Genomic DNA, 72,089 nt, shown 5'->3' with positions numbered 1-72,089 from the left:
CAAGTGGGAGTCGGGCTTTTGGAGGCTTAGAGGTATGTGCTGAGACCTTCCACATGAGAAGTCAACTATTATTTTTCATTGCTTTCTTCCATCTGTTTATCTGCAAGCCTTCAGATATGGGGGACAAGAGAAATGGTTCAGTGCCCTCTTTTCTTAAAAAAAAAAAAAAACGAAATAGCATACAGCAGCATAAGGAGGTTTTCAACAGAGACCGCCATGCCATGCACAGCAGACAACCTTGCGCCCACATAGGGGAATGAATTCTGTTCGTTCAAGGAGGTGGAATTGAGTGGCAAAGTAATATATGGAAAAAGCAAGACAGCAGAGAATTGCATGTCAACAAATGATATTTTTTATTTCAGTTGCTTATCTCTGTGCTTCTATGTGTATTGACTTTGGTTAGATTTGACTTTGAAATAAGCTGTCAAAGATAATGATAATTAACTAATCAATTGTTTAGTTTAATAAAAACTAATTTCATGCAATTTACCCCAATTCTCAAAGGGGATTTCTCATTAAAGTTAGTTAATTCTGTAATTTTCTTTAAATGCCCTTCATGTGATCATAAATGATGTACATTTTAGGAAGTTTTTTGTTTATTTTGTCAGTAATAATATTTAATTTCTTGATCTTCTATTTTTTTAAATATTACATTTTAATATTTGGATAAAAAGATAATTCAGTTACACTTTAAATAACAATGAACTAAGTTTGAACAATCTTGTACAGCATTTATTAACAATCATAGTTTATTCAACATTTACTAATGCATTAGTAAAAAACAAAGTTTTGTTCGTTAACATTTGTTAATGCAGTGTGCATTAATAATACACTGAGCAACATTGCTTTCATTAACTAATGTTAAAAAGATGAATAAATATTGTGATAAATGTATTGTTCATAGTTTGTTCATGTTAGTAAATACATTAAATAACATTAAATAACGGGTCAGTATTTTAAAGTGTTACTAATAATTATTAAAAAATATCAAAGCTTTGATCCAGTTTCATTGTAGTTTTTGTATATGTATATGTGCTTTAATTAAATGATAAATTATGAATTACTGTAAATTATCATTGAAGTTCAACAATGATTACCTATAGCAAAATACACATTGAAAAGGAATGCTATTGAGAAGGACAAAAAAAATGTTTGCTATTTAAAAAAAATTTAATAAAAATAAATACCTAATGCATTAAAAGTGAATGCTCTGTGATTAATAAATGAAATTACTCGCTTGCTGAATGTGTGGAATCAGTTTGACTGCTGTGAATGTGTGTGGCTGGACTGTAGCGGGTACTGGGGTGCTTTACTGGCCAGCAGTGGGAATGGGCTGAATCCTCCGAGCCACTGCGGCACGACAGATCTGCTGACCTTGCTGTTCTGCCAAGCCCCCTCAACCGGCATCTCAATGAGCCTCTGCCAGGGTCCAAACTCCCATGGGCTGCTGGGATTTAATCTTTAAAGAAGCTGCAGATAGAAAAATAAACAAAGAAAGCACGAAAATCCACAAAAAAAGAAATAATCTGTATGATACTGATCATTGCAGCAGAGCCGCATCCACTGTAAACACACATTTTGTTCATTTTTCCTATCTCTTCTGTAAAAAAATCCACTTAAACCAGTCTGCTTTGCTGGATTTAGCTGGATTAAGCTGGTTTTGGCTGCTGTGAAATTGTCTTCCAGTCTCACCAAGCTGGTGTTTCTTTCGCTTTCCCCATAGAAAGTGTTTCTAATGCAAAATAAGACTTTGTTTCTATATATGTTTATATACACACACACAATTATTAAGCGATTTTGGTCGCACTTTATTTTGATGACCATGACACACTAAACTAATGGTTGGTTATTATTGCAAATCAGAGAGTATCTGTCAGGCTTCCATGTGAGCACTTCCTGTGAAGCAAGGGCATTTTGAAAATGCTAAGGAGCTGTTTTATTTTGGAAACTCTGGTGTTAAGTTTCGGTATAGACAGACTGAAACACATACTTTACAGCTATTGCGTATCGTTCCCTGATTCATCAGAGCCCCTCTCATATGACTATTACATAACCAGTTGACTCCAAGTAAGGATATGCTCAAGTATTATTTTCTGCAACTCAATACGTTAGTCTGGATGAGGAGTGTTTTCATTCTGAACTGGTGTTTTAAAACAAAGACGCACTATTGCAAACAGCACCTTAGTCACATTTGGTGGTGGGGACATAGGTGAGAGAGAACACTCAGTTGTCAAAAATCAGCGAATGAGTCAATGTACACAAATGAAAGAAAGATTAATTAAGGCAGTCAACGAAATCAAGACAGAAGGAGGTTCTAATGTTGTCATTATATCTGAGCATTTCAATCTGTGATTTTTTTTCATAACAGCATGAGCTGCCAAAGTAATTAGCATTATCAATATAAAAAAATGGCCTACTTTAAGTTTCCTTTTTGAATGAGGAACAAATAACACTAATCTGCTCATATAAAAGTTATTTCCTTGTGCAGATGTTGAATGTGTGCCAGTTTGCAGTCACATGTAATCCTTTGTATGTGTTCAAGGGCAGCTTTTTGGTTCAGATTCAACTGACAAGAACACAAAATATAATCAACCTTTGCTGTCGCTATATATTTGATGTCAACTTGGTGTGTCATGGCCTTTAGAAATATTAACTCTCCAACTGTCACTACTTTTAGTTGACTGTTAGCTTAGAAATGAGTTGACATTAATCAACATTATTTTGATGGCAGAAGGTCTAAATGAGTCTAGACTCTACAGCTTTCCTTGACCAACGATTACCCATCTGACCAATACTGTAAAAAAATGCAGGGTTTCAAACAATTCATCAACGATTCATTCATCCCAATACAAATTGATTAAGTGACTTTAAGAATTTAAGTAGATTGTGCATAAAACAATTAAACTGTCTCAAACAAATTGAAATTATTATTATTATTATTATTTTATTATTATTATTATTTTTTTTTTTTTTGAGTGTACAGTATGTTGTCAGCTTTTGTTCCTGGCAAGGCATATGTATGTGAAATGGCATTTGACAAATGGGTAAAACAATATTGGATATGTTATTAATGTTAGTTAATTACTAACATGAACAAATAGCAAACAATACATTTATTATTTATTCATTTGTTAAAGGGCACCTGTGATGAAAATGAACTTTTATAAGTCGTTTGGACAGAAAAGTATAGCTTATAGTGTGTTCACTGTCATATTGGACAATAGCCTTGCCTTGCCTTGATGTAGGAGTGCAGTTTTCCTCACCCACAAAACTTATTGACAGACACCATGTTTCTTTAATAACACACCAACAGAACAATTTTTTTCAAATAAAATGGGATTCAAATATATGTTCCAACTCTCTGTGATTTTTAGAAGATTTATAAGTTTAAAACGTTTTTAAAACAAAGCAAGTTTGTAATAAAGACAGTAAAATCACCATGTAATTCTTAACTGTTATAATCACCACAGCCGCATGGTGTCAGCAAATGCGCACTTGTGTGGGTACTGCAAACTGCATGTGTGTGACTCCTCGTTTCAAAAAGACTTGAATAAACTTCACCACAAATATTTAAAATAAACTTACTTGGTATTTTTGACTAATGAGCTGTATTTCAGCTTCATCAGAGTCTGCCTCTATCACTGACTGCTGTTTATCTGATGTAACGCATGATGAACACAGCTTCACGTGAACACAGCTGTTACGCTCGTGCATCCAGGTTAACCACGAACAACTCAGTGCGCATGCGCTAGTTGCACTGTTGCGGTCTGATTATGTTTCAATCAAGGTTTATATGCATCAAATACATAACATCTGTACCAAACATTTAACTGACAAAAATATTAACAATAATACAACCGTATAGACTAGGGATGGGAAGATTAATTGATATGTATCGATACGCGGTCATGCGCGTGCACGATGCGAGTGCATCGGTTAAGCAGCAGAGGTTGAATAAAATTTTGGAAGCAAATCGAGATGCATCGGTTTTTGCGAGATGCATCGGTTTTTCCGAGATACAGCTTATTTTTTTTTAATTTAGAATGTATTTTTTATTTATTAACAAGTGTTGTCAACCTGTTTTTGGCGAATAATTTAATCGACCTACATAAAGTAAGCCTTAGCAATGGATTTGCGGATGTGTACACTTACACTACAACTAAGTGTATCAGGTGTGCGGATGAAGCTAGTGGTGCGCCCTCAGAAAGCGCGAGAAGCAAAACAAACATTTTATTCCTCACTGAGTTTTAAATCTAAAGTATGGCAACATTATGGATTTAAGGATGGACGACTTGACAGGACAGATGCAATTTGCAAAATGTGCCGCGCATCTATAAAATACGCGGGCAGTACGACTAATCTGAAATCTCACTTGAAGCGGCGCCTCGGTGTTGTTGTGAAAGCATCTTCCAGTGTTCCTACATCCTCGGCTTTCGCACTGCTTGAACTGTAGCTACCAGCTCCAAAAGTGGTGAGAAAAGCATTGAAAGTTTTTTTTTCCATGCGCAAAAGTTTTGTGCGTTCTATGCCAATAACGGATGTTATTGCATTGTTCATCTGCAGGGCCAGAGCAAGCTGAACTGCTGCTCTAGGCAGAGGATGATCACGCCGCCCTCAACCCCAATGTGAAAACGAAAGTGACCGGTTATGAAAATGAAGTGACGTGTCGTGGACCTCTATTCTGCCGCCTTATGCGCGGATATAACTGAGGACGCGCGGGTGTCGCGGACCTCTATTCTGCCGCCCTATGCGCGGATATAACTGAGGACGCGCGGGTGTCGCGGACCTCTATTCTTCCGCCCTATGCGCGGATATAACTGAGGACCTTAAGTTTTGAATAATCAGTGGCACAATATATCTTTGTAAAACTTGTTTTCATAGTTGAAAAGTTAAATCACAATTCTTGTTGTGCAATGGTAAACCTTTATGTTGAAAGAGTGCAAATATATATATTTTAATATATATTGCACTTATACATTCTGTTTATCTTGAAAATACTTAAATAATATGTGCTATAGGTTCTAAAATGGCCCTCTACTGTAAACTGACACTCTGGCTCTGAGAGAAAAGCCAGTTTGAAAAAAAAGCTTGGTTTTGCTTGGTTAATAAATAATCAAACTCATTCAATGGCACAGCATCCTCTTTTACATAATCTCATAAACTTGATTTAATAAGTTAGTGCTGAATTATCGCATTGTATCGTGATATGGGTGTGAATCGTATCGTGTCGCATCGCAATATGTCATAAATGTATCGCTAATATATCGGATCGTATTCTGTGTATCGAGATGCGTATCGGAACGGCATTATAGCTTAGATGCCCAACCCTAGTATAGACGAATTAAATGTATGCATTGTCATGTTACAGCCCTAATGAGTATGATTATGTGAAACTCCATATAGATACATATTGCAATGATTTCGGGTACTTACTTAGCGATGCACGCACAGATATGCACAATCCTTAAATGCTCTGCTGATTTGGACTCTGTAATACCTGTTTTATAACTTTAAACTATCAACAACCACCACTGAGCTATATTGTAGCTTTCTTCCGGCTCCGTGGTGGATTTTGGAATAGTCCATTTCTTGTGAGATGGCGGGGGTGAGTGAAAGAAACCAAGTCGCGGGGGAATATTTTCTACAGAAATAATTTATGATTACTTATGTGGCCCGGTATCAATTGTTCCACAGACTGGTACCAGTCCGCGGCCCGGTGGTTGGGGACCACTGAGTTAATGAAAATAGTTGTTCATTGTTAGTTAACTCATGGTGTGTTAACTAATGTTAACAAGCACAGCATTGGATTTTAATAATACCTTAGCAAATGTGAGCTAAGAATAATATATTCAGGACATGTGTTCTTTGTTTGTTATTGTTAATAAATCCATTAACTAAAATTACTACGTGTCCCGCATTGTACAGCGGTACATTGCAACATTCCAATAACAAATCACAGTAAGAATAATACGTATGGAGAATAACAATAGTGAGCTTTGCCTAAGGCAAACCCAATTAATAAACAAATAATTAATTCTAGAATTTTTTATTGTCATGAAAAGTTAATTTCATGAACTTCACATTCTGCTGAATGAAGTGTTTAGATTATCCCGATAAATACAAATTGTTACAGCAGTAAATACAACACTTTTCTTCTTCCATGAGGGGTTTGTCACAATGAGCATTGTTTTGAGGTAAACTGGTAAAGAAAACAACACACATCTCTAGGAAATCCTGTAGAATTCAACCAATGCGCTCCCAAAACATTTTAAGTGTCTTCTGCATAAACTGAGACTAAGCTGACAAAATATAAGCATTATAGTCAGTAGACAGTCTATTGGGGAGACCATCAAAATACAGTACTACTAAAAAAAAAGTGTGTGTGTGTGGGGGGGTGCGCTTCACAGAAGTAAGTAAGCCATGCATGTTTGGAACGAGATTAGGGTGAATAAATGACCTTTCTCTTTAATTCAAATTCACTCTTGCAGTTATTGAGAAAGCAAAACCATTTTACCATCTCTCTCCTTCTGCATACACACACACTCCTAAGTACACACAAACACATACACACACACTCCCTCAGTGCCATGTAAATAGACCGCTGCATGGGGAGAGATGTTGTACAACTCTCACTGACTCATGCACAGCACACTTTCAATCTTCCTCTCCACTCCATGCTTCGGCTGCCATCCCATAATCCTCTTACCGCCCGTGTCACACTGACATACATTCCCCCCCATCCCTTTCTCAGCACTGCCAATGCGAGCTCACACCTCCGTGGATATATCCAGTCAATTAATCAATGCTAATGTAATACGGCCCTCATCTCGCCACCATCGGGACGGCGTCACGCCACTGATCGCCTCACGCCAACCGGCCTGCTTACCGGAACCCAAGGTCACAGCTTACAGGTTGCAATGCATTTCAGTGTGTTTACAGCAATTAAAACGGGCAGCGTGAAGGAGAAGGGCAACCGTGAGTTTAGGGGTGGAGGGAAAGAAAACATGGGATTAATTGGCACATTATTGGATCACATGTCACAGTTGACAGCACGAAGCAGGTAAACATTTAAACTGGCTAATCGATAGTGCAAACAGATAGAGGGCATGAAAAGAGATTTTAGATGTGCTTGAGATATAGAATAGAATAGAATAGAATAGAATAGAATAGAATAGAATAGAATAGAAAAGAGTACAACAAAATAGAACAGAATAGAATAGCATAGAATAAAACAGAATAGAGTAGATAGAATAGAGTTGAACAGAGTAGAATAGAATAGAGTAGAATAGAACAAAAGGAATACAATGAAATGGAATGGAATAGAATAGAAAGAGAGGAATAGAATATAATAGAGTAGAAAGAATGGAATAGAGTAGAAAGAATAGAATAGAATGGAAAGAATAGAATAGTGTAGAGTAGAATGGAATAGAATGGAATAAAATGGAATAGAATATAATAGAATAGAATAGAATAGAGTAGAATAGAATAGAAAGGGAGAAATAAAATAGAGTAGAAAGAATATAATAGAGTAAACTAGCATAGAGTAAAAAGAATAGAACAGAGTAGAAAGAATATAATAGAATAATAGAATAAAATAGAATAAACTGGACTGGAACAGAATGGAACAGAATGGAACAGAGTAGAAAGAATAGAACAGAGTGGAAAGAATAGAATACAGTAGAATAGAACAGAATGGAATAAAATGAAATGAAATAGAATAGACAGAATAGAATATAATAGAGTAGAAAGAATAGAACAGAGTGGAAAGAATAGAGTAGAACTGAACAAATAGAGTAAAATAGAATATAGTAGAAAGAATAGAAAAGAGTAGAATAGAATAAAGTAGAATAGAACAGAACAAAAAGGAATACAATGAAATGGAATAGAATAGAAGAGAGCAATAGCGTAGTGTAGAATAGAATAGAGTAGAACGAATAGAATGGAGTAGAAATAATATAATAAAATAGAATGGACTGGAATGGAACAGAGCAGACTAAAATAAAATAGAATGGAATAGAAAATAGAATAGCATAGAGTAGAATAGAAAAAAATAGAACAGAATGGAATAAAATGAAATGGAATGGAATAGAATAGAATAAAACAGAGTAGAAAAAATAGAATAAAGTAGAAAGAATAGAATAGATTGAACTGGACTTGAAAGGACTAGAATGGAACGGATTGGAACAGAGTAGAGTAGAGTAAAATAGAATAGAATGGAATTAAATAGAAAGAAAAGAATAGTGTTGAGTAGAATAGAAAAGAGTAGAATAGAATATAGTAGAAAAAATAGAATACAGTAGAATAGAATAGAATAGAATAGAATAGAATAGAACAGAACAGAACAGAATAGAATAGAATGAATTGGAATGGAATAGAATAGAGTAAAATAGCATAGAGTAGAAAAATAGAATAGAATAGAGTAGAAAGACCAGAAAAGAATATAAAGAATAGAATAGAATGAACTGCACTGGCATAATAAAATGCAACAGAGTAGAATAAAATAGAATAGAATTGAATAGAAAGGATGTAATAGCATATAATATAATAGAATAGAGTAGGATAAAACAGAGCAGAAAAAAATAGAATAGAGTAATAAAGTAGAAAGAACAGAATATCAAAAAAGTAGAATAGAAAGAATATAATAGAATGGAATAAAAAAAAGAGAAATAGAAGAGAGTAGAATAGAGTAGAGTGGAAAGAATAGAATAGAATAGAATAGAATAGAATAGAATAGAATAGAATAGAATAGAATAGAATAGAATAGAATAGATTAGAATAGAATATAATAGAATAGAGTAAAATAGCATTGAGTAGAAGGAATATAACAGAATAGGGTAAATAGCATAGAGTGGAATGAATAGAATAGAATGGAAGAGAATAGAATAGAATAATATAGAATAGAATAAAATAGCATTGAGTAGAAGGAATATAATAGAATAGGGTAAATAGCATATAGTGGAATGAATAGAATAGAATAGAATAGAATAGAATAGAATAGAATAGAATAGAATGGTCTGGAATGAAGTTATTTAAAGAATAGAATAGAATGGAATGGAATGGAATAGAATAGAAGGGTCTGGAATGAAGTTATTTAAAGAATAGAATAGAATAGAATAGAATAGAATAGAATAGAATAGAATAGAATAGAATAGAATAGAATAGAATAGTAACCCCTGATAACAAGCAGGGATTAAGCTGAAGTTAAATGAGTGAGTGAGAATTTTCATGATATAATCCAGACAGAATCTGCAAACATGTTTTTTTCTATTTTTGCAGATAAAAAAAATCTGCATATATTTAAAATAATCTTGGGAGTATCATAACTCAAAACTTTTAATTTTTTTATGTCTACAAATCAAATCCAATTAGATCCACCTATTTGGCAAAACAGCAAGTCTCTCAATTAATATATGCACTGAAAGACAATATTACTTTATAGTACACAAATACAAACCTTAATGTAAATAAATAAAATAAATATTTTATATTAGTCAATAATATTACTGAAATGAATTTAAAAACTGAATAAATATAAATTTACACAAGTAAATACACAGCCTCAATGATGGGTTACTCAATGATCTGTGTGCACAGATTCTAAGTAAGCCTACCTGTAAACCTGTAGTTTGTTTAAGTATTGGGTAAGATTAGGGATGTAGAATAAGATCCTACTTTTTAAGAACTGATAAAAAGCTAATATCTTAATAATAAGCCAGTACTTAAACTAAAGTGTTACTGAGTAGAGTAGCCATGTATATTCTTTAAGAAACATTTAAGACAAATATGATGGAAGTGTAACAAAATTTGATCAACCTCCCAGAAAAAACAAACAAACACTGAGTTACAATAGTGAAAAGCTCAAAGCTGTTTTCCATCTGTCTATTCTACTGAAGATGATCCCATTCGACAGACACTCTCAATGTGCAAATCCTGACGTGCTCGGATTGCATTTTACGGCAGCTGATGCAGCCTGTGGAATCTGAGGCAGTTTTTCTGTCTGGCACATATCTGACATAATTCTCACTGTATCAAATTCCCATGTCTCATCCATTTGCTTCTATTTTCAGAGCAGATAGATGAAAAGAAGCAAATGAGAGATATCAAATAGAGGCACGCATTCTAACAAGAGTAATTGCTAAAAACGGCAGATGAAAACTTGGAAAAGAGACTTAAGGATGTGAGAGTAAAACATCTCTCCATAGAAAAGAAAAATCACAAATGAGATCACTCAAATATTTCAGTGGTTTCTTCCAGACAGCAATGAGATGGAGAGTAAAATAAGTGAAAGGCTTATGTTTACAGATTCAGATTAGCTCAACTGCCTAAAAACACAGAGCTCAGATTGAACATGAAAACTTTCATTTAGTTCTTTAAAGACAAAAATGTGTGAGCTACACTGTTAAATTTTGCAATGATTTTACAGCAAAAACAGACAGTAAAATACTATATACATTCTTTACAGTTCGCTACTGTAATATGCACTGCATTGTGGGCCATGTTACTTTTACAGTAACTTACAGCAAATTAGGAATTTGCAATATTCTACTGTAATCAAAGTAGTTGAGTAGTGCTACTGTAGTTGAAGAACATGCAAACTCCACACAGAAATGCCCATTGACCCAGTCACGACTCGAAGCAGTGACTTTTCCTGCTGTGAGGCTACAGTGCTAACCCTGATGAGGGATGGGAAGTCACAGAAGAAAGTATAACCAGGGGAGGCTCGAAAGGGGTGGGGGGATTAGTGCGTGTTTGAGGAGGGGGATTGGTCAAATTTGGCACAAATTAAGAGCACGCAATGTTAAAAATGCGAGGTGCAGCAGACAATTAAAACGCAAGACGCGCAGAGTGCATAAGCAGCACGCAAAATGCTCACGACCGTTAGTAAATCATTCAAAAAAGGAGTCTCTTCAGTGTGATCAGCCCCTAACAGTTAATGCATTTAGTACTTTAATTCGTTCATAATTGTATAGGGGTAGTACATTCTTACTGTGAGTTCACACCGAAAGCGGTGAGAGCATCAAAGTAGCTGGAAGTCATTAATTTTCAATGGGAGGCAGAGGCTTTAAGCATCAAGGAGCAGCGCAGTGCGTTTTCACCGGTGTTGGTGTTTGAAGAGAGTTGAAATCATGTCAACTTTGTTTGGTGTCAGAGAAGTCAAGAGAAAACAGTCCTGTAAACTTTGGTTCCAACCACAGTTCTTTCCAAGGGTTTGAATATTGCGGTCACCGGACTTTCAATTATTTATGTTTTCTTACAGGGACATACATACAGGTTACTGGCGAGTTACTGATTTACTGTAGTGCTGCTTCAGAATATTTCAACATGTGAACACATATTGGATAAGTGGAGCAACTTGATCTTCATTCATTCTTTCATTTTTGGCTTAGTTCCTTTTATTAACCTGGGGTTGTCACAGCGGAATGAACCGCCAACTTATCTGGGACATGTTTTATGTAGCGGATGCCCTTCCAGTTGCAACTAATCTCCGGAAAACATCCATACACCATTCACACTTCTACACTGCGGACAATTTAGCCAACCCAATTCACCTGTACCGCATTTCTTTGGAATGTGGGGAAAACCGGAGCACCCAAAGGAAACCCACTCGAACATAGGGAGAACATGCAAACTCCACACAGAAACGCCAACTGACCCAGCCAATGCTGGAACCAGCGGCCTTCTTGCTGTGAGGCGACAGCACTACTTACTGCGCCACTGCGTCACCCTTTTTTTGCAAGTCAGAGAAGTCCTAACAATCTTGGACATCTTAGAATTTCACTGTGTGGACAGCAAAACAGTCTATTTCAAAATATATTTTGTATTTCCACAAATGCTAGAAATTTGTATAGTTTCAGAATGAGTAAATTACAGAATAAATAGCTTTGGAGGCATGAACTATCTCTTTATGACCAGGTTCAATATTTGTCTGTCACTGCGTCAGATTATGTGATTTAGACTCCCACACTTAGTCATGGACAACACTCTATATAACGTGGCTTCCTGATGAACTATCTTTAGATTTTATTTTAGTTTATTTTATTCATTTTCTTTTTGGTTTAGTCCCTCCACACAGAAACGCCAACTGCGCCAGCCAAGGCTCGAATTAGCGACCTTCTTGCTGTGAGGCGACAGCACTACAGCACTGCCACCGCTTCGCCTTTTTTATTTTATTTTATTTAATTTAATTTTATTTTATTTTATTCAATTTGGTAAGATCTGCATGATTTTATTGAGGAGGTAGAACTAATGATTTACATTCGGAAATAAGATAACAACAAAAAAGCCTACTCATGTTCTAAAGCAGGGGTGTCCAAACTCTGTCCTGAAGGCACAGTATCTTGCAGATCTTAGCTTAAACTTGTTTCAACACAATACCAGGATCTTTTTAATATACCTAGAAAGGGCTTGATTAGCTAGTTCAAGTGTGTCTAATTGGGGTTGGAGCTAAACTCTGCTGGATATCAGCCCTCCAGGACCGATCTTGTCATCAGAAAACACTTAAATAAGAAAGAAAGAAAAACTTAAAGTGGATACTCCAATGTACAGTATATTCCACCTAGAGGCACCATCTTTTGTTTGAATATGTCTTAATGTTGTGTAGAGAGGAGCTTCTGCGCTCATGGTTAGCATCATAGATGTAGACCTGTACAGCTTGACTTTCTGTTGGAGGTTGTGAAGCATTGGTTGTTGTACAATAAAACAACAACAACAACAACAACAAATCATAATAACAAAATAAAATTATGCTTATTACTGCACCCATTTTCCCTGGTGAATTACCATGACACCCATATCAAAACTGAAAGAACAAACATTGGGCTGATACCAAAAGTATTAAATATTTGGCATACGTATTTAAACAATGCTTAATCTAAATCCATTTCAAGCACTTTAAAACAAAGCTCTAAGAATTAAAGCTGTCAAATAAATGTCCTGAGCAATAAAAGAGCTCATAAAAAAGATCCTCTAGCCTTCTACAGGAGAAAAATGTAAAGAGATGCAAGGTGACTCTTTTGTGGTCTTAAAAAGTGCACATATGTCATTGGAGAGGCGCATGTTTCCATCCATCTCTTTGATTGACAGACAGTCCTTTCAGTCTGCATTTTTTTACTCTCGTCTGATCTTCGATTCCCATGGTTACAACCTTAGGAGGGGAGAAATTTGGGCACAATGTGCTGGTGTATTTACTTCAACAAAATGAATTTCAAAGGGGTGCAGCTGTGGGACCTAAAATCTTGCTCTTTATTCACAACTCGACTATGACTATTATTCAGAGGAGGACAGGGAAGGATTGACTGATGTTTTCCAGCTAACGAAAGTCATTGATTATTGGGTTTGAGGTTTTTGGAATCATTTGTCAAAATATGGACCATTTTAACATGCTACTATAGGGCGCTGATGGACTTTAAAACAGCCCGTTTTGGGATTGTTTGTCATTGATGCAGTTTGTGCTGTCAGGGGGTCGGGGCTGAAAAAAGGTTTAGTCTGGAAGGGTGATTGTGTGCGACAGGGTTAGAGGGAGGGGTAATGGGGCAGATGAGGCAATGGCAGACATGACATCACTCTTGTATTTACGACCCTCAGTAGAACTAGGCAGCAAAAATTGCCCTGGCCCCCCCATCCGCCTCCCTTCATGATGATACACTTTGTGTCATACTTTATCACAGTCACATGGTCCACCTAATGTGAACAGACAGGCAACTTCACTGATACAGACGGGGCCATTTTGGCCACGCTGACCTCAGTCTGTGTGTTTGTGAGTTATATGTAGCACATGGCTTAAAGGCTTCGTTTTTGACAACATCGCTTGCAATGTCGTCTCTCAATCCTCTCAGACAGTACTTGAGGTCAAAGAGGGGTAAGAGGTTTCAATTCAGTTATTATGACAGCGTTATGCTCCGTTATATAACTCACAGAATTATGTCACTTTCTTATGCAGGACATCGACATCAAATGACCTCTGCCACACCTTTAGCTTTTGATTTGGATGGCAAACATTCCAAATGCATTGCCTGTCCTTTCAGAATGACAAATGTGATAAGTTCAATGACTGAAAAAGGAAAGGCAAAAAAATAAAATGAATAAAAAATGAATCAGTGTCTCTTTAGGCCAGCAGCACACAAGTCATGTTTGATTCTTCTCAAATTTTACCTCACATCTTTGATTCTTTATATAAAATACAATGGGAAAGCTAGAGGGCAGTAGATCTAACGGTATCCACTTTATTTTGGTGGTCCCTTTAACGCATTTTGTTGAATTTAAGTTACATTGCATCTACATGCAAACAAAGTTTCAGTACTTTATAAGTAGATTGTTGGGTTGAGGTTAGGGTTATTGTAAGTTGTCATGTACTTGCAAAGTTTCTTATTGTCAGTTAAATGTTCTTCCTTCTTTTTTCATTTAGGCAGTGGTGTTTGCTATGAGACTGATGATGTTTGGTGATGATGATAGATTTCAGTGTCATCTGGATAACTGTGACAGGTCATTTTGATAGAACACCAATTTTGTGGAGCATACTAAACAAACAGCAGTTTCCAGGAATAAACCCTGCGGAACTCCATGGGCCAAAGCAGTACAGTTAGACATTTAGCAAATGATTTTGTCCAAAAACAACTTATAAATGAAAAAGGCAAGAAGCAACTTATTATCAAGAGGCAATACTCAAAAGAAGTAGTCAACTAAACATCTGTTGAAGGAGCAGTATCAGCAGATATTAAGCACACAGTCTACTAATACTAACGTGAAAGGGTATTGGCTTGTAGTTGCAATTTTAGTCAACAAAATGTGCACTATGGACTATCATATAAGTATTAACATGTATTAACATATTGTAAAATGTGACATGTGAATTGTTGCAGGTATTTTTACATTCATTTGACATATACTGTATGTGTTTTTTATACAGCACATTAAACCAGAAAAAAAAGAAAACAGAAGAGAGAATCTCATGAGATTTTCCAGAATTCAGGCTGCTTCAATTAGCATTAGTTCCAGGATTCACGAACATTTAGCAAAAAATGTGTATTTCTTTTTTGTTTCTCAGCACATTCATCCATCCATTCATTCATCCATTCATTCATTCATTCATTCATTCATCCATCCATCCATCCATTCATATATTTTCCTTCGGCTTAGTCCCTTTATTCATCAGGGGTAGCCACAGTTAAATGAACTTCCAACTTATCTAGCATATGCTTTACACAGCGAATGCCCTTCCAGCTGCAACCCAGTACTGTGAAAGACTGATACCATCTCACATTCACACACATTCACTATGGCCAATTTAGTTTATTCAATTCACCAATGACGCATGTTTTTGGACTATGGGGAAAACCAGAGCACTTGGAGGAATCCCACACGAACACGGGAAGAACATGTAAACTCCACACAGAAATGCCAACTGACCTAGCCGAAGCTCAAACCAGAGACCTTCTTGGTGTGAGGCAACAGCACTACCCACTGCGCCACCGGGCTGCCCAGCACAAATATTTAATCACTCAAATGAAAACACATTTACTTGAGATGCTATGTTGCATAAAATATAATAAGATAAAATTTTCTCAAAAGATAATCAAAATCAAGAGAGATTTTATTAAAATCTGAATAAAAATATCTTTTACACATTACATTTATTTTAAAGCATAAACTCAATCTTGATACTTTCCCCCAGAAACCAAGACTGAATATCTTAAGTAATTTTACTTCAAGTGAACGACTGATTTAATGCAAGCCAAGGCAAGTTTATTTATGTATATACCACACATTCACAGTGGCAATTCAAAGTGCTTTCCATAAAAAGGATCATAAAATAATCACAGCCGAAGAAATGAAAGCAAGGACGTGATTAAAAATTTATTTAAAATGTATTTAAACAGTTATAAAAAAGAAAAGAAAAAAAGGGAAAAGAAAAGTATTCTCCCATCTGAATGGGATAGTTTGAAAGGTTTGTGATGTACAGTACAATAGCAGCAACATACCATGTGACTAGTGTTTTTCCATTCCTAATCAGCAGCTACTGCTTGTACTCACTCCATCTGCGGTTCTTTTAGAGTGAAGAAATGAGGATCTCATGTTTCTGTGACCTCTGAAGGCTCTTGTCTCTTTACCCAGGCAGAGAGCAGTCACATCTTGGGTCTGGACTTCAAGGTTCAGCAAACCAGTGCCACCTCAGCCAGTGCTTTCCTTTCTCCCTCTACTTTGATTGAGAAACCACACAACCATTCTTACATTTGTCTTTTCACCCCTAATGGAGTGAAGCAACCAGTCTGATCTCACGAGGAAACATAACTACAGTATTTTATTTTTTGTCAGTTTAGTGGATAATTCATACAAATTCAGTCTTACGAATATGTACGATTTAAAAAAGAAAGCTTGGCACCCAGCCCCGCCGCTAAACCCAACTGTCATTGGGGAATGAGCAAATCGCACTAAATTGTACAAATAAGATCATACGAGTTGATTTGATTGAGTCACTTAATAAAAAAGTAACAAATTGCTGTGAGATTGTGTTGGAAGCAAATGTGTATTCATTTTTATACAGGCGTCTTTACTGTAACTGTAACAATCAAATCAGTGACGATCTATTGCAGTAATATATCCTATTGGTATTAAATGCTAGGGGGAAATGTTCTGGTTTGTGCTGTGTGGATAGTAATAGGCTGATTTATTAATGGTTTTGAAGTAGCTCCTAAAGCTGGAATCTAGGATGACTGCAAGATTTCATACTTCATGTGTAACGTTCAAAGCTTTTGTGTAAAGTTATGTCTCCTATTTGGTGTTATTTCTTCTTTTTTCATTTAAGCCTGGTTATTTTCGACGCGTCCACTTGTTCGCTTGAGTGCACACGGCGAATGTGACGTCCGAGTTTGCGGATGTACGCTTCGGGTGTGCACATGATTTCGGCTGGCAGAGGGCATGGGTTTTTTTTAGACTCGAGCGAACAGTGTGCGCGGCGCCGCATTTGATTTTAGTTGAATATGAATCACTCTGAAGAGATTTTGAACAGTTGTACTGTTTCAGACACCTTTATGGTACGTCGTCATAGAGATAAACTAATGATCAATAATTCTTGGCTAGAAATTGCAACAGCCATGGGAAAGGTTTGGAAAAACCTGAAGGATAAGTTTATTAAAGTCAAAAGAGGTCTGGGCAAAAGTGTAGACCCGGGTACACAATTACAGAAATAGGTTTTTCCACCATTCATAGGTTTAACACTGATGTATATATTGCAATTTTGATCTTAAAACAATTTAATAGTTACAAAACTATAATGAAGTCACAGAATTATTTCTTTGATAAGTGGTAAGGAATATTTAAACTTATTGGTTTACAATATACTGATGCCCTTTTGCTCTAGGTTTTATTGGTGATAATGGACAGGAATGTTGGACCATTATTAACTATTTTTTAATAAGTGTGCTCTTTTTTTTGCTTTAATTCTTGCCATGATAAAAATATATTTGTAGAGCAACCCATGTTCTCTTGTCATTAATATTTTAATAAGCTCTAAAAGGTAACACTGTCCGAGATATGAACAAAAGCAAGTGATGCAAATAAAAAAAAAAAAATCTTGAATGGTTATAAAAATCATCAGAATCAATAAAACTATTTATAAAAATAATAAAAATAATTAGTTTAAATATATTGAATGATATTAAGTATATGACGTAGTTCCGGAAACTTCCTACTTCTCCGTTTATCCGTCTAATTTTACGGTGGGTTTCTTTTGACCGCCCCCTGACGTTTTAAAGAATATCACAACGGCGAACGCAGCAAGTATAAAAGCCTCGTCCATTTCGCAAGGTGTTGGCAGATGATTTTGTTGGCAGATGATTTTGTCCAAAAGCAGCTTATAAATGAAAAAGGCTTGAAACAACTTATCATGAAGAGGTAATACTCACAAGAAGTGTGACTTATACAAAGGATCTGACATTGTTTTGAAAAATAAAAGCTGGTGTAAGGAAAATTGGGGTGAGAAATAGTTAAGTGCTTATGGAAAAAAATGATTTTTCAGTTGCTGCTGAATGTTAGAAAGTCTCTTCTTGTCTAAATCAAACCAATCTTGCATCAATAGTCAAAAACTGTGGCTATTAAAAGTTGACATACTGTAGATGTGTAAACAATTTTTTTAATAGCATATGTTTGCACATGTAGCTGCAGTTGTCTGTGTTTGTGTGTGTGTGTGTGTGTGTGTGTGTGTGTGTGTGTGTGTGTGTGCTTATTTGTGTGCAGGAATGAGGGCAGAGAGAGTGACAGAGACAGAATGATGAGAGTAAAAGTAGGAGATAAAGAATGAGGTACAGACAAAAGAGTGGAGAGAGAGAAAGAGGGAAAGAGAGAGAGAGAGAGAGAGAGAGAGAGAGAGAGAGGAAAGAGAGTCTGCCGTGGCTGTATTCTCAGGCTCATTCCATTTGCATCAGTGATTTAGCAGCCTTTCCAAAGCCTGCGACAAGCGTGCTCTCATTAATTAAAGTCCCTCGTTCTCCCCCCATGTCTGCACGCACTGGGTACTGCGGACTTATTCTAAATAAATTTCCACATAGCCATAAAACCTGTCCCTCAGGATTATCCCACAGCACCCCCACTCTGTCTCCTTTCTCTCTTGATCTCACTTTCTTTCTTCCTCAGACTTTATCTAAAACTCGTTGCCTCTTGTTTTTTCCTTTTGATCAATCCAGAGGAAAATTTTAATGACTTAATGGAGTTCTCAGTTATGTAGCCTTCAAATATCAACCTTGTCTTAGATATTTCTCCCAAATGACAAGTTAGAGAAACAGTAGAAATGATATGTGGATCAAATTATTTGGGCTAACTTTTATTTTACATTTTTGATAGAAGCACACTCTTAAAATTAAAATTTCCATGCAAACCTTTCATGCAGTACCATAGAATAACCATTTGGGTTCCTTAAACAATGTTACAGTGAACAATTATTAGAAGAACCATTTGTTTCTAAGCTTGAATGACATTTTCATTTATTCATTCATTTTCTTTTGGCTTAGTCCCTTTTTTTATCAGGGGTCGCCACAGCAGAATAAACCGCCAACTTATCAAGCTTATGTTTTACACAGTGGATGCCCTTCCAGCTGCAACCCAGTACAGGGATACTTCCATACAATCTCTTTTCACACACTTATACACTATGGACAAATAAGTTTATTGAATTCACCTATAGTGCATGTCTTTGGACTGTGGGGGAAACCAGAGCACCCGGAGGAAACCCACGCCAACACAGGTAAAACATGCAATCTCCACACATAAAAACATCAACTGGCCCAGCTGGGACTCGGACTGAGGAAATAGTGCAAACCACTGAAACGGCGTGTCCCTTGAAGGACATTTTTATTATCAAAAAATAAAAACTTTGGCACAATTCTCACTATTAACAAATCATTAATATAGACTATTGGCTCAATAAACTACCCATAAGCTGCTTGGGTCTAGGTATTGGTTAGAATTGGGGATTTAGAATAACATAATGCTTTATTTGTATTAATAAACAGCAAATATCTTAATATCAGCAGGTTATAAGCCAGTAGTTAATAGTTGGAATTGTTGCTTGAAATGAAAGTGTTACCCATTTTTTTCACTTTATAGAACATTTTCTGTAAAATTTATTTGGATGATAAAGGTCCTTCATGAGCATGAATGTCAATAAGCAACCTTTATTTTAAGATTGCATATAAAGTTTAACAGCAGTTTCTATTTAAGGGCTCTACTGTATTTGTTGTCAGAATACCAACATATCAGTAGATAGAAACAAGCCATAGCCAGCAAGGTGAAGGGGTGATTATTTTTTTGACTTTGCAGTAATTCACTTTCTTTTTCTATTTAATTATGAGGTTTAAATACATTTAGTGACATTTTAAGCATTTTAACTAAATTAGATTGTCAGATGGTCATCATAACCAGACTTTTTGATGTACTAAAATATTTCTAAAATTTAGAATAAAGAAATATATATATAAAAAATACTTATTTTTAAAATGCAAGTTTTCATTTAAAAATTGTAGCCTATTGTGTCATTTATTAGGCAGATAACAAACCGAGCAGCACCTTCAACTTTCCTCAGTCCACTTGAATATTGAACATTAAAACATAATAATAATAATAATAATAATAATAATAATAATAATAATAATGCAGAGTTTGACAATTTTTCTAGTCTCTCTTGTAAAAAAGTACATTTGAAAATTCAAGGATAACAATAGCCAAATTAGTATTCAAACTTTAATATGGGCCACTTTTTGTGCTTTACTCTTTTTTATTTGTCAATTTCTGTTTGCAAGAATAAGGTCCAAGATTAAGAATAAAAGTTACTTGTAAAACGATTAACAACAATACAATATGTCAGAAGTGAAAGATAATGGTTTTGCTTTGTCTTAAAGCCTTTTATGTTTTCTTTTTTCCCACATTTTATGATGGCAGTCAATAGCACAAATGATCAAATGTATGGGACAAATTCTGGACCTTTGTCAGTGGGGGGTTTAGACACTATACATAGATGCAACATATTGACGCTATACAATTTGTGAACAAAGACACAAGACTGGAAGTTTAAGCAAACATGAGTTTAGGATGATCTGTAAAATTTCTGCTAAATTTCTGAACATCTGAAGGATTTTAGTTAAAAAGAACTGATGCAATCACTCCACAACATTTAAAGCAGCTGCATCTGTGATAAGAAATTAAAGATCATGATCAGAATGGAAAGAAACTGACAAATTGGACTAATGCTATAATAAAAAAAGGACTTTTAGAATTTAAGCATTTTATGTTTCTGATAAATATCACACTGTCTGTATATCTGAATGTTAAAAATACAGTTAATAAACAAGACACTACGTTGCAGATGTGGCACAGAAAAGCTCATCTAACAATTCTATTTTAAATTTAACATGTGAAAGTTGCTGTTGTTGAGATAAATTGTGGACCTTTAAATGAGAAATGACTGTGATTACAGGTCTTAGATCAGAACAATTCTAATAAAAAGTATCCATTTGTCTCTATTCAATTAAGCAACAACCAAGATATTTGTGATTTTCCTTTTTTTTTTTTTTAATTAAACCCCTTCTTTTTTATGATCTTTCTTCTCTCTGATTTGCATCCTCCTTCAACATTTGCTGTGGACATGTTATCATTTACATCATCCAGACAAGCAACTGGTCACTGTACCCACTCTCCACTAAGCATGTCTATGAGCACGTTGACGTGTGTTTGCTCTGAAATTGATGGTCAGGGCATCTAGATGGGCTAACATATGGGTCCAAGGAGACGGAAGTAAGTATCTAACCTCTCACCTCAGTGCTCCTCAAGTCACCAACTCAGCAATTTACACACAAACACACACACATGCACACACAAATAACAGTTTTGCTGGTGCATGACCTCAGCATGTATTTGCCTATATCTCTCCCATATGTACATGTGCAAATCTGTCTGTGTCTTTTTGAGTGTATGTGTCTGTGTAAAAAAAAAAAAAAAAAGAAGAGGGCACATTTTAAAATGCATCTGGGGAGCAAAATGCAATGGCAGGGCTTTTTGTTTGAGTCCCCATGGGGCAGCAGTCACAAATGAGTCAGCAGCTAGTCGGATTTACAGCACATTGATTAAATTAGCATTCGTTCCAGCAGCAGAATATCAACTCATTCGACCAGCCTTGTCCTCCCACCCTCCTCAAACACACACACACACACACACACACACACACACACACACACACACACACACACACACACACGCACACACACACACACACACACACACACACACACACACACACACACACACACACACACACACACACACACACTCCATCTAAACTCCAGCCAGGTTCGGTGGCTCTGTTCCCCCCCTCTTTGGCCCACAGCTGCCACACCCATGCATGACCTAGGAATTATTTATTTCCTTATGACAGGGAGCAAAAATTGACTCTGCAGCACGGAAATAAAAAATGGACCTTAAGGAGACAGATGCAAGAAATGTATCTCTTTTGTAGGTCAGTGCCCAAGACCAGGCCCCAGCTGAAATCAAATATTGACTGGCCGGGTTGGAAGATAAGCCCAACTCTGAGAGAAGGCCCGAGGGTGAAACCCAGCTTGCTGACCTGCTTCTCTGTGATATGCACCAGGCCAATTACACATTTTCTGCCCAATTAATTTGCCAGGAGAAATCGTATCAATTAGCAGGGAAAAATAACAACACACTTTTCTTTGTTATTCCACCGAGCAACAGCCCATTTCTCACTCTTTCTTTTTCTCCTGTGGAAAAAAAGTAAACATGAGCTGCCCAGATGTCTTTTTTCTAAAGCAGTATTTATTTATGAATATTTAATCAATTAGTGAAAGCCCTTTGCAGAGATTGCCTGTAGCGTATCACGATGAAGTCCTTATTTGAATAGAGCTCAAGAGATTATTGCTGCAGAAAGCTTTGTGTATGGTGGTCCTTCAAAAGAAAAGAAGTACAAAAGACAAGAGATAGCCTTGTGATCAGATTAGTGGCTCAATTTCAAAACACGAGAATCAAAAAGTCTCAGCGTTTAAAGCTAGACCATGCAATACCATTACTAGAGGAAGCAAAACAAAAAAAAAAGGGGAAGGGAAAGTGAAAGTATTGTTTACAAACAGCTTTCCCTATAAATTGTAAATTGATAAATTAATATTATCCAAACCCTACAGGAAGTTGATTGGAATAACAGGTATAGATAACTGGAAAATGAAGTTTTTTCATCCTTGTCCACAAAGGGTAAATGATTAAATACAGAGAAATATGAACACCAAATACAATAAATGTAAATGAAACATTATTTTTTTTTAAAAAAGAACCCCTGTTATAGGTTTTTGAAAATGACCTTCCATGCAGTGTGTAACACAGAATTAAGTGTAATGAATGAAAACATCCAGCTGAGATTTAAATCTAAAAGTGCACCATTATTAAAACTATTTGTTCTTTAATGAAATAGTCGACTCAGAGACGAATAAATAAATAGTGTTGGGTTCGGATCTTTTGCCTGAATGCGTCAACGTCGATACGATGCATCACCAAATATGTAGTACTGGATGCGGTAAAACGCAAACACACCTTTCCCTTTAGACACTAGTGGAGCACAGGGGATCACGGGACTAATAATGACACGAAGATGACAATCAATCACAAATAGAGATTAAGCTGCATAGAATAAACACTCATCCTCACAAGAACACCACAGTATAGCCTAGTGCTGTGTTTGTTCCTGTCATTTAAAAAAATTTTTTTTACAATAACCTACGCTGCAATGCACGACTTGTCAGCCGTTTGCTATTAAAGGAAGGAGCAGCAGAGGCTTTTATGTATGGCACTTTGTCAGACTTTGACAGGGACTTTGTCAGTAACTGTTACAGTTCATATGCACCAGTTTCTTCTTCCTCCAGATAATGGCATGTAAGTGTAATTAAAATTGTTGCCTTGTTTTCTGTAGTTTGCAAAATATGTATTTAATAGTGTGCTGTAACCTGTAATCCATCCATGCGGCTTGTAATCGCTTATCTATTATATATCAGTGCTTGTATCTCTCAGGTTAAATCTTTATGGGTCTGTTTATATATTGATATCCAAAACCATGTTTTTAACGCGGCGAGTGCTTCTTCCTTTAGCTATTTAAATGTATTTCTGAACTCGTGATCCTCTGCCATTTGTCTTTGCTATGGCCACCATCAGCTGTTTCTACACGTGCAGCATGGTCAATTTTGGGATAATTGGGTAAACATAATTTATATTATTATAAGATTCTTATTATATTCTAATATATTATAGTATTGTAATATTCTTCGCGTACAAGCAGGTGCAGCCATTTGAATATTTTTGGCACTAGACTTCTGGTCTCATTCGCTTCCATTCATTTTTATATGCTAAAACAGCTCGTTACGCTGTTTGATGTTGCAAACTGATATTTCCTTATATTATTCTGCTTTGTCTGTATTGTCATAAACACACTTGTTTGTAGAGCGAGTAGTTTGACCATTTTTTGCGATTTGTTATTCCTAGTCATTTCTCCCATAGGAAATTGAATTGGACGTTCTAAAACAATCACAAAATTGAGTGCACTTCTGCATTAAGGTCAATAAGACAATGAAAGTGTTTTTTGACCTTACATGCCTATCAGCCTGTTATTGTAGACCCCCAAAACCAAAAATACGACCTTTTATAATGCAAAATAGAGGCTCTTTAAAAACTGAAATTACATTCAAATATGAATCACGATTTGTGTTTGCTCAATACAAATTTGAGTAGTGAATTGGGATTTAAAAGGCTTTTCCGTTTGAAATGGCAAAACCCTGCAATGTGTGCTTGGGTGGCATGGTCTGGAAAGGTGGGGGATCAGGGGGTTGTTTCTTTCTTTCTTTCTTAAGGAACAAACTGACACTAAAGCTCACCCATTTTGGGGAGCTTTTGAGCAGGCGGAAGGATTTGAGCAATGTTACCAATCAGACCTATCCCAACCTCCACTAATCCAGGGTGGATTTAGAGACCGTTGCATTTCAGGGGGGCTTCAAACCTCACAAACACACGCTGCCCTGATCAGGGCTTTATAGATAACACACCTTACAAGGACAGGCTGAATTTAAAATTCAAAACGGAGCCATTTAATTCCTTTATCTGCAAATTTACTTTAACAGTCTGTTTTTCATGCTTGTCATCAAAATTCTCGCCTGCTCCTCCCAACTCAATTCAGACCCCAGAACTGTGATTAAATAACATCTGAGCTACGCTTTCATTAACAGTGGATTCATCTCTCAGCATGTTGTCTGTGTCCAGCTTTTTAAATGGATTACGCTGTCAAAACCATTTATTCAGATTCATGATATCAGTGCTGGAATTGCACTTCTCTAACACAAGTGCAAGCGTGTTTTTGCAGTTTTTGTTCCTTAATACTACAAACTGACATCTACAGCCCATCCTGTCCCGACATAAAAGACTTAAGTCAGAATCCGAGGCAGAGGCGAGTCAGGAAGCGAGACGCTGTGGTGCCGCTGACATTAGCTATTGATTTTGATGTCCACTGTAGATGAAACTCCTGGCATGAATCTTCACGCATGGCTAAGGTGATGGCCAATGATCCCTAATGTTCACATAACGGTCAGGCAAAATGGATTTCGGATAAACGTTATGAGACCAGCCGTCAATAAAGGGCCTCGTTTATGAATTTTGTTTTGTCTATTTGTCTAACTTGCAAACTGATTGATGGCCTGGCTTTTTCTCTCTTTTTTTATATCCTCGCTGACCCGGGGATGTGTGGCTCAGCTGCCGAGGTGCAGGCGTAAGTCGGGTGGACAGTTGTGGACCCAGCTGCCAAAGGGACATATGTCGAGTAGATTCCGTAGGGTACTGTGATGGCATGCAGGAACTTGGCTCTCGAAATGACCGGCAGGACATCAAAAATGGCACAATACAAATACAGAAACATACCAGCATGCCAGTCATACTTATTTGCTCTCGTCTAAAGAAAACAGAAAAACATTCACCAAAGAGACCTGGCAAAAGCAATAATTTACAAATCCCACTGACTTCCATTGTTTGCACAAAAAGAATTTTCACAAAATCATGAACTATGGCTGTTTAAAACATTAGCGTAAGAAATTAATTCTCAGTTTTGGGTGAACTATCGTTTTGATGAACCATTTTCAAGCCTCCTTCCTCATATCTGTCATCGCTGATAAATACCAGTCCTGGTATTAAATCTGCAGGCCTAATCGGAGTGCTGCACATGCAGACAGGGTAATGGTCAAGGTCTAGTGCAGATCTATTGGACTTTGTGCGCACTCAGGCGAGCCCCTAACAAAATCTATTGCACCAGGGATTTTTGGGAAATTTCCCAGCAGTGCAGAAGCCTCGTTCATCATGCTGCAGGTGATAAGCAAGGTAGGCGTCACCAGGCCAGCAGTTAGATGGGCTTAGGGAGACGGAGCCTTAATATCCATCGATTCCCTTAGCTCCTGGTATTCATTATTTCAGCAGTGGGGTGTCTTCACCTTTCATGCAACCTAGACTCTTTTTTTTCTGTCAGAAGGAGACCTTGGCTTGAATACAGGACCATATGCTAATATGTTCGTTTAGTATGCAGGTATCATAACGACGCTGTGAATATCAATCAGAGCTTGAGACGTGCAAAAGTAGCGATGGTGCCTTATTCTGTGTAAGAACGATCTCAAGAAGCATCATTCATATTCAGCTGGCAGGTAAATTGACAGGTTTAGCACACCCTCCCTCTGTCAATGTCTGTTAGCATGCTCTCAAATAGCTCGTTTTTTGTCTCGTCTGATCCATTCTTGACCTGATTCAAGCCTCTTCTACCTCATCAGTTTCATCCTGCTGTAATGTCTGTGCCGCATCCTGGACCAGATGTGCCTTAATGTGGTTATTGCCATAACAACGCCTAGAGCGTACCAGCTCTGCCCAATGTCAACAGTCGATATACTCTTCTCCGTATCCTTGTTATTGCCTCTGAAAGGCCCGTCTTCCTGACCCTGCCCGTAACACAATTAAAAAACCCACATTAGGCTGAATGAAGAAGAGTCTGATTGGATTAGAAGGGAGCTGATGAAGGCCAAAGCCTTTCAGCAAGCACATGCCCCTCCTTTTGTCACCTCTGTAGGGTTTAGGGTCAGAATGGATTTGGAATGGAGAATAGAAACATGTATAATGCATTAAAGAAAACTGTTTTATTTGAATGGACTTTGACCCCTATGGTTGAAAATGGTTAAAGAGACAGACAAGAACCAGATTTAAGAAACATCTCTGAACCATTGACCATTCATTTATGTATTTTCTTTTCAGCTTAGTCCCTTTATTAATCAGAGGTCGCCACAGTAAAATAAACCAACGCCAACTTATCCAGCATATGTTTTACACAGGATAACCTTCCAGCTGCAACCCATCACTGAAAAACACCCATACACTCTCATTCACATTTATACACTATGGACAATTTAGCTTACCCAATTTACCTATAGCATGTCTTTGGACTTGTGGGGAAAACCAGAGCAACCAGAGGAAACCCACACAAACATGGGGAGATGTAAACTCCACACAGAAATGACAATTGACCCAGCCGAGGCTTGAACTAGCGACCTTGCTGTGAGGTGACAGTGCTACCCACTGTGCCACGCCTGTAATTGAATTTCACATGTATGAATTTAAAAATCGAACAAGCGAAGGCTCCGTTTACACTAGTACATTTTAGTTTTAAAATGGCGTTTTAGATCAAAAATGATCTGTGTCCACACTAGCTTTTCACCTAGCGTCTCTGAACATATTTCTGTCCACACTACGCCACCAAAAACGTATATCACGTGACCATTTGCGCACTCTGGGCATGCGCGTTCTAGTATAAACAGAAAGCATGTGTCTCGCTCGGCATTTGGTTATTGTTTGTCAACAAACGCCGGTTGTACATTAAACGCGATGGCAAAGAAAGCAAGAGAGGTATTTTTGTGGACAGACGACGAGGTCGAGTTGTTACTAAACGTAACAACAATGAATAACTGCACATTGGCGCCTAAAACAGACAATTGTGCAAACAACGCTCCCATTTCTGTGCCCATGTTGTTGTTTACAGTCTTCTGGTAGCGTTAAAGCAATGTGTTATAGTTATGTGATAGGGACTTGACGAATAAGGGAAGGATATGCAATGACACAAAAGCCCCAATCATGTAGCGAAACTCAGCAGTCCCGCCTCCGTTTTCAGATGTCTCCGTTTTTCCTCATCCACACTGAAACGGAGCAGCAGCGTTTTAGAATGAAAACAGCCCCTCCAGCGTTTTCAAAATGCTCTGTTTTCGACACTCGAGAACTCCGGCGTAGTGTGGACTGATCGCGTAACGGTAGCAAAACTTATGCGTTTTAAAATGAAAACGTATTAGTGTAAACAGGGCCTAAGTGACTTGGATTTTGCAGTAAATAACAACCCACACAAACATACTATAGTAATTTATACAAAATACTGAAGTGTGCTTGAACCATACCATAGTATAGTAAAGTACTTGTATACATTTTGTAGTATTGTCACTGAAGTAATAAAAAAGTAAGCAAAAAAAAGCAAGTTTTCCGCAACAATGTGTATTATATTACAAAAAGCATATTAAAGAATTTATTACAGTTTCAGTTTACTATAGATAACACTACAGTTTGCAAACAATGATATTTAAATACTACAATATGTACATTATAATTTGCTGGTGATTTGAAAACTCTATAGTACTGTTCAAAAACACTATAGTTGTCACTTTGCTCAAACTACAAATGCATCAAACTCAGAAATTATTAAAAGAACACTTATTTATAAACAAAGACACTCACTACAGCAACTGAAAGTTCAACATGCAGGAAAGACAAGGAGATGTAGACAATTTAATACCAGATGAAGGACTGAACAAAACACAGGAGTATAAATATACAAGACATAATGAACTAAGTACAAACATGGGAGAGATACAGGAGAAACTAATAAACATTAAAAAAAAATGGCAGGAAAACAGAACAAGTATCACGATGCAAAAAGCACAGCACATGGGGAGGTCACATGATATAAACACAAGACACCAGACTGTGACAATATTATAAATACAAATATTAATAAAAATACTTTCTTTAAAATTATGTAATTAATTGTCAGTTTTTCCACTTTAAGTTAAAAGTATAAATGCTAAGTGAGGTACTGAATTGAAACTTAAAATGTATTTTCGATTCAATTCACAACTAATGCACAACCACAAGGACAAAGATAGAAGTTCCTAGGCACTGGTCAGAGGTCAAGGGCAGAGGGATTATGTGGCACCTCTTGGGAAGTTGTAAAGGAGGGATTTATTGGCAGGGGTACTCTCGCACTAATCCGCATGGATGAAAACTTACCTTTGATCAATATATTTCTGCAGAGCTTCGGAACAATGGAGATCATGAGAGTATGTCTTCGTTCACCCCCTTCCGACCGCCATTTCTCCTAGTTCACCTGTGAAGGGGGAATAAAAAAAGATTCTGGATATTGGTAAATGGAAAGAGGAATTCCATTTATTTGCAGTGGCCTGGAGGCAAGTAGCACAACTACATCTTCTCTGGTTTGATAGAAAAAACCTTCACATCCCCCTAGCGTGATCACGCTACCAACTGTGGACCTCGGCTCCATCTACCAGACTACCAGAGAACACACACACACACACACATCTTAACCCTTCGCTTTCCGTCTTGCTCATCCTTGAAAGCAGCTTTGTGAATCCATCATTCCGCACCATGACTAAATCCATGGGCCAGGGATCAAGTTTTTCACCCACCAAGAAGGAATTCACCTGTCAAGGTGCCTTTATACCAGCTCATTCTAAGCCCCAGGGCACCATCACATTTACGGTACTGTCACAGTTTCTTCTTTTATTATGGTAGCATGACCCAGTGGTACATCTGTCCGTACCCCTCACCTCCTGGGAGATGCGGGGCACTCTGATCCCTATACGGAGCATGCAAAGAATTGGGAGTGGTGACAATTCGTGCTTCTCTATTATCAGTCGCTGGCAAGGAGGTGCAGGAGCTTTTCTCAACCTCTGTCCACCCGAGGGGAATGACTGTCTTGTCAGAGAGTTGACTTCCATTTCCCTTTCTTTATCGCACCAGTGCTCGGCTGATTGAGATGATCTCTCTTGCTCGCTCACTCTTTATTTCTCCCTTAAATCTCCCTCCAGAGGGAGCCACCACAGAGTTAGGGCTTAACAGCTCCCCCAACTCGCATCCCTCCCTCCCCTCTTTCTCCTCTCTCTCCCGGGGACAAGAGCTTGGAGGTACAAAGTATAATTCTGGCATCCTGACCAAATAAGATAAGGGAGTCAGCACACATGCTCATCAACAGCTAGGCGCCATCAAATATTCATAGGCCTTGACGGACCCTACAGTAAAATGGCCAATTTGCCAGAATACGAATGGCACACTGAAACTGGAGGATATGCTCAACCTACTGGATATCCATAAGGAATCTGAAGAAAAGGGCAGCCGTCCTTCGGGACAAAACTTGCAGTTTTGGGCGATTATGTTTTATCTTTCTGGCATGAACATGCTTAGAGGTCAAAGGAAGAGGGGAGCAAGGAGATGATTTGATGATAGTGGCAGTGGAAAAGGAGAGAAAGTGAGATCGCAAAAGCAAAGGGGAATAAATGTTGGCGAAAGTGCAGTGGCAGCCGACACAGAAGGATTAGAAGAGGGAATGGTCAGCGGCAGCAGGCTTTAGCAGCAGGCTGATATTTCCAGGAAAGACTTGCAGATTTCAGCCTGTTACCAGTAAACAAACAACAACTCACATAAAATCCATTCAAAATGTGTTTTTAATAGTAAGACTAGGATCAGTTTTTCATTTTCAATGAAAATGTGGTCCAAAAAAAAAAATGAATAAATAAAATAGCATATTTACCACTCAAAAAAGGGCCATTCTGAACCCTTTGTAAACTTTATGGCTTATTTCGCTTCATATGTCAATCCACTTATACTTTACCTAATAATCCTGAGCATTTGAACATTGATGTAACGTTAAACTACACGTTTGGGTTTGGGTTTGCAGTGAACACCAAAAAAGTAGCACTGTCCCTGCTTTAGCTTGTAGGTTTCAAGACCTTACCACTGTAAAAAATAATGAACCCTAAATCTACTCAATAACATTGAGGTAACAGATTACAAGCAATATTATTAATTAAATTCAACAAATATGGATTGAGTAACAATTAAATAAATTGGCTTATTTAAAATTAGTCATTTAAAGTAAGTAACTGCGAACAGTACTTAAAAAAAAAAAATAGCACATTTTAACCAAAGTTATTGATTTAATCATTGATCGGTTCAACAGAAAATGATTGTGAATTTGAAAAAACTCATTTTAATCAAGTTGGATTTAATCAATATTTCCTCTTTTTTTTTAATTATTCACAAATAATAGCTAAATTATTACAATAAAATGAATTAGGTTTTATTACAGACATTTTAAAGTAATTTCAAAGTGAAAAAATGGGCTAAAACAGGAAATTAATTGTATTAAATGAAGTGTACATATTCAATTTAATGAAATATACAAGGCCACAGAATGAATTTTTACAGTGCAGACAGATGTATGAAAGGTGAATGAACATTTTATTTCCCAGAAACACTGCCTGTGTAAATTGGAATTCTTGTCATTCCATTTCAAATTTCATTACAGGTTAGTGTCAAGTTTGTCCAGTTCAATTCAAACTGAAAAGGCCAGTACAGTCCAGACTATACCATAGCTTTTACTGTGGAAGAGGTTTTGTGATAACTGTCTTCCAATCATTTTCAGAATAAGAAAAATACCTTTTAAAGTAAAAAGAACTTTAAATTAATTTTGCTTCAAGCTAACACGAGCATGTAAAAATACTGACAAGAGAGGTCTGTGTTGTCAAGATCCAATTTTATCACTTAATAATATGTCTGATTGCTTGCATTCTGTCTTCAAAGGCTAGTCATTTTATACACACTGTATGCCTATATGTGGATTGGTATTTCTCCTGCTTTGTAGAATCATAGATTCTCCGATTATTTTATTTAGCTTTTCTTTACAGGTTTATGTCTAAATCAAAAGATGGTGCAAAACATAAAGTGTTGAACATGACTGTTTTTTTCATATTCAGTGCTAATATAATATGTGAGGTATAGGAAGCCATTTGCGACACATAAGGATGATTGAGACATAAACAGTCCTTGCTCTTAAACCACCAGTGTCCATAGGCAGAGCTGGAGAATTATCTGCACAGAAGCACAGTAGGTCCATCGGTATAACTCAGCCTAGCACTCTGGAGCCACTGCAGCAGTGCCTTCAGCATTTTCATTCCCCAAACACAGGTGCACATCACAGCCAAAAGAGCCTCAGTGGTGCCGGCTAAAATTGATAAATTGTCGCTGTTTTTTTTTTTTTCTTACTTTATTGATGCAATATATATTCCAAGAGCTACATTGTAGTCTTTAAGATTCTTTGCTTTGCCTGGGGAGAAAGCAGGATAGAAGGAGAGAGAGGTTTGTGTTAATACATTACAAGACTGGAGTAATTCACCAGAGTGTTCATAAAATAAGTGCTCGTAAACCACACCACTGTCAAACTCCTTACAGAGGCGCCAAGAACTTAAGGCAGTGTAGCTGGGGCAACGGGGGCAACATGTAGTCATTGTGCGCAGACACACACACATGCTCTCTCTCTCACACTCTCTTGTACAGCTATCTTTATGGGGACTTCCCATAAACTTAATGACTTTAAAACTGTATAGACAGTATTCTATTATTCTATCTATAGACACAACTCACAAAAAACATTGTGCAGACTTAATACTTCTTTCTGGGCTGTTTATGAACTATATTGTCCTTACAATATCAAAGTTTATTGGTATTGCAATCAGTGCTTAATTTGAGCCAGATTATGCCAGAACCTGTTCCAGAAAATGTCAAATATTTGTGTTTTGCATTCCGGTATTTATTTCAATGGATCTGGCATTAACTTGTGTGTGGTGAACCCCTATGTGTGTGTGTGAGAGAGAGAGAGAGAGAGAGAGAGAGAGAGAGAGAGAGAATGTGAATAAGTGTAAGTGAAGGCTGTGTGGATTGTAGTGTTTTTGAACTATCGGCCCTTAACAATATTTTAAGCCAATAAGCTTTTGTATGTTTACAATCACTCTTGTTGGTTGGGGATTGTCTCGCGTGCAGTGAGCAGTAAAAATAAATAATGGCATAGTGACTTAAATAATATTTGTATTTTCAAAATGGCAAAGGGGAAGTCACGCCTATTTAGATTTTTGGTGAAGTTTTACTAACTAATTTCGAGAGGAGCACATGATATGATTGACTGCAGCTGGCCACCCATCTTCATTTATTAGTTAGCCAATCAGATTAATCCAAACTCACTATAAGTAACCTAGCAAGAACTACTCCCTTATCTTCGTTTTCCGAAGAAACCCCCCATCCACCCCTTCTCCTCCTTTCCTCCTTTACCACCGGGGATCTCTCGAGAACCACCTGATCTCGTACTCCCCTCACATGCTCTATGAACCTGGCGGGAGCCCTGGGCTCAACCATCTCCGAGCTCAGGGTTCTCTCCTGGGACAGCATGCCAAACCTACTAACAGTTGTCAAACAATGTCTAATTGTGAACTCTTGAAAAGACCATGAGTAAATCTAATGAGCCTAATCAAAAGAGATTGTGAGAAGATGAAACTGCAAGAATGGATCAGGATAGCAGGAGACAGTTGCAAAGCGATCTCAAGTCAGTTAGAAAACATGACAGAAGAGGTAACTGTGGGCTCTTCTTAAAGGTTAGACTGAGTGAGTCATTTATTTATTTATTTTTTTCACTTGGCACATAATAGTGAAATGAACTGAATAGTAATTCAATTTATGTTTGTAGCTACATGTTTTTATTATCCCAACTGATCTATAACTTTATATGGCACAAAATAATTAGAGACCGTACAGAAATGTGATGCTCTTTTTTGCGCTGTCACCATTTAATGACTTCATGTTCCGGGAAAACTGACATTGTAAGGTGGACGTAGGACACGGTCATTTTTAATTCCTCCTTTTGTTTTTGGGAGTTATTCATTTACAAATTAAGCACTGAATGCCATACATGTGGGGAAATTTGGTTTGGTGTTACTTAGCTCTATGAAAATAGTTCTGTAAAAATACATTGTACACCATAGTATATTTTACTGACTTCTTGTTTCCCATTTGGACACTGGACTCTGGACCAGTTCTATGCTCATAAAACATGCTCCTCAGTATGATATTTTGAATCGGTCACCACAAGGTGGGCTTGCAGTCCATATTCAGAAAGAAAGAAAACTGTCTTTTTTTCTTCCTACTTTTATTGGCTTTGCCATAAAATTCTGTATGATAACAAAATAAAATGTTTTAAAATCTTTATAAACATTAGACAGACTCTAACATAAACTGTTGGTGTCAACTGTATCACTGAGAGCTATTAAACCAGTTTGTTGATGAAGTTATTAGCAAGAAAAAAAAAGTATTTGGGGCTTAGCAGCCCTTAATTGTGAACCCATCACATTTGCTCAAGTCATAGCTTAAACACACACACACCTCACACATGGCTGCAACATCAGTGACCAGACTGGGAAAATTAGGTCACCTCAATAGAGAATAATTGGCAATACCAGAGGAGACAACAAGCCGTCAGACAAACTGCAGCACAGCGGGAGATCAGCAGAGAGGGAACTTTAGAGTAAATCTCTCCCTCTCTCTCTCTCTCACACACACACACACACATACACAGAGGTGCTGAATTCTCCCTTGGGTCACAGAGCCATACAGACAGAAAAACATGAGAGAGAAAGAAGGAGAAAAAAGTCTAAACAATGTCTCTGGATAAAATGAAATGACTTAGTACAGAATAATGGAGAGTTAGCTCATTGAAACAAGGGACTGATAGAGACATTTGAGGCAAAGGAAACTATGATATCAGCTTTGTAAAGCTAAAATTGAGAGATTGGCCATGGAAACATAAAAGGTACAATGTAATCGCTTTCCCCAAGAATAAGACAAAAAGTGACAAGAAAGTGCCCTGAACTACAGGTAAATGTGATATCTCAGATCTATATGACACATTATCTGCTCATTTCTGTTAATAAAATGGAGAGATGTAAGTAATTTAAGCATGTGTGTGTGTGTGTGTGTGTGTGTGTGTGTGTGTGTGTGTGTGTGTGTGTGTGTGTGTGTGTGTGTCTAGATGATGTATGCTTCATGCAGTGAGACAGGATCTGGATGATACTAGCTTTAGCTGTGAACTGCATTTTAATTAGCTCAAATAACATGTGCAAATTAAACAGAAGCTTCCATCTACACAATGCAAACAAAATGTATTAATTCCTTCTGTTTTTTTTATGTGGGAGAAAAAACAAACAAACAAAATAAAATATAATTAATATTTCGTTTTGCATAGGTATTAAATGTATTATTGTTTATAATAGTATTTATTTATATTTTTGAATTAGCCATACATATTTATTATTTTGTTTGATAAAATATTGTATATAAATATAGTACAGCTTTTCATCATATTTAGTTAACGGACCCTTTTCCCAAACCTGTCTAAGGGTCCATCTATTAGTCCAATGTTGGAACTACAGTAACAACATGGGTGAAGGTTAAATGTGTGTAAACCTTTTGGCACATGTGAAAAGAAATATTTTTATTTGTTAAAATTAATTTTAATGTGTTTCCAACTCCGAATTTAATTGAGTCCAATTTATGATAATTTCAATTTAGATTCATCTAATTAAAGCTGATCTCCTTATAAGTTGTGATTTGGTCTAATTTAGATTGATTAACCTAATAAATGCTTATTTTCAGTTGATGGTTCATCGTTTACCCGAAGTCTCTTAGAGTCAGTATGCTGGCCAGATACGTCTGCTCATGGACACATCCTCGCCAGTCCTGGTTCTTAGATATGAGGATATAACTCTAAACTAATTTCCTTCAAGTAATATTAGGCCGCCCCATGCTTGCTCATACATAAAGAAAGTTTGCTTTAGCCACTAGATTATATCATACTAAGTCAGTGATGGTCAGAAATCAACAGGCTTCTAATGCTGTGCCTATGCTCCATCCATTATGCCTGAGTGTATGAGCAATTCTGGTCATAGGCTGCGGAACCATTAGCCTAAACAATTTACTTGATTTAAATGATTTCAGAAGATATTAGAGTTAAACAAGAATTTTATATTTATTTGTCAGGCAATGACTTTCCATGCCAATTCACATAATTAAACAAAATAAGCCAATTCAGATTGTACAGCATCAACTACCCAACGATACATTTAAGAGTTAAAGATTCATACCCAACCATGTAGAAGCACATTGCGGCATATATCTTAACTCACTGCAATGGGGTATCCTGGCTACAGAATCCCAAAGACACTCTTGCAAATTTCCTTTAAATACTCAAATCACAACAAACCATTATAAATTCAAGACAATAAAAGGATGGGTGACTGGATAAGTTTCCTAGCTGATTTTGTTCTCAGATTAGAATGTTTGTTGTTTTTGTTGCATGACAATTCTTGTGGTCGTGCCTCGTGGAATTTTATAACAGTTTCCAAGGGTTCAATATTACAGAGAGATGTAGCCATCCTTACACCTGTTATGATGCGTTTAATGTTCATCAGCATCTTAAATTCTGGAAAGTTTTTAATATTTAATTTTTTTTAACACATTTATATGTATTTCTGAATGTAGTATATTATCTTTGCTTTAAATTAAAAATAAAAAATAAAAAAAAATAACTGATTGTGCAAGGCATTTCAAATGCAGCGTCTATAGGGTTGAGAGTATTGACATTATTATCTCGCACTTTATAACATCATCAAAGAGTTTTTCTTTTTATTATTTGAGCAAATAGGATTGTAAAAAAATATATGTGTTGTATTCTCCTAGTCACTGCACTTTAAGTTTCCCCAACTATAAGTTCCGCTACTGAGTTACCCGTAAACGTAAAATGGGTCTATTCTTCTCATTTTTAAATTGAATATTTTAATTACTTTTTTTCATTTTTATTTCTTTTAATAATAAATGATCATATTGCACTGATGGCATTCAGTTATTATGGTAACAAAAATTAGTTCTCAGTATGTTCAAAACAATTATATAACTGCTGAACTGCTTTGCATTGCTAGAAAGTAACTGTTAACATATTCAAACTGTGTTCATTCAAACAACACTGGTTAGAACTGTTGTTAGTGATGTCACAATGGAGTGATGACTTCTGCTTATCAAAAAGTTTGGGATTAAAAAAATGTCAGATTATTGCTGTAAATACTAAACATTTTATCTAAGAATTTCTTTTCTCTCTGTCTCTTTATTATTTTGCATTATTATGTGGGCTCCATTACTCTGTTATACATTTGTGTTTTATGTACAGATGTTTAAAAATGCTGCTTTATTCTCCTGACATAGAAAATGACCTAATAAAAAGCATATTGGTAACAACTTTAAACCATTTTTGGCAAATTGGGATTATCGGAAATGAAGCACATATTAGTCAGTTGATCCAATTCAGTTCAATGAAGGATCCATCAGATTGATTTAACCGATAACTAAGAATGGGCTTATAGCAGGTCATTAAACAGTCATGCTTCTAATACTCTAAACAAACATCTTATATAAAATAATGTACTTTAAAGACATTAGTTAGCAAAAGGAACTCATAAGTTGGACAGCCGATCGATCTAAGTCCATACAGAGGGAGAGTTGGGAGCCATTTTCGCCTGTGAGTCACTGGCAGACCATCCATTTCCCATAAATGTTTGCGTGGGCAATTGTGCTCACATCACACCTACAGCCGCTTTATAGCAGGCCAAGCGGCATTAATTGAGGTATTGAGAGAACGTCATTACCGTGGTAATAACTCAACGGCGTAAATGATTGCGGCAAAAATGGCTGCGCCTCATTAGCCTCATATCTCATTGCTTAACAAACATGTAATTGAGTGCAAACGTATTTGCCTATTGATGGGTCCATTTCCAGCTCAGAAAGCTCTCCCCAGCTTGATAAAGAAGAAACTAAATGACACTGAGAAAAAACAGCGACAGTGTATTTTTTCAAATTTAATGTCACTGGATTTTCTCTGAAGCCATACGTCTTGATCACATTTTATCAGTAATGAATTTATAATCAACTTATTAGGCAACGTATCTGCCTGCATGTAAATGCATCGTAATAACTATTACGTTTTAAGGGTGTCTGCTCCAATTAGCTTCAAATAGAGCCATGAATCCAGTAGAACTGCTGCCAAATGGCCCAACAGCCCTGGCAGATGCAGCCCATTTAAAAGCACATTTCTGTCTGTCTGTGAGGGGACCGCGACTACCGGGTTGGACCCAGCTCACCGTCTTCAGCGTTTATTTAGTCTCCATTATCTTTTATTTGCAGGCTGATGCTTTCACTTGGCAAGAGATCAGCTGTAATTCAGCCTCGCAGAGGCAGTGAGAGAATGTAGAACCAGTTGAGGAGGCTGCGAAGAGAGACATGCTGGAAGGGATCAAACATAAACAAGTCTGTTAGGCTAAATAAAAACTGCACTTTTGTTTCTGACGATCCTCTAACTCGCTCCAAATTGACCCACTAACACCACTTTGTAATTCATAAAACTGCTCGTTTTGTTTCTCTTTTAGCCAACTCAAATGTACTTTCCCTAAAATGTTGACAATGTTAAATAGGTACTAGTAGTAGGTCTTAGGGGTGACATGGTGGCTCAGTGGTTAGCACTGTCACCTCACAGCAAGAAGCTCACTGGTTCGAGTCCCAGCTGAGTCAGTTGGCATTTCTGTAGGGAGTTTGCATGTTCTTCTCATGGGTTTCCTCCTGTTTGCTCCAGTCTCCCCCACAGTCCAAAACACGCACTATAGGTGAATTGGATTAACTAAATTGTCCATAGTGTATGTGTGTGAATGAGTGGATATGGATGTTTCCCAATACCAAGTTGCAGTATGCAATGGATAAGTTAGATAAGCATATGCTGAAGAAGTTTGCAGTTCATTAAGCTGTGGTGACCCCTGATGAATAAAGTTGAAGGAAAATGAATGAATGAAGTTTGTAAATAGGCATATGTTAAGTTTAAAAAATAACATGTTTATTTGTGCTTAATAATTATGATAATGTTTTATTATTATTATTATTATGTTTAACTGTATTATTTAAATTACACGTAATTTCTGCATGTGATTTGCAGTGTTATAAACAGGGCAAATTAGCTTGAGAGTCAATTCCATTAATGTGCTGGTGGGAGGGAAAGTATAAAACATCACATAAAGCAGGGGAATTTAGCTTGCAGGTACAGGTAATGTACTAACAACAGGTGCAAAATGAAATAGGACATGCTTTTCTTGGTCTTAAAAAATAGCACAAGCAGTAATAGTACAACCACATTTACTAAGGTAATTAGCAAATTTACCACCTTATAAATCATGTTGCATGATTAATTTACATAATTTCCTCTCATGAATATTTCTTTTAGTTTGACGCACTTTTCTTTTCTTTTTGGCCAATCACAATACAGTGGGACAGCTGACCAATCAGAGCACTGCTGGCCCTGTGGCAGGATAGACTTTGTAAAATCCAAAACACCCTAGAACATTTCAGACAGACTGAGAATCAAAACACCCTAATTTGTGGAAAATGAATATACTGTAAAACCCAACAGTCAACTTTATCAAATGAAATGAGTGTAGTCAACTCAAAATTTGCTGAAAGTGAATTCTACTCATTTGAGAAAAAAAGTTTTGATCTCAGTGTTGAAGGTAATGAGTTAATTAAATACCTCATTACTTCAATCTAAATGGAGTAAGTTCACAGTCCTCATATAGATTATTTTTTTTTTTTTTTACTATTTGAGGAAACCGATTGCTAAAAACCATTTAAGTTGCTCTAACTTATTGGGTTTTACATTACTCAGTTGATTTGAGTTCTCTTCATTTACTGGGTTTTACTCCAATCGCTTCATTTACTCAAATAGATTAAGTTCACAGTACTCATTAGGATTCGCTTTTGAACTTAAATAATTTGTTGCAATCGGTTTTCTCAAACAGTTTGAGTTAACTTAACTTATTGGGTTTTACACAGGGTTGTCACTTTTATCACTCCTAATAAACAAAATAATGTCCTTTTATAATGCTTTTATCTATTATTCATTATTTAATTTCTTAAATCATACATAAAAAATTTAGTTCCTTAAAGAATAATTATGGATTAAATCTGAATTGCTTATGTAAGAACGTAAATTATCATATACATCTATTTATTTTGCCAAAATAACAAGAATGAATTGTCTTTATCATTAAGAATGTCCATGAAGATTCCAAAGGCAGATAGTGATAATATCAGGGATGTGTTTGGACTTTGGGTGTATTATGATGTGATCACATGTTAATTGGTCAGTTTGTTTGTCTCAGTTTTTGCGCTTTGGTCACATGGTCAAGAAAGATACCAAAAGTTTCTCTGTCTCTTTTTCTGCTCTGCTCCTCTCTTGCTCTGGAGTCTATCTTCTCTGGCTTTACTGCTATCAGGCTCTCTTTGAGGCATTCTATCTGTTCTTTGTCTCTCTCTCTCCTCTGTCTCTCTCTCTCAGGTCACTTTAGTTACATTTGAGCTGGGTACAATTATTATCATAAGTTTTATCATTTCATGTTTTATCCTTTTATACAGTTATTTTGTAACCAATTCAGTTGTAACAATCACAAATTATTATCATTAAATCATCTCATTTTCAGTAATTTGTAAATTACTTTTGATTTAACATCAACACTTAATTGCTCCATACTGCAATACAATACAATCATAATAGCAATGCTTGCCCACATGTTTAGTTATTATAACTGCCCTTATTTCCATTTTTGGTATAAGATTGCAGAAAGATGGTTTGACTAGAAATGCAGTTTTTCACCATCATACTGATTTTTAGTCTTTTGGCAAAACTACAGTTCAAACCACTGTATTTAAAAGCCCATTCTTACAGTCATATAAAACGATGTAAAACATGTCTGCTCAAACTGCAAATCTGACACTGGATCAGCAAGGCCAGCAAAAACTTATTAATATTTATGAGTAAATGGAAGGCTTTCCTCATGCAGTGACGTCAAAATTCACATCATGTGCAGCTGCTTCCCCCTTCTCTAAAAAAAAAAAAAAAAAAAAAAAAAAAAAACACATGAACACAATACAGCTCTGGTGTTTAATATATACAGCATGTATACACAGTACATACACACCTGCAAAAACGTATGCACTTTGAAGCAAACATGTAGAAGATTGCCTTTCAAAACACACAAGATGCAGTCTGGTGTGCAGTACATGATTTAGTTTGCTTTCCAGACATCCCACACATCCCGATATGACATTTAACACACATTCAGTGAGGATAAAATGCAAATCTGAGGACTAGAGAGAGAGAGAGAGGCAAGGGATGAACGATAAAGAGCGAGCAAAAGAGAAACATTAATGGATAGCAGTCAGTATCTCAGCAGCTCCCCAAAAACATATTTAAGATATGCAAATGACTGTCATAGCGAGGCACTTGACAACATGTTATTATGTCTCAATATACAAACAACAAGACAGAGAGAAAAGAGGGTGAAGAATTTGAAGGAGAGAGAGAAGAACAAATAGAAACGGAAAGAGCCGCTGTTTGTTCTCAGCATTAGTGACTCTGACCAAAACAGGTTTATGCTGAACATAAGCTGTAGATGAAGTGGAGATGTGTTTAAATGATTTCTTTTGGCTTTAATAGTATGAATACAAAATTTTACCTATTTGAAAACATGGTGCTTTTCAATGAAAACTGCACTACCAAGATTCACCGGTAAACATTACTACCAAAGCATTGCAGTTACTCAAGTCTCTTGAGTGGTTTTATTATGATGGTAGCTGGTTTCTAGGGTATTCTAGGTGGTCACTGTACAATTGCAAAGTGCTTTCTAGGGTATTGCTAGGTGGATGGAATGCTATTGTTAAATGTCTCCATGTTTCTATTATATTCTGGTTCCGGTGTTTAAAATAAGCCTGTCAGCCCCATAAAACAATGTTTTAATCGGTTTTAAGCATCAAAATAACAATAAAACAAAGATTTGTCAGTTGTAAAAATGATTTATAAAAATATGAATAATCAGAAAGTAATGATGCACCTTTAAAATACATGTCTTTTTAAACATTGTTTATTAACCTTTTTTGCCTTTTTATTTCAATATTCAATGTTTATGATAAAGCAACAGCACACCTTAAAAATAAGTCTATGATTTATTATTATTATTATTATTATTTTAGTAGTACACTGTGAAAATGATATAATCAATTAGTTATGTTTTAGTTCATTGTAACTTACTAAACTAAGTTAATCATGTTCTTACCTAATCATATAAGTTATGCAAGCTGTTTTAAGTCAGTTTAACATAATATAAGTTCAATGGATTCATAGGGTTGATTTGATTCAGCTTCAAAATTTAAGGTGAGCTACTAGTGGGTGTGGCCAACTGGCGCCATTTTGTTTGCATGTCACTCCAACCAGGGGTAACCAAATAAGGGCAAAGAGGTGGAGTGTGAGAGGAGCTACAGATGCCTGCTAGCATTCTGCTTAGACAGGCTTTTCTTGGAGAAAATGCTTAATACTTCATTACCTGCAACTCATTTACTGTTCTAAAGACAATTATAAATGGTCAAATATCTTAAGTAAAACAAATACATTTATATAAGTATAGGCCTATAAGAATTTCACTCACCTGGGAAATAGAAGCCACATGAATGGTTTGTGAGTACAATTAAGTGCACACAGCATGCCATATTATCTCATAATTGTAAGAAAGAATCCCAAAAAGCAACTGACTGCTTAAAGCCACATGAAACACATCAAAAATATGATGTATATGCCGAGTTTAGCGGCTAATCAGCTGTAAGCTATACAAGGGAGAGCGGGAGGTTGCCACTTGAGTAGAAATACAATAGTAGTTGTTGAATTTATTTTGTAGTTTCATCATTTATTTATTTATTTATTTATTTATTTATTTATTTATTTATTACATATTTAATTCATTAACTTAAATTCTTTCAATTTGTATCATACTTTATTATGTTTTATCATTTAAAACATTTGAAATATGTCTAAACAATATTTTTTGTCAGTTTTATTTTGAATGCTTGCTAATGCTTGCAAAATCTTTCCTCTAAATATATATATATATATATATATATATATATATATATATATATATATATATATATATATATATATATATATATATATACATAGTTTAAGCTAGTTTAAACAGTCCAGAATGACACATTATACAAGCAATAAAAACATAGCATCATTAACCATCAAACACAATGTCAGTTGATCAGGATGGAGAAGTGCACCGAGAGCAACAAACAAATTAAAAGAGAAGGTAAAATTACCAATATAGCATGCAGATTCTGTAATAGCAGAATCTGTAATAATACAACAACCAAAAAGAAAAAAACCGGGGCTGTCAAGGTTTTTTGGTACTGGGCGGCTCAATGTCTATTGGGCCGACTAGTTGCCTGGGAGACAAGAATCTAAGGGGGACAGTAGGGGGGACGGAGCAGAGCCAATAATGAAGCTCCAGCACCTGCCAAAAGCTTAAATTAGAAGGAAACGCTGCAGCCAAATCCAGCCATGGGGAAAGGTCACCGGGAAAACGGTCCAAAGCCAATGCAGAAAATGCTGCAACCTAGGAGTGTGTTAGATCTCCCTAACCTGATAATGCCGAAATGGATGGGACAGCACAGACAAAAGGACAATCTGCTGTACCGTGCCGCTTTCTTTGAGCCCTGTGTTTAACCCCTCTCAGTACAGCAGACGCTAGGCGGAGCTACTCAAAATGTCAAATGGTAATAGATGGGAGAAATTTGCTCCTGAAAGAAAACGAATGTGCCTCAGATTTGCTGGTCATTCTCAAAAGGTCACTAGAAAATATTAAACACAGAGCGATCAAAGATCTATACCGGTAAAGCCGGGAGATTGTATAATCAGCACTGGAGAGCTTCTTCGTCTTAAATGAAGGTTTGACGTTTATTAGGCGCCAAATGAATCAGATAATTAATTGATGCATCTTAATGGCTATTGGAATTACAAATAAGATTTTACGGCAGAATAAATGTCACGCTGCTGTTTGTTAGAAGCTGGTGAGAAACCTGCATATTATTTCCGAGCAAGCGTTAGAAAGTGCTATATTCCCTTGATGTTCTGCACATTAATACAAGACACAACAGTCTTGTGTTTATTAGTGCATAAACACTTTGGAATTAAAGAGCTTGTCGAACTGTGAAAGTGTAGTGTTTCTTTGAAAACTAAAAAAACTTTTTCCAGACTCTGGCTCTGACCAATTCTAAGATATATTAAGTAGGAAGAGGAAGATAACGCATTAACACAATATCCTGCACATTTATATGTCAACAACACCTCAGAAACTTGGCCTGCAGAGTCACAGTAAGACAATAAAGAGAAACTAGCAGAGATCCTATTATTATTAAAAGCTGTAAGATGTAATAATGTGGAAAATCCACCGACTCTTGTGCTTTTCTGCCTACACGTAACACCTGCCTGCAGCACATACATCCAAAAAAACATTTCACAATCCTTAACCATTTCAGTGTAATCTTAAAGGGCCATGAACCCCCCCACCCCCATCTCAGCAGGATGTTTACACACCTGTAGTTTGAAAAAAAAGTCAAGAAAGTAGGTGAGTCCAGCTTTGTTTATGTGGGAGTGTTGAATGGGGAAAGAGGGAAGGGTTTGCATGAAAAGGGAAGTTTCATTACGTGCACACACTGATTTTCAATTTCAAATCAAATTACTAAGACAATAATATGATTAAGGCAGGTGTTTACATGAGTTGCTTTTCGGATGTTCCTTTCCTGATCCCGTTTTACATGTTATAGCACAGATTGATTAACGTCATTGTGTCAACATGCCATCCACATCTCCTCCAGAGTTTAATGTAATTTTGGGTGTTTCAAGAGTTCACACTTAGATTTTGCTTGACAACTGTTAGCAGGTTTGGCATGCTGTCCCAGGAGAGAACCCTGAGCTCGGAGATAGTTGAGCCCAGGGCTCCTGCCAGGTCCATAGAGCATGTGAGGGGAGTACGAGATCAGGTGGTTCTCGAGAGCTCCCCTTTTAAAAGGAGGAAAGGAGGAGAAAGGGGGTGAATGGGGGGTTTCTTCGGAAAACGAAGATAAGGGAGTAACATCTAGCTAGGCTACTTATAGTGAGTTAGGATAGATCTGATTGGCTAATTAATGAGTGTAGATAGGTGGCCAGCTGCAGTCAATTATATCACGTGCTCCTCTCGAAATTAGTTTAAAAACTTCACTTAATTTTTAATTTGTCGACTTTAACTGCAGTTCGGCACTTTCACTTTGATTTAGGAATTTCATGCATGCCCTCTTCATTTTGCGATGCAGATGTCTGTGGTCCTTCACTGACTCAGTAGGTGCTGAGAATAGTGTTAAACAGCCGTGTGTATAGACTATCCTGTCAAAAAATGCTATGCGGAAAAAAATCTACACAACGGTAATAGTTTGAGTAAGGTCTTCAGATGTTTACATTTGGAGAGCAGCATTTACAATGGATCTTTCAGTACATAATAACAATGTAGTGATATTACTGTAAACTTAGTAACTAAATCATTTTGACTAAGGTGTGTCTTTAAACACTGAAAGAGTACTACTGACGATACTAAATAATTTTGCCATCTGAATAAACATAAACAAAGAAAATTGATCACACACCTACCAAATCCATAGAGACCGAGCAATCAACTGTAACCACATCTTTTTTTAAAAAGAAGACGAGTGGCAAATCTGGATTTTACCATTTCCAGATGCGAAAAGCTCTCGGGTACAAAATGTTACTTATAAACATATTTTTGTCACATGTTAGCAGACCACTGTAATCCACACATGAGGGTCCACACGTGAGCTCTGCTCATGGGGAAATGGAAAAAAAACCTTTGTTGTGGAACATTTAGAAATGCAACACTGATGACCCTTTGAACAGTTCTTCTTCTACTACTTGTTTAAATTACGGTTGGCAATGCAATGTGGCATATCTCTAAACACTATAACAGGTAAAAAGAGTCTTCAAAGCTATAACATGTATATTATTGAAGTTGTATCTTGTTCACAATAGAGCGTGCTGTTTGGGTCAGACCAACAGACAAAAAACAGACAATTTTCACTATTTAGTGAAATATATGTGTCCTGATAGTATTTTTTAGCAACATGGGACTGTCAACATCTCAAAAAATGTGTTTTGGGGTTTCGTGACCCTTTAAAGGTTTGTGTGGCACATTTCAGTGTGGATTGTTTTTAAACATTTCACATTGTGATACAGGCTTTGCAAAGTGCTTATTATCTGCAGCATATTGTTTCTGGTTCTACTTATTTACAGTGAGAATCTGTTCTCAACAGCCACTTATATACACCATGTAATCATATCACACATTTGATATTAGCTGTTAAAAAACTTTAACACATCATTTAACAAAGACAAACATTGGCCTGGTTTCCATTACAGATGAGCATAATACTTTTGTAATTTTTTTTTTTTCAAATAATGAAAAACAAAAGCAATAAAAAACTATTGTGAATGAACAGTAATATCATTTATCAAGGGTATTCAACAAACATAATTTCCCCTCTTGCAATAAGTCATATATATATATATATATATATATATATATATATATATATATATATATATATATATATATATATATATATATATATATATATATATATATATATATATATATATAAAACAACTTATGACTGATGTTGGTAGGTTTACATACTGTATATCACAGCTGCACTAGTTATTATTTTAATCAAAGAAGATTCTGGGAAGTAATTCAAGGAAAGCAGCTTATAGGAGCTGCTAGGATCACAAGCAGTGATGTATAAAGTGTTTCTGGGAGGTAATAGTGAAGTACGTGATTCTGCTATAAGGCTTTGATGTTCAGTGGAATATCTTGTTAATCAGAATCCAGTATTTATATAATTATTTTGTCTTGAATAACAATGAACTCTGTCTACATTTTTAAAGAATGATCGTATGAGTTTTACGTGTATGCAATGTAAATTATGAATATTGAATCTATTTAATTTATTACAGGTTTAGTTATTAATGATTACACACCTTAATACAGCATTAATTTCATAAAATCATTCCTAAAATAATTTAAAATATGTCATGAAATAAGAAATAGTTGTTTAATTTAAGACTTATGTCTGATTTTTTTTTCTTATAATGACCAAAATTGACTTCCATACATACAATGCAAACTAAACATGATAGAAAAATTAAGCAGCATAAATAGAGTAATGATGATAACATTTTTATCATGTGCACTGTAGACTAGGGGTGACACAGTGGCTCAGTGGTGTACTGTTGCCTCACAGCAAAAAGGTCACTAGTTCAAGTCCTGGCTGGGTCAGTTGGAACTTCTGTATGGAGTTTGCATGTTCTACCCGAGCTGGTTTTCCTCTGGGTGCTCCGGTTTCCCCCCATTGTCCAAAGACATTCAATATAGGTGAATTGAATAAATTTAATTGGCCATATGTATGTGTGTGAATGAGTGTGTAGGGGTGTTTCCCAGTAATAGGGTGCAGCTGAAAGGGCATGCGTTGTGTAAACATATGCTGGATAAGTTGTGCACTGTGGTAACCCCTGATGAATTTAGGGACTAAGCTGAAGGAAAATGAACAAATGCACTGTAGGCTACGCTTGGCTTACAATACACAAAAATCAAAGTAGGATTTTTTTGCCCATTACTGGCACAACAGCACAAAATGGCCTGATTATTTCTAAGTCAAAAAAAGGGTGGAAATTTGTCATTAAAATGAATAAAGTATGACCACTTGCAGTGCACACTGACTGTACTTCAGTAACATAAGTGAACCTTAAAGAAAAATAACAATGATAACAAAAGTATACGATCCCTTTTATTTATAGCAAAGTCATAGCAAAATAATTCCACGCCAATGATTTCATGCAATATAATTTAGATTCAGAGACCAATATAAAACAATGGGACATTTAACCAGGGCAGGGGTGGTCCGGCAGAGCTGTTTGTTTTGGTTCCTTGAGGAAGCGTGTTGCGCTGATTAAACTCATTATTGTAGTTGTAAACTGCCAGGCCTGAATGTTCTCAGTATTGATCGTCTGCTGAGTGAAAGTTTGTTCTAACACCCTCAGGGCTTTAGTCCAAGATTACTATTGTCCACAAACACTCTTCGTCTCGCTTTCTATCTTATCCTCTTGTGAGTGTTTAACTGACCATCACGGCAGCAGAAAAATTAGCCACTGACCTTCATTGCCGTCTCTTTCCCATCAGAGTTTGTTAAAGAAGTCTGGCTCTATATCACTCTGGGTTACAGGCCTGTCCGCGAGCGACTCTGCGTGAGCGTGACACGGGTGATCTGGGTCTTCGCGGACAATTAGCAACAGGCTGTTTGATGAGCCGTCTCTAGTGAATGTCAGAACCTCCTTTAGCGGGGCTGCAGAAAATCTGGCTGCAGCTTCGCGGTGTGCTCAAAACTGCAAAGGAGGTGTGAAGGCAGAATAAGGAGACGTGCTGAGGTGAGCACGGCGGGATAACTAAAAACAAGTCATTCTCATCAACATGGGTCTGGACCTAATATTAGCCCTTGAGTCACGCCTGCACCACCAGGCAGTCTTTCATTTTGTTAATTTTTAAAAACCTATGTCATTAAGATGGCATAAGTGATGTTGAGCATCTTCTTTAGCTCTTGAAATTACATTCACCGGGCATCCAGCTGAGAGAGTTTCTATTAGGGCAAAGCTTTGGCAATGCGCCTTCTCTCATGGGCTGTTTTTTCCATATGGTTCTGCCATAAATAGCAAACTGAAAATGTTTCATTAATTTTAACTTCGTTGTATTGAGCGTGACCAGCATTAAGACTAGCACCTGGCCTCAAAGCATACTTTATGAACAGTTATCACATTAAAAATATCTTAAAGGCGTGGTCCACTACGATATAATATTTAAACTTTTGTTAATGTGTAATGTAGCTGTGTGAACATAAACAACATCTCTGAATGTAAAACGCTCAAAGTTAAATGCAAAGGGAGACATTTACAGAGTTAGCTTGGCAAAGACTACAGGGAACAAAGTTTGATGACTACATTTTTTTTAATTTAAATTAATTAATTGTATTTAAATTTCAATTTAATTTTAATTATGTTCCAGAGGATTATAATAAAGATATAGCTAGGATTTGACAGAGGACAGCTTCCAGAATCTCATCCAGTTCAGAGCTGGATTTGGTTAAAAACTCCTCCAACCATAATAGCAGAAGTTGTGGATTGTGAGCAACAACCTGTAAGCATTTTATTTGTTAAAATGTATCTATTATATCCACAGTTTAGTGTTAATGGTATATTGTAGTGGGGACTTAAACAAGGATGTAAACATTGGGAAATACTGTTTGGCAGCGCTAACAGTCTAGCTATAAATTCATATTTATCAGTCAAACTGCTGTAAACACTCACAATCTTCACCACCTCTGCAGCATTTCTCTTTATGCTGACGCTTTCCCTCCAATATACATTTCAAATAACGAAGTCGCAAAAGAAATGTGAACGTTTCATATAACTTGCGCATGCTCGTAACCTGAATATATATGAGAGACACGTTAAAGACATGTGTGATATGGCTAACAGCTATTCTGGGGTGCATTTCCCAAACAACAACGTAATTCACGGCTGAATTATTAAAGTACAATTCATCGTTTGGGGAAAAAACGATGTAGTGACGAATGTTTCCCAAAACCCGTATGAACCACGTTAGTTATAATGCAAAATGCCCATAATGAGAGAGGGTGCTCGCTGCAGAGCCATTTGAGCAGAGCTGAGCTCCAGCGAGGGGGAGCATGAGCTCTCGTTCTGCCTCCTGTAAGCTGTTTTAATGAGTACACCAACCCCACCCCTAACCCTACCCCCAGTGACATCACTCGTAGAAGAAGTGCAAAAAAGGTGGAGCTCAAGCTCAAGTTCCCCCTCGCTGGAGCTCAGCTCGCCCAAATGGCTCTGCAGCGAGCACCACTTGCATAATGATGCTCTAAATTCGTTGGAGTAACTACTTCTTTTGAGAAGAAGCCTATATTTTTGTGCATATTATATTGTTTTACATGCACACGCTAAAAAAAAAAAAAATCCAATATTAATTTTGGTAAAAAAGTGCATTGGTTTTCCATATTAATTTAATTATATGTAAATTTCACATATAGGCCCTGTGTTTTCTTTACAAATATTATTGAGAACATTACATAATCTATTCTAAAACATAAAATCATTTACAAAAGCTAACATCTTTTCTAATCTGATAAATCATATAAATAAATAACTAATGAGGCTTTTTATTAAGAAATTAAATTTAATATTTATTATTTATTAGGAAATGAAAAAAGCCTACTTTAATAATAATATTCATAATGATGATGATGATTATTATTATTATTAATAATAATATTAGTATTAGTATTATTATTAAGTAGGATATTGTTTATTTATTTTTTGAAAAGTCTGCTTTTACAATATGACACATGCAAACCACTGCAGAAATATTCTAACCAACAGGCCCATGTCATATACAGATACATATCTTACTAAATAATCTACTATAAATTAAAAGCATTTTCTTATGCTGTGTTTTCACAAGCTTTGGAGACGTAACATAAATTCTGCTATTATTATTTTTAAATAATAGGTCATCTATAGCTTTCGTCATGAGCGATGGCTGTGTTCAAAATGACATTTAATGTGTTCAATGTGCACTGTGAAGGGAGCGCAATTGTAAACATGAAGATTGCCAAGACTGAACTGTAAAAAAGTTTGAAAGCAAATTACACCTAAGATAGATGACTTTAATGCTTTTTTTATAAGTCCAAGTTTAAATGTTAGAATGTTCTAAATGAATAGGGCATAGAGGGGATAACTGGGATAGAACACAGCCAGGAATTATGTTTCCAACTACAGCTCCAGTGGAGTATTTGCAAGCATACAAGTTTGCAATGCAGCTTGCAAATGTTCATTGGAATGATGGATTTGGGAAATGCCAAATCAACATACTATCTATGTAACGACAGACATTGCGACTTTAGTTGGCTATTGATGGTTTTCAGAAACGCACCCTTGAATAACAATGTTTACATAGCGCAAAATGGCATGCTTGAAGGCATGTGACGATTTTTCTGGTGACATGAAGCCGATGCGCGAATCACACAACTAGAAAATATGAAAGTCGTTTTCATGTTAGCTGAGTAGCAGTATATAACCAAAGCAAGAAATGTGAAAAAATAACATGATTTTCTACAAATGAAGCATGAGCACACATTGTTTTGCATCTCATAAACACAACCAAGTCTTCATGGTACACTCTAGACCACCTTAGGTAATTTGGGAGATTGGTTGTTTTGTATGTCTCCTATTCTTAACCTGCAGTTATTTGATCAAAAAAATAGTTTACAGATTAAAAAATAATTAATTAACTTAATTATAAGGTAAATTTATCAACTTTTTTTTTTTTTTTTGCAAAGCTAAATAGTCTACAGTTATTACTTCAGTATTCAGTATAACATGATCCTTCAGAATTTAAATGGTTTGGCAGCATGTAAATATGTTTACTGTTTAAAGCAGTGCTAAAAGCAGTTTATCTCATCACATGCATTGTTAATCTTCAACTTCATCTCAAACATTTCACTTAAATTGTATTTAAGAAATGTCAGAATTGAATGTAGTTTTTTGCCAAAATGGAAAAGGAGTTTAAAATACATTCACCCTCAATCTTTAACAAATAACTTAATATGACATTGTAAACAAAAGCCAATTTATTTTATCAATGCAATAAATACCAGTGGGTTGCAGAATTGATTTTGGACGTTGTTGGTTAGGTACGCAGAGAAAAATAAAAAAAAAAGTCAGTCATGTTTACAACAGCATGAATGATAGTAAAATAATGCAAAAATTTTCCATTTTGGGTGAAATATTCATTTAAAGATCTTTTCTGCTCCAAAATGAGTTTTCTGGTGACCATCAAATTTGGTTTTGTCAACTAGATTCAGAGCCATGTCCCCTTAAAACGATTTTATGATAGAACCAATGTTGATGTCACAGGAAATAAACGTTATATGTGTGAGGTGAGTTTTGTCTCTTCAACTCTGACTCCCTGAGGAGCCCAATCTTTTGAAAATCCTCCTCCTGGGAGTTCACCTCCAGTCTCCGCTTGGGCAGCTTTGGCGACTATCACTGCAGTCTAGCCCACATGGCGCCACCAGTCTGCAAGCCTAACAAGGTCCCACAGGTCATAAAACATACGGGCCGTGAAAATGATGAGGTTGGTTGAGGGAGTAAGAACAATTCCAGCTATAAATCTGGACTACAGAATAAAAGAGATCAAAGGGAGAGGTTGTTTAATTATTAGTTAATACTGAATTTTGCAGTTTGTAGGGTGCTTTGAGCTACTAACATACAAAAGGAATAGAGTACGAGCCCCATTTGAGATTTGCACTTGGTAAAAAGAAGAAGAAAAAGAAGATGTACTGCAAAATAGCAGCAAGGAAGCGTATCTTTCTTTTAAGTTGTCCTCACAGGCTGCATGCAATAACAAAAAGCCTGACAAGTTTGGTCCAGTTCACCAAAAAATAACTCTTTTAATCTTTTTTTAGTAAATTGGAAGTATACAAAATATGAGTGTAATCACGTTGATTCTTGTGAGGCAATCTTTCTAACAATAAATTAAAAATTTCAGAAGCATATCATTTGAAAGGTTTGCAGAAAGAGGAAATTATATATGAAATATCCAAATAAAATAAGCCCTGGATAGAAATGTTGTATATTCTGTATATGTTTCTTAGACTAAAAGGAATGCTAACTATTGACTTATATGAATCACCAAGGTACAAAACAATCTTCTGTGATGTGTTACTGGAGTAGGATTTGTTGGTGTTAAACTACATTTAATTCTTGGAAATGCCATAGTCTTTTTTTCACCCCCAACCTTTCAGTCTATTTCTAACTTCATCAGCTAACCAAGCATTGCCTCGGTAAAAATGGACATTGAACCCAGTAGCAATCCACACTTGTCTTGATGATTTAAGGTGCATTTACATGAAAATGTTTTACTAGATGGAAGTGTTCACATAGACAAAAACATTGTAAAATTGATTCCAAAATCCAAAGTATCTTGAGCAGCACAAACATTCCATGTAACATGCTCATGTATATAGACATGCATTCTATAGTCTATAGAACATGCATCCCTGTTTTGACAAAACCAGTGTTTTGTAGTTTAAAATATGGCTTTTTCTACCATTGCTATTTGCTGACGCCATTCAACTTTCACTGAAATTACCTTCAACTCAATCTCTCCAAAACGGAACAGCTGGTAATCCCAGCCAGCCCAAGACTTAATCACAACTTTACTATAAAGCAAGGCACCTAGATGATAACTTTCAAGACTATGGAACACAGGACTAGTTTTTGATGACAAGCTGAACTTCACAGACCACATTGCTAGAACTGGAAGATAATGCGGATTTGCTCTGTATAACATTGGGAAGATTATATCCTTTTTATCAGAACATGTTTCTCAACTGCTAGTCCAGGCACTTGCTCTGTGCAGACTGGACTATTGCAATGCTCTCTTGGCTGGCCTCCCAACCAACACCATCAAGCCCCTGTAGCAGATTCAGAATGCAGCAGCAAGACTGGTCTTTATCGAACTGAGGAAAGCATTTGTTACACCTTTATATATCAGTCTACACCAGACAATCACCCTTTGCATCAAATTTAGGATGCTCTTATCTAATTTGCCTACAATATATCTGCTGGCTTTACACCCATATTCTAGAGCACACTACTTCAGGCTTATATGCAGGACTTTGTTCTCTGCTACCGAATGTTGCTGTGTGGTACCATCTCAAAAGGGTACAAAATTAATTGCAGACTTTCATCTTTAGTCTTCCATCCTGGTAAATGATTTGCCAAACTGACTCTATATTTTCGGCCATTTTTAATAACATCTAAATACACAATGTTTCATCAACACTTAATTATTTAATTGTCCAACAACAGCACTTCATATTTAGGTAATGGCTGTAAATTTTGTAGCATTTGGTAATGGTGCAGGATAGGTGAAAGACTGTAATTTCTTTATGAATGGAGCGGCAGTTGTGAGCAGTAAACAACGCCAACAATGGATTGTCAAACAGTCAACAGTGTCCAGAGGTTGGCTTATGTCACTGTTTTGAGTCACTATATAAGGAATGTGGAGTATTAAGGTGCTTTTACATCTGTAGTTCACTTCATTTGGTCCAAACCAAGGGCAATAAATGATACATTGTAGCATTTTCTGCCGTCTTTGGGTTGTTTTCACACCACACTGATTGCTTTGGTCTGAACCAGTTGAAAAGAACCAAAATGCAGTCATCTGACAAAATCGACATCACTCATTGGCCAGATGTTGTTGAGCATATTTCGTAAACTGCTTTTTGATTGGTTAGAATTCACGTGTGATAAAATGCCAATGAACTCCAGCAAGTAAACAAACCAGCAGACACAAAATGTCACTTTTGACTATGAAGCTACGACTGCGCTGGCTGATTGTATCCCTGCTCATAGTATACTACATAGTTTGTATACATTACTTTAGACAAGCTATACATTTTTAGAATGAAGCACGGCTGCAGCTTGAAAACAATGTTTTAAAGCACTACAAACGGCGAAGGTGCATCATTAGTCACTTCAGAAGGAGGCGTGAGTTAATTTAGCTAAACGGCTCGTCATCTTTCGGAAATATTACCAACCATCAATCAGGGTATGTTTCTCTCTCTCTCTGTTGGTAAAGTGCTGTCAACAAATATTTTTCCTCCATATCCCATAATGCACAGCGCATAGCCCTACGGCAGATTTGTTAGTCCAAAAAGGCGCAGTTCTTTTTGCGGTTTGGGTTTTAGTTTGGATCATATTCTTACCACAATGGAACTGCTCTAGGGTTTGTTTGATAGCATACCGAGACCACCTCTTCAAGAAGGTCTAGGTATGCTTTTTTGTCCGCTTTTGGTGCGCACTCGAGTGCGATTGTTACATTCACACCTGCTCAAACAAATCGCACCAAGAGGGAAAATTAACTCTTGTGCGATTCAACCAGACTAAATAAGGCAGGTGTGAAAGCACCCTTAATGCATGGCATATTTGCACATTATTTAAGAGTGGGGTATGACCAAAATTGCCTTGAGAGTATTGTTCGTTTACACCTGATATGAAAGCCTTGTGATAATTGTGTTCACCTGCTACCAAAAGAGGTTTTCTATACTAATCAATAGAGGCTATTTTTCTTTATTTTCATTCAAACAAACTAGGGGTTATATTTATTTTAGCAATTCTAAATATGCTTCATGCTTGTGAGTGGGCTGAACAAACCACTTGTAAGGGACACACTCTTTCCTCTATATGCACCAGACACTTTCTTATGAATTCTCCATTACAAGGACTCATAAAAATGATATGAATGAAGTCCCTTTATTCATCAGAGGTTGCCACAGAAGAATGAACCACCAACTTATCCAGAATATGTTTTACACAGTGGATGCCCTTCCAGCTGTAACCCAGTACTGGGAAACATTCATGCACATTCACTCACATACATATACTTAGGCCAATTTAGTTTATTCAATTCACCTTGTTGCATGTCTTTGGACTGTGGTGAATACCGGAGCACCCGGAGAAAACCCACACCAACACAGGGAGTACATACAAACTCCACACAGAAAAGCCAACTGGCCCAGTCGGGACTTGAACCAGCACCCTTCTTGCTGTGAGATGACAAAACACTGAGCCACCGTGTAATAAACTTGAATTGAATTATAGACTGAGCAAGTAAAAAAAGCAAGCCAGCTCTAACTTCTAATGTGCAATAATGGTTATCCTCACTATACTGTGGAAAGCCAGGCGATTTTAAGGGGCAAGGTAAAAAAAAAAAAAAATCTGCATCAAATGTAAAGTCAGGAATCATTTGTGGAAAAAAAATCCACAAATGATCCCTTACTTTACATTTTATGCAGACTTACCCTGTCACTTTGATAGACCTATGAAAGCTATGAACAAATGTCATATGCTCATAAAAAGATGGTAAAATACCTGTCACAGTACAAACGGCAATGAACCGAGACCCCATTACCTGGTCACTGTCTGGAAAAGGTCAAGAGCCATTTAAAATGCCCAGAAACACACAGAACCTGAACCCATGCAATAAACATTACTGACCATTGCAGTTTTGGCATGGCTGGATGGCCAAATGTCATTACTGCTGTCAAACACTATAAAGCCTGCTGTAATATGGTGTCTATATAAAATATATTGCCCCCAGGACTTCAGCAGTACTGGCATTAAAAGACCATTTTCTCAAAGATACTATTAAGGTTCAAATATTTTCTCAACTTAGCTCTCTGATACTTAACATATTCATTAGCCGTATACCATAAAGACAGTAAATTTGAAATATGGGTTTGGAAATTAATACAGCTCACACCTGACAGTTTCTAAAGGAACATTTTGAGTCGTTAGTGAAAGCTGGCCTCGTGTGACATTAGTCTGATTAATAACTTCAATGGAGGGTTGAGCGCAATTCATAATTGATCAGCAAATGCATTATAAATTTCAGTCCAATTCTTAAGGTAGCAGCCAGAAGGAAGAAATGATTAGGGTGCACCTTTAAAATTCTTGCTTCACCAATAAAAATTACAAAAAAAAAAAAAAAAAAAATTCTGGCAAAACGTAATAAAATATTGTAAAACCAATTCCAGTTACACCTGAAATATGTGCTTTGGGTATATTTCCTGTGAGTCTGTCATTACTAAGTTATCAAATTAAAATGAATGACATTTGTCTTGTTATTGCAAGGTGTTTGATAGCACTCTGTTGGAAGAACATAGAAAGTCCATTCACTGGCCCCTGACTGAAAGATTTGACACATTACATTGCACTGGAAAGCATCACCTACAGGATAAAGGGCAAATTAAAGGAGTATCATAAAGTTTGGGATCTGTTTTTACAATTTTTGGAACAAATCCATTCAATGGCACAAGCAAATACCTCTTACACTATTGTACTAGACAGTCATGACAGCATATGTTTTTAGGTCATTGCAACTTGTTAAAGTAAATTAATCAATAAGTTCTAACTTAATTTTATAAGTTACGCAAGCTGTTTTAAATCAGTTTAGCATAGTATAAGTTCAATGGACTCAAGTTAGTTTGATTCAGCTTAAAATTGAAGGCAACCAGGATTTTTTTTACACTGTGGTTAATTAATTGATATTTGTATATTTGTATTTTTGTTTTTGAAATACAGTATATGTTTTTTTTTTTTTTTTTGCCTTAGCTCATGTATAACAAAACATTTACCTATTAAACTGAATTTGGATGCTTTGGGGGAGAGAGGGGGGCAGTTAAAATATATATGAAAAAAAGTGTAATTTCATGTTAAATTTCAAGTGTCTGCATGGGTTTTCCCCGGGCCGAAAACATGTAACATAAGTAAATTGACCAAACCAAATGGACACCATGGACAAGCAATCAATCAGCAATATTTCTCCGCATTGTTATTTATTATTTGCATTCACTATTAACAAGCAAGAGAGTTCTCGAGACCTACCTGAGTTCAAACTCCCCTCTCGCCCTGAAAACGGGAGGGAGCCCCGGGCTCGAGGATCTCATGAGTTTAGGGCTCTCTACCGGGACAGCCAAACACTTTATAATCACTTTAAAAAACTTTATAAAGTGTGAAATCTTGAAATATAATAAAAGATCAACATAAATGAATAACAAATATGAATCATATAAATGGATGATTAATTGAATAACTAAGATTTATAAATTATAATATAACAAGAACTGAAAAGATCAATGCAAAACAAATAAAAGATTAAACAAATACAACACATAATATAATATAGAATTTATTACATTTAAAGGACACACAGGTTATCACAAACTTTTAAATTTATAAGGGAATATACATAATTAGTTAAAATATATTACATAATTATTGTTTTGGACTGTACCATCTTCAAATCACAATCTATTTTTACATTTATTGTTATATCTTTTAAAATCTGATTAAATTTAAAACTGAAACTGAGCAAATTCTTCAATTCAATACCCTTTAAATATAGGTAGAGGTTTAGATTGACATTGATACACAATATTAGAAATTATTCAACTAAATTATTAGTAAAACTACTCAAATGTTGACATTTCAACATTGGGATCATCTCAAACAAACAAACAAACCCATAAACACAAATTCAATTACACTTATCTAAATGCTCTCCTCACAGTCCATTTGCTCACCTGTACTCTTCCTCTTAGCCAGATCAGAAAGTTCAGCTTCATTAGAAACTGAATGTAGCTTGTTAATGTGAAACTCAGTTAGTGGAAACAGACTGTGGGTCTCGGCAGAGTTGCCACTTCCACAAACACTAAATCACCTCATTGAAAGCTTGCCAGTTGTTCAGCGGTGAGAGACATCAGGGAGAGCAGCGAGAGAAAGAGGAGTAAAACAACGTGCCATGTTTTCTGATTTACGTGTTAATGTGATTGCCCATTGCTGTCTCTGCTCGTGAACAGAAAAACGAGAGTAACCGTACACTAATAGTGCTTGAGAGAGAGAGAAAGAAATGTGGTTGGGTGAAATAATGGAGTCTATGCAGTATAACCTGAAAGGGCGATTGATGGTCATAGCGATTAAGATGCAATAACACTTGTCCCTTTAATGCATAAAAGCATAAATGAAGAAACAGAGACACTCGCACACACATAGTAATTCCTTGTAATTCTCATTCAGAGAAATCAAAGTGATATCAAATAGGGAAGAATACAGCAGAGAGAAAACAAAGATGGAGAAAAAAGAAAAGTGATATGAAAAGACACAGCATGAAATGGGGCGGATTGGCATGACAAATTCAGCTCTTGGATCTCATCAGCTCACCTCTTGATTTTAAATTCACAAACAATTTGTTTAGGAATTTTACAAAAATGAACCATGAACCTTGCGGTTGGTTGGCAAACAGTAAAATTCCACTTAAGGATCCACTTAACAGGTTTATGAGGTTTTGGTTGATAATGGAAACAGATTTGGCACAATTTTAAATCTCAGACATTGTGTTGAGTAAAAAATAACCTTGAAAATACAAATACCAGCCATTGGAGCAGCTGCTTTCACAGATAAAATCATCACCGTTTCCAACAAAACATTGGAATTGACTATTACACACCAAAATCAATGTACAGTACTTTCTAAATGCTTTTGTGCAAACACACCATTTAAATACTACTTTGTTCTCTGGGTTTTTATAAAAAGTTTACCAGCATCACAGAGCTGTAAAAACAGGTTACACTGGTGCAGTGAATGGATCATGCTTATGTCAATTTAAGCCATGCAGAAAATCATACAAGACAAAATTTTGATCTATGAATGTGACTCCCTTAATGTGTGTGACTTCTTCAAACTTGGAAGATGAGAATATTATTTAAAAAGCTCTTAAACAATTAGTTTTTCATTCATTCATTCATTCATTCATTCATTCATTTTCTTTTGTTTAGTCTATTTCAGAGGTTGCCACGGCGGAATGACCCACCAACTATTCGAGCATATGTTTTTTTAACGCAGCAGATGCCCTTCCAGCCACAACTCAGTACTGGGAAACACCTATACACACTCATTTACACACACTCTTATATTAAGGCCACTTTAGTTTATTCAATTCCCCTATAGCACATGTCTTTGGATTGTGGGGGAAACCGAAGCACCCGGAGGAAAGCCATGCAAACATGGGGAGAACATGCAAACTCCACACAGAAATGTCAACTGGCCCAGTCGGGAATCGAACCAGCAACCTTCTGAACCACTGAGCCACCATGCCATCTGATCTGTTTTTCTTACAATTAGACTAAATTTAACACTGCCTTAATATATTAAAATCTTAAAAAAAAGATGTGTTTTATGACACTTCATCAACATTTTATTTTAATGGTGCCACAATAGACATTCTATTGACTGTAGTACATGTGAGCTAAAGAGGACATTGTCTAGGGAGCCTATGAACAGCAAACTTGGGTTTCAAATTATAAAAGATAAAATAAATGGTAACACTTTAAAATAACAGGCCATTAGTTAATGTATTTACTAACATGAACAAACTATTAATAATACATTTAATTCAGTATTTATTCATCCTTGTTAACCTTAGTTAAGGTTATTTAAGTTAAATTTATTAGTTCATATTAACTCATCGTAGTGCATTAACTAATGGTAACAAGCACAACTTTGAATTTTATTATTGCATTAGTTAATGTTGAACTATGATTAATAAATGTTTTACAAGATTAATAATGGTTAGTTAATGTTATTAAATACATTAAGTAATGGACCAATGTTGTAATAAATGTCATTTTTGTATAGTGTAAACTATAAAAATGTGATTATTTGAATTTGTTACATGTGGTTCTTTACAAAGTAACACAAACAACTATTTGCCTGGAATGCAAAATACAGTGTTTTTAATCATTATATAAAAGAAATGTTTTTTTGTTTTGTGTGTGGGGGTGAAATACATTTAATCAACTTCATACATTCATTCAACTTTCTGTTTTTATGAACAAAAATAAAAGAAACTTGTATAAAGAAAATGCATCTAATATGACTATATGACACTTTTAAAACATTCATACTTAGACCCAATCCCAATTCTAACCCTTATCCATACCCCTTTTGGTGTCCCAATTCTCTTTCGCTTGAAGATGTAGGGTTAACAGAAAGGACTAGATACCCCTTGAAACAGATATTTTTCAGGAACACACTTGAAACCGAGGGGTGAGAAACTTCCCCAGAATCCACAAGCTACACCGGCAGACACGGACATCAGGAACTGCACAAATTAGTATTTTTTTGTCATTACAATTAATTTTTACAACAAACAAGCACATGTTTTAATACATTCATAATCGCGTTTGTGTTTTACCGTCATGCTTAAAAAAAAAAAAAAAAGCTAAAATAAAAACAGCTACATTTTACTCTCTATAATCCCTGTATAGTAGTCCCAGAACATTCTTACACTCGATGACACTCAAATACCCCATCAAAAAAGACCAGTGGCTGGGAATGAGCTTTTAACAGTGTGTGGTATAATGTTAATGCTGTTTTCCTGTGTTTACAGAGATTAATATGGCCATGCTGTAAATGGACAGTACAATTTTACAAAGAATGATTTTACTGCCACATTATATCTATCTGACAACATGTAATATGACTTCCTGAAGATAAATACCAAAAAATAACGCAACTGTAATAACTACAGCAGTTGCCATGGTTGATCTCATATGAAGCGATAGATTGCAATAACATGATATGTGCAGGTCTTGTAGTGATATCCCATTTTTAGGGTTGATTTTTTAAGCCCTTCCCCTTTACACTCTGTTTCAAGGGCCAAGGGGAAGGGGTACAAAAATTGGGATTTGGTCTTAGTGTGTACTTACTGTACAGCACCTAAGGTAGCATGGATACATAAGGCAACTACATAGGTTACGATTAAGGATAGGTTCAGGCATATCTAGTTATTACCCAATATCTGTTATGACATGTCAAATGGGACTATTTCTATAAGTGTTTACATATATCTTATATATTTTTTTCTCTCTTTTCTGGAATACATACAAAAAGACGGGGAGGGGGTCATTTGGGGGGCTGTGGTGGTCAAAAAAACTGAAAATACCCATTATTTTTTCATGCTTGTGTCCTTCTAAACCTGCATGAGTTTCTTTCTTCAACAGAACAAAAGCTAATTTAGATGTTAGCACACTTTTTAGGTTCCCTACCGCAACTTTATTTCCAGTGCGCCTACCTTTAGCAACAGCCTTTGTGTCAGCAGTGCGTCTCAGATGCTGTCTAGGTAGGCAGCTCACTAGCTCTTCACAACAAAGCTAATGAGGTTTCATCCAGCGCATCCTCCTGCAGAAAAGGCTTCAGTGCGGCATTCAGCACTCCTACCAGCATCTTCAGCACCAAGGACAGCGAAAACACATGCGACTCAAAGGCACAAACTAGTCATCACAAACAGCTCCATCCACACAGAGTTCATCAGGGAGAACTAAATAAGACATTCACGCAGCCTTGAATAGTGCACTGGCAAAAAAAAGTAGAAAGTTAAATGCAGTTTCTCTCTCTCCCTTGCTGTCATGCAGACTTAGATTAACCTTGGCCACTGACATCCTGTGGCGGCTCACAAACGACTTCCTTTCTCCTGCTGCAACTCAACAGCACCTGCACCTACATATATGACTCTTTTATATGACACTGCTCCCACACACTGTCACGGCCCCCGCAAGCACAACTCGCTTCACTTTAATGCAATTAAAACATCAAAAAGCAGATAAAGCATTTTGCATACCAAGCATTTCGGTTCAGGTTGATTTTCAAGGACATTATAAGCAATTTTTTAAGCTTTTTTTTTTGTTGTTGTACTAAAGCCACATTCACATGAGAGATAAACAGTTGACACCTGAGTCATTATTATGGCTACATTAACACATTCCTGTTGTTTATGTGAGTCACAAATGCATTTTAAAAATTAAATCACTCATTTATTCATTTTCCTTCGTCTTAGTATCTTTATTCATCAGGGGTCACCACAGCGGAACGAACCGCCAACTACTCAGCATATGTTTAACACAGCGGATACCCTTCCAGCTGCAACCCAGCACTGGGAAACATCCATACACACTCATACACTCTGACCAATTTAATATATTCAATTCACCTATAGCACATGTCTTGGGACTGTGGGGAAAATTGGAGCACTTGGAGGAAACCCACGCGAACACGTGGAGAACATGCAAACTCCACAAATTCCCACTGACCCAGCTGAAATTCAAACTAGTGAGCTTCTAGCTGTGAGGTGACAGTGCTAACCACTGAGCCACCGTGTTGCCCCAAAATTAAATCATGCACACATACATATTTTTTAGGACTCATAAGCAGAGAAGCTCTGCTGTGTGAACAGACTGTAAAACAGCTGAGGTTTTAAAGGTAAAATAATGTAAATATGGTAAAATGCATATCAGTAAGTCAATCATCATTTGACTTTCTCAACAGCAAAAGTTTTGTGTTGTTGTCATTGTGTATTACAAGATAAAATGGAAATAAGTAGGTTGGTATCAGTACTGTTTTAGGCTAGAGAGTCGCTCTAGTCACATTTTCACAATAATTGTTTTTAATGACCATACAACTTAGGTTTTAGTCATCTTTTGGCTTTTTTATATCCAAATAAAAGTTTAAGTTTTAGTTTAATACTATTGTGCTTTTATCCTGGCACAATTCATGCATTGAGTGTCTGTGGAGGCATGAAAATTGCAAACAACAACTTAAAACCATGCAAAATGTTTACTCAAATAACACTTTGAGAGCAGTGGGGGTTTCTTAACCGGCAGGCACTTTTTTCCAGGGGTTTCAGTACAGCGTAACCGCTACTGCGTCATCGGGTGGGCGTGGCCTATCTGTGAATTTGCATAGGTCACGGATCATGCGCAGATTGTGAAAACAGCCGTTTGATTCAGAGACCTGTACGTATTGCAGGGGTTTCGTGTCAAATGCCTTTTATATGCAGTACTAAATAGCTGTCCTGATCGCAGGTGTTTCATGTGAAGTCAGTGAATGTTATATTAAACAAATTAACTTAAGATATCTCTCAGATTACATTAATACTGTTATAACTTAAGATACCTGTCCCGATCCCACGGCTTTTGTGCCAAAAACTTTATATATTATATACATTAACATCAGATACCTGTCCTGATCCCAGGTGTTTCATGTATGATCACTTTTATATACATTAACATCAGATACCTGTCCTGATCCCAGGGGTTTCATGTATGATCACTTTTATATTATATACAGTAACATCAAATACCTGTCCTGATCCCAGGGGTTTCATGTATGATCACTTTTATATATATTAACATCAGATACCTGTCCTGATCCCAGGGGTTTCATGTATGATCACTTTTATATTATATACAGTAACATCAAATACCTGTCCTGATCCCAGGGGTTTCATGTATGATCACTTTTATATTTTATACAGTAACATCAGATACCTGTCCTGATCCCAGGGGTTTCATGTATGATCACTTTTATATTATATACAGTAACATCAAATACCTGTCCTGATCCCAGGTGTTTCATGTATGATCACTTTTATATTATATACAGTAACATCAGATACCTGTCCTGATCCCAGGGGTTTCATGTATGATCACTTTTATATATATTAACATCAGATACCTGTCCTGATCCCAGGGGTTTCATGTATGATCACTTTTATATTATATACAGTAACATCAAATACCTGTCCTGATCCCAGGGGTTTCATGTATGATCACTTTTATATTATATACAGTAACATCAAATACCTGTCCTGATCCCAGGGGTTTCATGTATGATCACTTTTATATTATATACAGTAACATCAAATACCTGTCCTGATCCCAGGGGTTTCATGTATGATCACTTTTATATTATATACAGTAACATCAGATACCTGTCCTGATCCCAGGGGTTTCATGTATGATCACTTTTATATATATTAACATCAGATACCTGTCCTGATCCCAGGGGTTTCATGTATGATCACTTTTATATTATATACAGTAACATCAGATACCTGTCCTGATCCCAGGGGTTTCATGTATGATCACTTTTATATATATTAACATCAGATACCTGTCCTGATCCCAGGGGTTTCATGTATGATCACTTTTATATTATATACAGTAACATCAAATACCTGTCCTGATCCCAGGGGTTTCATGTATGATCACTTTTATATTATATACAGTAACATCAGATACCTGTCCTGATCCCAGGGGTTTCATGTATGATCACTTTTATATATATTAACATCAGATACCTGTCCTGATCCCAGGGGTTTCATGTATGATCACTTTTATATTTTATACAGTAACATCAGATACCTGTCCTGATCCCAGGGGTTTCATGTATGATCACTTTTATATATATTAACATCAGATACCTGTCCTGATCCCAGGGGTTTCATGTATGATCACTTTTATATATATTAACATCAGATACCTGTCCTGATCCCAGGGGTTTCATGTATAATCACTTTTATATATATTAACATCAAATACCTGTCCTGATCCCAGGTGTTTCATGTATGATCACTTTTATATATATTAACATCAGATACCTGTCCTGATCCCAGGGGTTTCATGTATGATCACTTTTATATTATATACATTAACATCAGATACCTGTCCTGATCTCAGGTGTTTCATGTATGATCACTTTTATATATATTAACATCAGATACCTGTCCTGATCCCAGGGGTTTCATGTATGATCACTTTTATATTATATACAGTAACATCAAATACCTGTCCTGATCCCAGGGGTTTCATGTATGATCACTTTTATATATATTAACATCAAATACCTGTCCTGATCCCAGGGGTTTCATGTATGATCACTTTTATATACAGTAACATCAGATACCTGTCCTGATCCCAGGGGTTTCATGTATGATCACTTTAATATACATTAACATCAGATACCTGTCCTGATCCCAGGTGTTTCATGTATGATCACTTTTATATATATTAACATCAGATACCTGTCCTGATCCCAGGGGTTTCATGTATGATCACTTTTATATACATTAACATCAGATACCTGTCCTGATCCCAGTTGTTTTGTGTATGATGACTTTAAATAAAAATAGAAAATAAATATGAGTTATGTTAATTAACTAAGATCGAGAAAGAAAAATTAACCACGATTTATTACAGAAAATGTGGTATTTATTTGTTTAAACATGACTGAATACCATATTTTAAACTACAAAAACACGGTTATTCTTACCACAACCATTATTATTTGGTTTAAAATGGAAGTACAAAAGCCCAGAGACAGTAAAACGGAGTAAAACGAGGTCAGCCGTTTTTGCTAATGAAATCTTTAAAATATAACATTATAAAAACAAAAAAATAACCTGTATGATTGTTTTTTCCCTCGTTATCCACCGCGGTAGGTTCTTTATCCATAATCATCCTGTTTGAAATGACCGCGCTAAAAAAGAACCTGTACTGCGCATGATCGGTGACCTCTCAGTATTGTTTTTTTTTTTAAGGGGGCGTTTCCCAAACACCGACCGAGCCACGCCCATTTTACGTCGTGGTAATGAAACCCCTGGAATTTAGTGCATGCCTTTCTTAACCATCCATACTGAAGCCTGCAAGTGAGCTAACTTCCCACTTGATGACATAACAGCATGGGATTGGTCAATGCACAACTTGTGTATTAACATAAAGTAGCTGCAGCTAATAAAAGTCCTCTTTTCTTTTAATTACTAAACACCATAGACATTTACATTAGATGTTGCCTACACTATTGTTGTCTATTGGAAGGAATGTATCAATGGAGCCACCATTTTAGTACAGGGTAGAAATCCTTTGAAATGAATGTGGGACCAAGGTGCAGTGGAGTACTGGCCATCCAGAGCCAGAGATATATACACATTTATACATAAATCTATAATTGAAAATTTCCCCGTGGTCAGTTTGCAAATTGTATTTTTTTAAGGGAAACTTTTTTTTAAGGGATTGTATTATCATCTATAATGTTACTTGCTTAGCACAAAAGTTTGTAACATTCAAAAGCGCAAAAAACAAGATCTTACCAATGAAATGTCATGCCTTTATGCTTTGTTTTGTTTGTTTGCTCATTACTAGACCCTTTCACAGAGCTAAAGTCCAGATTCTTCACATTGGCTAGTCTTGACTAAGTGCGGTTGTATGACATTTGTCCTGGGAGCACTATACAAAAGTGGCTGTGCTATTGACGCATGCTCAGTATGCAATATCTAATGTATACCTCTATGACTAAACACTACAACAATACATTAGTGAAACATAGTTTCATTAGTACATTAGCTAGCACATAGTTACACTAAATGAAAATCAAGTACATAATTCATTTGTTTTATTTAATTTCAATTTCATTTATTATAACATTTATTATAATGACTATTTTAAAATATTTTGTTTACATTTTAATAAACCAAACTAAGCCATTTTTCATGTGTTTGTGTTATTTTATTAGTTTTTTTATGTCAAAAATGTTTTTACATATTCAACTTTTTCATTAATTCGTCCATTTTCCCTTGGCTTAATCTCTATTACAGAGGTCGCCACAGTGGAATGAACCGCCTACTATTTTAGCATATGTTTTAGGCTGCAGATACCCTTTCAGCTGCAATCCAGTACTGGGAAAACCCATACACATTCATTTACACACAGTCATACACTACAAACAATTTAGTTTATTCAATTCATATAGCGCATATCTTTGGACTGTGGGGGAAACCGGAGCACCAGGAGGAAGTCCACGCCAACACAGGGAGAACAAGCAAACTCCACACAGAAATGCCAACTGATCCAGCTAGGGCTCGAATTAGTGACCTTCTTTCTGTGAGGCCATCGTGCTACCCCTGAGCCAACACGACGCCCTATTTTATTTCAATTAACAGTTTTTTTTTATTAGCTTTTAATAAACTATAATAACTCGACTGAGACTCCCTTTACATTAAATGAAACCTACATACATGCACAATGTAAACTAAGTAGTTAAAAAAGTATTTTTCCCCCCAAGCTGATGTCTTATCTGTGCTACGGTACCAATGCCACTGGTGCCACATGAAAATAAATAGGTGCATGACACACTTCACACTGCTGTCTGTAATCTGGACTGTGCTTGCGGTGCTGTGTGTGTGTTTCTGTGTGTGTGTGTGTGTGTGTGTGTGTGTGTGTGTGTGTGTGTGTGTGTGTGTGTGTATAATAAGAGCTCAGTTTCTCAGCAGAGTGAGGGGGGAGATGTACCCTAAAGCCTCATGTCATCCGATCAGTCATCTTCTCTCCATTCATCATGCAGTCTCTCTCTCTCTCTCTCTCTCTATCTGTCTCTCTCTCTCTGAAACTGGAAGTTTCTTTGCCTATGGGAGTCACACAGAAACTTGATTAAGAAATATGGCCACTGCATTTGCCACCAGAATCTCTACATGTGGATCAGTTTCTGCCCGCAGCAAAAATCCAATAAAAATGTTCTATTTATCTTATATTTATTAAACAGACAGAAACATTAAAATTTGATTTGCATAACTCTGATAATTCATCAGTTCAATCCTGTACTACTGCACCGTCACCATCAACAACAATACATACATCTAGGTAAATTGACTGATGTTAAATAAATAAATAAATAAATAAATAAATAAATAAATAAATATTATTATTATTATAGTACTGGTAGTAGCAGTAGTAGGCGTAGTAGTACCCTGGCATCCTGACCAAATTTGCCCACTGCCCTCTGTCCATCAGGGCCTCCTAACGATCCCCATGTTATAATTGGCTTAATCACTCAGTCTCCTCTCCACCTATTGAATAGTGTGTGGTGTGAGATCTGGCGCAATATGGCTGCTGTTGCATCATCCAGGTGGTTGCTGCACAATGGTGGTGGATGAGGAGATTCCCCCCAAATGTGTAAAGCGCTTTAAGTGTGCAGAAAATGCTGTATAAGTGTAAGGAATTAATGTTATTATTATTATTATAATTATTATTGTAGTCATAGTAGTTGTAGTAGTAGTAGTAGAAGTAGTAATAGCATTAGTGGTAGAAGTAGTAGTCGTAGTAGTAGTTGTAGTAGTAAAAGTAGTAGTAGTCGTCGTAGTATTAGTAGTAATCATAGTACAATTAGTATTAGTAGTAGTAGTATTAGTAGTAGTCGTCGTAGTGGTAGTAGTGGTAGTATTTATAGTAGTCGTAGTATTAGTAATAGTAGTCGTCGTCTTCGTAGTGTTAGTTGTAGTTGTAGTAGTAGTAGTAGTAAAAGTAGTCATAGTAGTAGTAGTCTTCATCGTAGTAGTCGTAGTTGTAGTAGTAGTAGTAATAGTAGTCATAGTAGTAGTAGTAGAAATAAAATCAGTAGTAGTCGTAGTAGTAAAAATAGTAGTAGTAGTTGTAGTAGCAGTAGTAGTAGTCATAGTTAATATGCAGCACGGTGGCATAGTGGTCGCCTCACAGCAAGAATGTCACTGGTTCGAGCCCTGGCTGGGTCAGTTGGCATTTCTGTGTTGAGTTTGTATGTTCTCCAAATGTTCGCATGGGTTTCTTTCAAGTGCTCCGGTTTCCCCCACAGTCCAAAGACATTTGGTAGTGACATGTGGACAATTTACCTTACCCAGTTCATCTATATAACATAGGTTAATTTGGAGTAAGGTATATTGGGTGTGTATGTACCCAACATAGTGTAAAAAAAAAATCTACTTCGATATAAACGGCCCTAGGAGTAAGTAACCAGTAGACAAACATTATTTTTAAATAGCAACTGAATATGACAGAGTGTTATCTAAAAATAAAATTGTAAATTAATTAGTTCATATTACTTTATTAAAATTACTTATTTTGTTTTGTTTTTTGTCATGTTTTAACTGTCATAATAATTTTTAAATTAATGTACCAACAATAAACACCATAGTGTTTTAATAATTACTTGATAGGAAAAAAAAGTTTGATTAATCTTTATTGTTCTTGTTATTCGCAGTAATTTAAATAAATAAATAAATAAATAAATACATTAATTAATTAATTAATTAATTACAATAATACATATAATAATTGTGACTTTATATATTAAACTGTGACTATTAATACATTTTGAATATACACTTTTTAATTATTTGGTTGTCTGGCACATTTCATCTAACATTTCACTTTTAAAGTAATCTTAAATCACATTTTAGAATAAAACATAACAACATAAGCAGTTTTGTAACATGACATCTTTCATGGTGGTCATTTGGAGAGAGACCTTTAGAGGAAGGCATTTATTTGTAACTCACCCAAGCGATTTTACTGTCCAACAGAGCTGCTGAACTTTAACATGTGGCCAATCAGATTTCTCTACCACAAGATTAGGTTGCAATAAACATATGCTTTATGTTTTTTCTTTTTTCTTTTTTACATCATTTACCACAGCTCACAATTGATTATATATTGCCTGATTCCAAAATGTCATATGGATAGCAAGTATTCAATTACAGTGTAATGTACGAGGCTTTTTTGTTCCCCCCCCCCCCCCCCCTTTCAAAGAACCTTTAACTGGCTCGTATTTACAGACCGGCTGCAGTAGTGATTTATAAACGTCTAATTATTGAGCATGTAATCATTAGATTATATTTGAGCGGGTCATTAGTCATGGTCTACCAGTCCACTGTTTGTTGGCAACAGCAGATCAATAGTACAGTTTGTCTTATAACCATTTCTGTGTGCTGTCACCACATAAACGCTGATATACTGTGACATCCTGTTCTTGACCTCTGTTTGAGGAAAAGCTGGTAATGCAATCATATCAGATCCGGTTTTCAGTGTTTGGATGCTACACATCCCAACCATACATGTGCATCTGTGGACTGACCATTCCTGCAGCTTGTTTCTATCAGCAACTTTGTACAACACAGCATTTTAGAAAAAATTTTCCCATTGTATTTATGATTTTTCTAATTTTTATAAACAGATTAATCCATTCCCAAACAAATTAACTCCTTACAAATGAGGAAATAAAAATAATAACCTAAAACTATTTAATAAAATGAGCAAAATACAAAATAATTAAATATTTAGCACTGCCATCATAATGACCATTCAGGTGATACATTTGTACGTCAAGTTACATTGTGTTACATTGGAGTTACCTCAAATTACGTAAAGCAGCATTTTAAATAGGAAAGATTTATTATTATTATTATTATTATTATTATTATTATTATTATTAAATTACAAAAGAGCATATTTTAGCAAACATGGCTTTTTTTTTTTAATAGTTAGTGATGTCCACCTTAAGAAAATGTATAACTTCTCAAGTAAAGTGCCTAAAGTGCTGTTTCCACAAGGAAACATGTTTAAAAAAAAATACATTCCCAGGTTCTGCAGGTTGAAATGTCTCGAATGTTCATTGTCAATTGTAATTGTTTGTTTTGGTTCAATTTAGAATTTCCACAACCAACGTAGAGCCCAGGGGATCAGAGATAGTGCTCCAATTTAGCCCCTCGATCCACAAGGAAACATGTGTATTAGTTAAAATATGGTTTGCTGTCAAACAAGGAAGTTTCAGTCTATTCTTATTTTTTTATTATTATCTAAGTAAACTAACTGAACTTGACAGGCGGTGGAAAAGATTAGCTTTGACATTTTGTTCCAGTGGAGTTTGGAAGGTGCGACTTGCCTGGACTGACCAAATTTAGACATGTAAATGTGTGATTTCTCCCCAATAAAGTTTAGACGTGAATGTGTGACTTCTGACACAACATTTTAGACCAACACCTTTTTATGACTCACAGTACTTGTGGAAACTAAATTAGTAGAATGTATACATTATATTAAAAATACTTAATTTTCAATATTTTGTCAAAAAATGATGCTCCATATTTTCATCTGCATCAAAAAATTTTTACAAAAACATTATTTTCAAGTTTACAAATAAATAAAACATGTTTCAATTAAATAAAACATTAAAAACATTAATATATTACATAAAAGTATAAATATATTAATACGATATTTGTATGACATATTTATTAAGATATTTGTGTGACATACAGTATATATTAAAATAAATATCAAATAAAATAAAATGAAAATAAACTGTGTAATGAAGGTCAAAATGTTCCATTGTCATCCAGTCTAATGGCTGTATTTGTGTAAAAAATTAAACAACATATATATAATTTATTCTGACTTAAACATGGGTAGAGAAACAGACAGATATTTGTTGCTTGAAAATATCTAAGTATTGATATCAGTATTAATCAGTATTAGTATATCAGTAGTAGGATGTGAAAACCATATACTGCAATGTTATTTACTTTGGAAAAGGTTTAAATTGAGTTTGACAGCTTGGATTTTTTTGGGTAAGACTTTATTTTAATGGTCCCTATTGCATATTTTGTTGACTAAACGTTGCATTGCAGCTATATACCAATTACTTCTCATTTGATTATCAGTAGACTATCAGCTTAATATCTACTGATGATGCTCTTTCAACATTTAACTGACTATAAGAAACTTTGCAAGTATATGTAAAAAAAAAAAAAAAATTTGTTAATGGGATCATCAAAATAAAATTGTATAATTTTTTGTCACTTTTTGTACTATATTAAACATATAAAGGCACAAAGCAGATGGCAGTAAGATGACATATATTTGCAATGTAAATCTATATTTAGCATTAGTTTAACCAAAAATGAAAATTCTGTAATTATTTACGCACCCTCCACTTGCTCCAGTCCTGTTTGAGATTTGTTTTCTTTGTTTGAGAATGTTGGAAACCTGGATGATTTTCACAATATTTTATTTTATTTTAT

The sequence above is a fragment of the Danio rerio genome, chromosome 9 (genome assembly GCF_052040795.2).
Source record: "Danio rerio strain M-AB ecotype USA chromosome 9, GRCz13ab, whole genome shotgun sequence".
Lineage (NCBI taxonomy): Eukaryota > Metazoa > Chordata > Actinopteri > Cypriniformes > Danionidae > Danio > Danio rerio.
Note: the sequence above shows the minus strand (reverse complement) of the source record.